This window comes from Chiroxiphia lanceolata, chromosome 4, assembly GCF_009829145.1.
Source record: "Chiroxiphia lanceolata isolate bChiLan1 chromosome 4, bChiLan1.pri, whole genome shotgun sequence".
NCBI lineage: Eukaryota > Metazoa > Chordata > Aves > Passeriformes > Pipridae > Chiroxiphia > Chiroxiphia lanceolata.
The window spans coordinates 40565719-40637807 of record NC_045640.1 but is presented as its reverse complement, the minus strand read 5'-3'; the positions used below and the strand labels follow the sequence as shown (position 1 = coordinate 40637807).

At 37.1% G+C, this 72089-nt stretch overlaps 1 long non-coding RNA gene across 2 annotated transcripts; it reads right to left on the bottom strand.

Annotated features, from left to right (window-relative positions):
• Positions 1–30437: 30437 nt before the first annotated feature.
• On the bottom strand, positions 30438–71667 carry LOC116786034. 2 transcript variants are annotated; one of them, XR_004356802.1, is made up of 4 exons: positions 67402–67422; positions 65833–65994; positions 47878–47963; positions 30438–30711 (listed from the first exon to the last, which is right to left on the bottom strand). It is a non-coding gene; the product is annotated as an uncharacterized LOC116786034 (long non-coding RNA). The 2 variants fall into 2 exon arrangements; XR_004356803.1 differs by lacking the exons at positions 65833–65994; positions 67402–67422 and adding an exon at positions 71506–71667.
• Between the last annotated feature and the right edge of the window lie 422 nt (positions 71668–72089).

The following is a 72089-nucleotide window of genomic DNA, read 5'->3' as shown; positions in this document are numbered from 1 at the left end:
ATGAACTCTATGGCTTTCTGCCTGTATTGGGTTTGTGTGGCCAGATTTTGGTAGCAGGGGGATACAGGGGTGGCTTCTGTGAGAAGCTGCCAGAAGCTTCCCCCATGTCTGGTAAAGCCAATGCTATCCAGCTCCAGGACAGACCTGTCACTGGCCAACACTGAGCCAATCAGGAAAAATAGTAACGCCTCTGAGATAACATATTTAAGAAGGAAAAAAGTTACTGCCCAGATGAAATTGCAGCCAAAGAAGAGAGGAGTGAGAACATGTAAACAACCCTGCAGACACCAGGTTCTCATGGAGGAGATCCTCCAGGTACCAGAGCTGAGATTCCCCTACAGTTTGTGGTGCAGAGCATGGGGGAAAAGGCAGCCCATGGAGTCCATGGTGGAGCAGAGATTCACTTGCAGCCTATGCAGGAGACCCACACTGGAGCAGCTGGATGCCTGAAGGAGGCTGTGACCTCATGGGAGGCCCATGCTGGAGCAGGGGCCTGGCAGGGACCTGCAGACCTATGGAGAGAGGAGCCCACACTGGAGCAGGTTTCCAGGTAGGACTTATGGCTCTGTGGGGCTGTGCCTGAAGGACTGCACCCCATGGAAAGGTGACCCAGGTTGTAGCAGTTTGTGGAGACCTGTTGCCTGTGGGATGGACCCCACACTGGAGCATGGGAAGGACTCCTCTCTCTCTGAGACATGGCAGAAACAACACGCGATGAACTGACCATAACTCTCAGTCCCCATCTCCCTCCACTGCTGGGGAGGAGGTAGAACTCAGGAAGAAGGGAAGGATGGGGGGGAAGGTGTCTTTAAAATTTGTTTTACTTCTCATTATTCTGCTCTGATTTTGTTAGTAATAAATTTAATTAATATCCCCACTTTGAGTCTGTTTTGCCCATGATGGTATTTGGCGAGAGATCTCTCCCAGTCCTTATCTAAACTCATGAACCCTTTCTTATATTTTCTCTTCCCTGTCCATTTGCAGAGGGGAGTGATAAAGCAGTTTTGGTGAGTACCTGGCATCCAGCCAGGGTCAACCCACTACAGTGCCTCGAGATCATAACCAGGCACAGCTGATGAGGGCAACACAAACATTGCCTCTCTCATTAGGTATTGCATCTTAGATTCTGCCTGTTGATACAGAGTTGTCCTACTCACCGAACTAAGCATCCAAACAGAAGCCTATCACTTGCCCCGTAGCAAGGGGCATAAAGTCTATCATTCCCACCCAACAACATACAGCTTCAAGGAGGAGAGAAAAGCCCTTTAGGGAAAATCCGTAGATTTCTGCTCAGGACTCTGTTTTAGGATAATATGACACTGAACTTGTGTAAGTACAGACACGCCTCAGGGTTTTACAGTCTTAGAGTTAAATCTAAACAAAACTAGTCTCAAAGAGGAGGATGACAGGTTAGCTGTGGAGGAAAGAGCTGTTGCAGTAGATTGTACCTTACTTAATACTGCTTTTTGCTATAGGGAAAGAGAGCTGGTGTTTTCTCCATTCCAGAGAAATATTGGGGTGGCATGTGGGGAGGTGTTTGGGAGTAAATAACGTGCATGGTCATTGCTACATTCCAAAAGCCACTAAAACAGGGTTATTATGAAATAAAGAATGTAAGGAAAGAAAACACTAGGTGGGAAAAGGAACAGATAAAAATAATAGATAATGGGGAAGCTGAAAGAGGAATGGAAGACATAAAGAGGGAAATTGTCTGAGATGACATAAAAATAAGCAAAGACACAAAAAGATTAACTGAAATGCAAAGATATTTAAGGGCTGCCTTTCCAGTCAACATTTAAAAGGTTTTTGAATTAATTGATGGCAAAATGATTTGCTGCAGAGAACTATCTAGGGGACTATGGTTGGTAGAACATTTACTAGTGTTTATTATTTTGTACGACAGCCATATGAATTCTTTCATAACTGATTAATTAAATTACTGCACACTTTAGTGGTACAGTAGCTTGTGAAATCAGGAGCAACACCTAGTCCTGACCTGACATCTTGATCCAGCTAACATTTTGGAAACTATTATTAAAGACCAATTGAAATGTTCTCTGAGTAGATTATATGAAGATATCATAAAAGATCATACTTTCAATGTATTTCAATACCTTTCCCAAAAACACATATTAAAAGATTGTTGTGCTTCTCCATAATACTTACAGAGCTAAGAAATTTGGAACTCACATATTTTGCTGGAGACTTAATTGCCAGATTTTTAAAGGGTTTGAAGGAATATTATTTTTTAACCAATAAAATGAACTGAGGAAAGCTCACTTTTTGGCACTAGAACTGTCTAGTTTTTCAGTGGAAAATGATTCATAGTGAAGTATTACATTATGTATTAAAACTATGACTCCAAAGAGCTGTCTAATATTGCAGAGCTAGGGCCAATTCTTTGAAACAATTGTGTATTTAATTTTGTGTATGCAAACAAACCAGTGGACTGGTTCACTAGTGGTATTAGGCACGTGCATGTATCTTTGCAGATTTGGAGTTTAATATTTTCCCAGTTTTTGTCTTTCAATTTCAGCTTGTTGTCTAGACAACACAGGTTCAGGCAACCCTAAACTGCTATAATCTTCTTACATTTATTCGACGAATATCTGAAGCATTTTGAGAAAAATTTTAAAAAACTCTTTCTTGAGACTTTGTACTTCAATGTAAATCATTGATGTTTCAACAAAAAAATAAGAAAAAGTGGTCTCATACCTTCCATTTTTGAAAACCGTGCAAATCAGCACAATAATTTGCAAATGCTAGGTTTCAGTCCTTCAAATGATTTATGCTTGTGTTGAACTCATACCTAGGAGTATTTGTATATGTGCAGAATCAAGGTATGAATTTAAAACTATTTGGCACTCTACTATCTGTGTAGTTCTCACCCCAAAGCAAGTCCACATTGTATGACCTTTTGCATAATGCCAGTACTGAAAGTTTTTTACTTTGTTTTGAATACTAGAATGGGGTAGCAGTTTTCAAAATACCTTGTTGACTGGCAAGGAAAAATCATATTCTACAACCTAGGTAGAGCTGTCTGCATCAGGCTGGTAGTTATTTAAGAATGTGTTTATTTATAAAAATATAACCAACTCAACAAAAACCAATCAAACAAAATAAACCAAATTAAAAAAGAAACACATCAAAACCCAGTTAAATGTGTGGGTGAGATACTATAAACATTTTAATCAGTGTTGCAGAATACCCTTTATAATAAAATGATAAATAGTTTTAACCATACATGGCACCATTGCATTAGGACTCTAGATGCTTAAAATGGCATTTTTTAAAATATCAGGTGAATTAGAAGCACAGTTTTGTAACTACTGTGTGAAACTCCCACTTTGCTTCATACATGAAACTATTCTTTTGCCCACTAAAACAGAAGGGTCACCTGGACCAAAAATATGTGTGAGTTTTAGGTTGTTTTCAAGATGTCGTTACACGCTATTGGGTAGATAATTTTACATATTTTCAATTAAGTCAGCTGGATAGCCAAAGCCTTTTTAGTCCATTTATGAGTAAAGCAGAAGCAGATACACAGAAACAATTAATTTTGACAACGAACCCTAAGCTTTTTATCTCAGTATTTTTTAATGCATTCCAAGTACTAAACAGCTCAAATGCAAAAATATCAAGTAGTGAATCTAGTTTAAAATGCAAATATGAAGTCTGACTTGCCTTAAGCAGTTCAGGACTGGACAACATGATGTGCAAATAGTTTCTCAATAAGAAATGCATTTGAATGTGGTTTTTCATCATGCACATGATACATTTTCATAGCAGTATATTTTGAAGGTATGTTCTGATTTTGCACTCTAGGAGACTGACACATGGGCACCTTTTTCCTGTTCTTTGGTTGAATGTTTGTAGATCTTGAATTCTTACTGTCACAATGTCCAATGTCTTTACTGACATTCTTAAAGAAAAAGTAGTTCAATTTTATGATTGAAATGAGCATCCCTTTCCTGCCTGTCCCTCACTCTTGTTTTAAGCAAGGAATGCATTAAAGCTGAATTGCTGTCTGTAGCTCTCTACTTCCATTTCAAAATGAAGAAACTTTTGGGTTTTTTTCATTGTGTCTTTTTGACATTTTCCCTTTGGACACAACCACAGATTTTTTTAATGGTCTTGATTTTTGTATATCCGAAGCTTTTACAGTGGCATTTTTTCCTTTGTGTGAAGTCTGGATGCTTGCTTGGTAAATACTTTCTCTAGAACTTAGTGCAATCTTTAGAGCATAAATGTGGATCGTCATGGTTAACAGTGACTTGAGACTCCATGATGTAAATTCAAACTTAAATGGAGAAATCTGCAGCAAAGTCTTTTTTAATATACTGGCTCTTAATGGGCAGCAAGCTTCTTTGTAGAGATGCTGCCCTCATCTACATAAGAAAGTAACCTGTTAAAGCAGCAGAGATCCATGACAAGGGCTAATTAGACACAATCATTGAACCCACTTGAAACTCTAATCCTTTCTCTGTTTATTTTTTTTGCCTGTAATTAATACAAGAATCACCTAACAAGATTATAGATGGGTTTGTGTATCTCTCGGCCTTTCACAGCTTTACAGTGAATGAGATACCTTTATTTTAATCAGGTTTCTTCCTTATAGTTTTAAAACCTTGACACTGGTGTAACTTTTTTCTTAACTCATAAATTCATTCATGCCTTGTGAGATGAGGAATGTATTTGCATGGGTTTTTCCAAAACACAGTGAAAGAGCACTTCTCTGGGTAAAGAGAAGGTAGTAAAAAGGTGTTAATTCAACTTCATGCTGTCTCCCATAGTTGTCCAGGAGCTTTCTCAGTTCTTATCTTTGTTTTATGCAGCTACACAGATGCAGAAGTTACAAAATCCCCATTTTTTTGGCCAAACCCCCCTCATTTTCTTCCAAAGCTTTGATGTTGCTGAAGAATTGCCAAGCTGCCACATCTCCCCAGAGATCTATCTTTGAAGTTGCCTGGATGGTGCATGCTCATGGATACTGGAAATTGCTAGTCTTATTTTATAAATGTGTAAAATACCTGTCAATATCCACAAGGAATATTATAGTCTCCATCAGAAAGCACCGCCAACTAAAAAAAGTATTTTTCAGCCTGAAAAGTGTGATATATATCTCTAGGAATAGTTCAGCAGTGAATGTACTGAAGTCTTCAGTTCTATACAGCAACCAGCCAAGTTTACGTCTTCATACAGGCTCTTTGTTTCCATGATTGTTCTGTTTCTTGATCGCTTCATATTGAAACTGAGTCATGACCTTGCTAGTAATTTACATCCTTGATATTGTCTCATGATTTACTGACTTCAAATTAGAGCTGAAAGTTTTCAATGTACATGACAAAGTTGTAGCCTTCAGCAAAAAGTTTCAACTCTAAGTTTATCAAATAAGAGAAAACAACTTTGATACATTTATACCCCTTGACCTTTTTAGGATGAAAATGAACAAACTCAACAACCTGATGGAAAAGACTACGGAGGGGAACACTTGATAGGTCTCAATTGTCAGTCTATTCAATACACATCTGAATTGAACAAGGGGAACGACAAAGTCATTTGCAGACATCTGCAATTCCAGTTTCCAATTAAAGGACATATAGCAATTCTACAGATCACCTTGTGATCATGGAAGTAAACAGGAATTCCTGCTAGAACCTACTAAACAGGAAAAAAGCAAGCAGACTGGCCAAGGCAGATATGGCTGTAACAATCCATTCAGGAACAGGTTTACTGTCAATAAATGAAAAATGAATTATGCACATAAATGAAAAAAATACTTACCTGTGCCTGTTTGATGCTAAAAAGCAGCTTTCACAATTTCATTAGAATTAATATAAAAAATTGCACATTCACAAAATTTTAATGGCTTTTTTTCTCCTTTTTTTTTTTTTAATGTACAAACCTAGTAGTCAGATTTATAGTGTTAAATTTATTACTTGGTATTGAATTTGCATCTGCCACAAGTGAATTTTAAGGAGACCACAACTCGGAAAGCCTTTAGTTCTATAAATCAAGATTGCCAGGGCATCTTTCTCTCAGGCTCTAAGTTAAGGAACCAATAACCTGGTATATTGTCTGGCATATATCCACCTCAGATGTTCAGATGTATTTAAACCACAACAAATAAAGACATAATAACATCTGACTTTGCTAACTTAGTTCATTTAAAAATAGTTTAAATAGTAGGGCTGCAGAAAATGTTTACCATGGTTACTATGTTCAAATAGGGAAAACTATGCAAAATAGTCACTACTTTTGACAGTGGTTTCATAGCACAGAAAGACATTAGTGCTCACAACAAACCTGCTTCCCAGGTAAAGGCCAGGGTGCTAGGACTCAATGAAGAAAAAAGAAGGTGCAGGTGGATTCATTTAGGCAGAGAGTAAGAGGCTGAGATGGGCATAAGTCAAAAGTGAGAAGTGGTACACTTGTGTGGTATACTGAAAATAAAGACCTACTGTACATTTGCAGTTCCTGTTGTACAAAGTGTTCCTATTACTGCTGTGGAATATAGTGTGGTGGTGATGAGGAAATCTATGCAAATGTGTGAGAAGAGAATCTGTTTAGAATTTTGGCTCCTAAAATGAAAGTCTCAGAGAGTCTCGGAGACTTCCCAGAGGCATTTGGGCCACACAAAGCTGATGTTTCACATTTGCATCACAGGCTGTTTTGCCCTGAGAGCTTTCTGTGTTGTTTTTAATGAAGAGAACAGACAAAGGCAGCACTGTGAGTCAATTCCCCTGAAGACAATGTAACTAGGCCAGCTGACACACCGAGGCCTTGCTGAACAGAGACAAGTGCTGCTCATCCCCCTGCACGCTAAAAGCTGTGTCAAGTACCTAAAAGCTTTGTAATGCCCATGCAATCTTAATATAGATCATGTTTGTGCATACACCGTGTACTTGTGTTTGATGAGATGGACACGTCAGAAGTTCTAGCTGCTGAAAGATGATATCTACTTCATTTGCAAACTGGTTAGGTTTCCCTGAAAGCTGAAAACTTCATGATATTTGGTGCACTTTCAAAGACATAACTAGAACTACTTCTTCATACAAACTTGTCCTCCTGATCCTGCTTGCAAAATATCTAGTGCGTGATCCTGACCCTGAAGCTGCTAGCCCCCTTCCAAGGGATCTGGGGGCAAATGTTTGAGAACTTGAACAGTTGACAGTCTGTTAAGGCTTTCCTGTGCGTGTCCATGTGTTCTGCGCATATGTGCATTTCTGTTTCAGCTGTTCCAAACTGAGTAATGACTTTTCTCAGCTACCAGACAGAATTACTGCTCCAAGACTAAAGTTGCTCTTCAGTTCTGTAGAGAACAAAATCTGTTGCTGAGACTTACCAGAGTAAATGCAACAGAGTACAGCAAGGAGTGCACCCTATTGAGTTCACCCTAGGCATTTGCTAAAAAACATATATAGTAAAAACAGAAATGTATTTTCAAGTCTCTTGGGTTCTGGTTAAATTCCTGAAGGGTAGGAACGGTGTTCCCATTGCATTTGCCATCAGCCTCTTTCAAGAATACACATTTGATTCAGAGCAGAAATTCCAAAACTAACTCCTTAATTCAAAGTGTGCAACTCTAATAGGGTTCATGGCAACACTTTGCATAGCCTTAGTTGTTCAATAGGTACGATTGTGAGCAAGGTGCTGATTTACAATTGTGTTATGTTTGCTATGAAATATGCTGTAATCCAAAATGCTGAACTCCAGTTTTCACAGTCTGGCCTGTGCCACACCAGGTGTTCATGAGTCCCTACCTGACCATAGCTCTTACATTGTAGCAGTTTTGCTGACAACTGCAAAATCTGGTGTAACATAGTGATAGGACCACAGACAGAGGGTATGTCTAGATTAGATGTTAGGAAGACATTTTTCACTGTTAGTGTGGTGAGGCACTGGAATATGTTGGCCAGAGAAGTTGTGGATGCCCCATCCCTGGAAGTGTTAAAGGCCAGCTTGGGTGGGTCTCTGAACAACCTGATCTAGTGGAAGGTGTCCCTGGCTGGAACAAGATGATCCTTAAGGTCCTTAAGGTCCCTTCCAATTCAAACCATTCTATAAGTGTCCTGGTATAGAGTGTAAGCAAGAAAAGACAGTGAGTATAACCACTACAATGGGAAAAAGTGATTTGATTCTGTGGCAGTGAACTAGAAGTTTACACACATATTATTGTATAGAGGATATGCTTTACTAACACTTTTGGAAGCAGTGAGCAAGGGATTTAAACTGCAAAAGGGAACAATATATATTCAAGATGTATGGCCAGTCTTCGCGAACGAAGATTTGGGAAGGGTCTTTACCCTTCGAGCCTGCGCAGTGGATTTTTTAGGTGAGACACAGTGTGCGCTGAGCTGAGCCCACCCTTTAATCCTGAGGTTCATCTGCCGGGGCTGAGCAAGCTTGGACGGTGGCAGTGAGGTCCTCAGGACGTAGGTTTGTTTAGAGTGACCTTCTCTTAGATGGATGGCCTTACAGGGCTAACGAGCTCCATCTACCCGGGGGACTTTTTCTCTGACCGGGAATCGAACCCGGGCCGCGGCGGTGAAAGCGCCGCATCCTAACCACTAGACCACCAGAGGGCCCCATTCAAGATGCATATAAAATGAAATGGGAGAGTTTCTCTTAGAGGCCTTTCAACAGAGCATAAATATGAATAACAGCTGCAGGTTAGAAGCATTTTAGAAACTAGATTATTGCTCTGCTGTGCCTTAATCAAGCAACTTTAAACACTGTTGTTTGAGTTGGAAGGGACCTTTAAAGGTCTGGAGTTGTTACTGTAATTAAGAATCGTTTTTTTCTTTTTTAATTGTTTTTGTAAGTTGTATGTAAGTGATCTATCAAGTTTACTGAGTTCCATAACATACCCTTAATCTTCACCTTCTTATGCAAGCTACTAGTTATTTCCTTTTCCATTACGGTCTATTTAACAACCTTTGCTAAGTCTTCACTACCAGTCTTCACTTTTCTTCACTACCAGACTGATATCACAGGGCTTGTGTTCAAGTAAAGAAATTTAGCAGAGAAAAACAGCATTATTAACCTCTGACCAATGTGTAACTTTAGAATAACAGAGATATTTGTAGTTGTATTAGTCTAATTTATTTTTACAGTAATGGAATTCTTAAATTTTCTCACTGACAGAGGGTAAGACCTATGTCATCATTTAGTCTGAGATTTTCAGAAAAATAGAAGATAACTTTAGGCTCTGATGTATCTTAAGACATTCCAATTCATACCAAATATTCACAGCAGTCAAAAATAGCTCACTTGGAGTACAACAGGAGAAGCTCCACAGCAGCTGTCAATATTGCATAGCTTACATGGACTTGGACAAGGTGACCGTTCATCACCTCCAGCTCTGCACATATTAAGATCCTTGGCATTGAAATACTTTTGATTTCACTAGGTGACAGCATGCCCCTGGTATATCAGCAGAAAAACACAAGTATTATGTAGAGACCTTTCTCAGATTGGCATGGATTATATTTTGCACTAATAGGTACCTATTATTTTTAAAGAGATAAATTGCTGGAAATTACTCTTAGCAAAACAACTCAGAGCAAAAAAAGAATTAGAAAGGACAATAATTTGATCAGAAAGAGAAAATTACTGAAATTGGACATTTCCCTTTGACAGAATAATCACTGGGGATGTGGGATAATGAGGCACATCAGTGTGACTTCCAACAAGGCTGTGATACTTCCCTCCATGACAGTAGAAGAGCACAAGCATAAAATCACTACACCATTGAGCAGCAATACTGAAAGATGAGTTAGCAAGAGCACTCTGACAAAGCACGGTGATGCCTCAAGGGCAATGCCTCAGGGGTACATAGAGGCTGAGATTCTGTTCAGAATACTGATAAGAAGCACTGCTTAGATGAGAGTCTATAGTTATTTCAGCAACAAAGAAGTTCGTTGTGAAAACCTTAGGCTGCACCTCAAAGCAATATGAAATTCAGGAAGATTCGCAAAATTAAATGCTTAGATTAGGTAACTGACCCTCCGAAAGACTAGTTAATGAAGCTGTAGTACCACAGGAGAAAATTATGGTGATATTTGCAAATAAAAAACATCATCCAACAATGCAATATTATTGCACAGAAAGAAGGCTATTCTAAGATATGGTAACAGAGCTGTCATATGAAATATATGTCTGAAAATTTCAGAGATTGGAAAAAAATTACTTTTTTATAACAATGCTACTTTGTTTAGTATTGCAGTTGAAGAAGGGAGTCAGTCTTCTGTCCTGTGAAAACATGTGTTCTCCTGTTGTACAAGTGAACAAACACTACACTGTATACTTAAAATTTATGGAAAAACGTCCAGTACAAATAATCTGAATTTTTGCTCATGGGGAAATTCCTACTTTGTCAGGATACAGCTTCAGGAGGTCCACTTATTTGTAAGGACTGGATGACATTTGTTATTCAAGCAACAGGACTATTTTCATGGGAGAAGCCACTCCATACAACAAGGACTGAACTATAGTACACAACAGTCACTTTCCCAGAGGGGTACACAGCAGCAATGTTTTTAATACCATATAGATCATCATCACAGTGCATTAAATAGCTAGTGACAGACTGTTTTGTCAATACAGAGATTGTTTGTAAATAGGACATCTGGAAGCTGACTGTTATTGAGTCAGGAGTTACAGAAAACTTCATAGTGAAAGATGGAATTAGAGTCCTTGGCTCTTAATTTAGCGTTTATTCATTAATCACATCCTAAATTGCCTTAAAACTGGAATTTAAAAATCAAATGTGATTGCTAACGGGCATGTCATTTCAAGATGCAAATAAACTACATCAGACTAAAGCAACAAGGTTGCAGTTTAGGTGCAGTGTGAAAAATAGGCCATGATACAGAAAGCCTGAAATTAAATACTTTCAGATGACACAGACTGTTAATTGAATCAGTGTTTTGCTGCACATAATTGACAGGGTTTTTTCAGAATAATAAAAATAAAGCATTGCAGAGCCCCATGGAATGACCCCCTCTGGAGAACTGACCCAGCTTTTAAGAAATCTCTTTCGGTGTTCTTGATAGTCAGTGGAAAGGGGATTTTAGGGAATAAGTTCACTCTTTGTAGCCACTGACAGTGTAAATGTCATGGATGCTTCAGCAAAGTGTACAGAGAGTTGTGCTAGCATCTACCAGGGTTTCCTAATAAAAGCTAAGCACCTGGATGAGGATTGTTTTGCTTTCTTAATCCTTGGGAGAGTAATTATTGCTCACTTGCTGGTCAGGATATAATCTTAAGTACTATCTCCTGCAAGTAATGACAACATAGCCATTATAACTGGTATCTCCATAAATGACATTCAGACAAGCCTTCTTTTGAATCGGGTCAGTTGTCTTTTAATAGATAAACCAGCACTCATGGAATATCTCACATGTAACTATGTACACAGTTGTCCATGAGCATTATTCAATATCAGATAAATGAGATACTAGCTAAAGTAAGGGGCAGTGACAAATGAATTGAACCTGAGGGCTGACTCCCCTCATGAGATGAACAACAGGTGAAGAAATCCAAGAAATTTTCCCTATTCTTCATCAGTAGTAGGGGACAAAGGTTTCATTGTTTTGCTCGATTTGCATGCTGTTGGAAAGGAGAAGGTGATTTCCTAAACAAGAGATTAGATGAAGTTTCATGAAATGAAGTTTCCCTCTGCATTTAACAGGATTGGGAATCCCAGTGTCTCAGTGGATCGGCTCCATTTTGTGTGTGGCTGCAGTAAATGATGATGAGAGAAAAGACTCAGGAATCTTTGTGAGATTTAAGGTACTCCCTTAGTTTAGTACTCCTGTCTGATATCCACATGGCCCTGTCCAAAAAACAGGTATAATTTCCTACAATCACATATAATTCTGCTTCTCCTGTAGTGTAGGTACTTTGCCTAATCTGAAAAGATGGCTCACAAGTTTTAAGGGCAGTTAGTCCCTTAGAAGTATAAACTTTATAATATCTACAAAGACGTGCTAGAGAAATGTATATTCCTTTTATTAAGTTAATGGTTTCTGTAGTGACTGTAAGCACCTAGTACAGCTGGAACAAGTACCTAATTTAAAATACACTTCCTGATTAGAGATTCTCATTAGTACACAGGAACCTTACGTGTAGTGTATGCTGAAGCCACGCAAAGTTGTTGTGGCTTTTAAAAAAAAAAAATATTTTAAACTGCTCAGCTGTCATAGGGTCTGGTTTCTCTAAGGTTTATGAACTTCATTCCTACAACTCATTTTCAGAACACTGCCCATGCTTGTGCCAAACAGATCCTAAATTATGCTGTATGCAACAGATTGCACAACTGAGGCTATTACCATAGCAGTAGTCAGTCTACTGCCTACAGGTATCACAAACAACTATTTTGCAGTTTCTTCACAGTCAAAACACAGTATGGATATTCTTTATATATTTATACCTCAAAGAGAATGGTGAGGCCCTTTTTCTATTTGAAAACAACCAGTTATTAATATTTGCAGATTTTCCCATGCCTCATTCAGATGTCCCATGAAAGTGTACCATCTGCTTTTGCAAACGATATTTAACTCTGTGCCTAAATATGTGAAAAGAGTGAAAGAGGGAGAGAGACCAAAGTCTCTTTTCCTCTCTCTCTCTTCCTTTCTCTCTCTCCCTCTCTCCCTCTCCTTTGTACTGCTTCCCAGAACATCAGGATTAGCAATGAGCTGATAAGCAATGACAGTTCATACAGGTTACCAGAGGGAGAGCAATGGAAAGGAGCATGTAAACATGTAATGTAAACATGCTATGTTTACAATACTCTGATAACTTCAGAAAAGCTGAAATAACAATTGAAGAAGGCAGCAGCATTTAAATGGGATGTCTTGTCAACAGCTTGTCCATAAACTACCAGTTGGTATGACCCACCTAATAAGATACTTAGCATATGCTGTCATCCTCACACAGTTATATTAAACATATACTATCAGTTGTTTAAAATTTAAATTTTGTCCTTAGCAAAAGGCATTGAATGTCTCTACTATTCAGGAAGGGGGCCTGGGAGGTTGCTTTCTCTCCTCCAGATCTTCGTTGTTACAACCCTAAATAATGTGTCATGAGGAAAGAGAGGTTGCTTTCTCCTTGTTAGGCCTCCTTGCAGTGGTCAATGTTCTTGTCAAGCTTTTACCCATCCCTTTCTCTAGCCAGGCAGTGGCTCTGTTCAGCCTTGCAACCTTTTTATGTGCTGAGCAATGGGACATCAAGCCCATGGCATTAGTGTAAAGGATGTATGTCTTCTAGGAAAAATTAGACTTGATTGAACATCTAAGATGGGTAGATTGCCATGTATGTTGTTCCATTGATACTTACCTTTGCTGTTGACTGTTTAACTGTAACTAAAGTAAATTGGCCAGCTTTAGCTTCCTTCTGTTTTATCCCTTTATACTTTTATCACTATCTGTGTCTTTATTTAAGTACACTAAACTTCCATCAGCTATCTTGCCTTGTATGCACTTGTTCACTGTGACCAAGTTATCACTTAAATGTTTTATGGTAAATTAAATAAATGAAAGTCAATTAGTATTTATTGGACATATCACCCCACAGACTTCAATTTACTCCTCTGAATCCTGTTAAATTTACTGAAGTCCTTTTGAAATTGAAGACCACAGAACTGGATGCACTAATTCTTTGAATGGTTTCTGAAACCTTTCAAAAGTGTAATGTCATGGCTTCCTGATTAGGTATCCAATGATCAAGATTGAATCCATAAATTTGTATGCATGTAGTTTGTTAGTTTATAGTCTAAGTCATGCTTGTTTAGAGAAACACTGTTCTATGATTTGATGTGATGATGTACGCAAGGCACACACAGGAATAACCAAACTAGTCTTGATCTAGGCTGGGTAACAATGAGATTGTAAAAAGAGTTGCTTCTGCATAACTACATTTATTTGTCTTCTGAAACCATGACATGGCAGCTTCATGGCTTTTGCTAACTGAGCTGGATAGATCAAATTTGACTCTTCCAATCTTACTTTATTTTGAACTTTACATTTGTGAGCTGCACCAGCTGTTAGAAATAATACTGCCACCACCTAGTCTTTATGCACAGTAAGGTGCAGAAATATAGTGTCTCAAATCACTGTGTCTCTGTAATTGAGGGGTAGGCAGCTGAAGGATTGTAGAGACGTTTTACCTACACCTTAAAATGAGGCAGAAGTGTCCATAAAATCTTAACACTAACTGTAAAAATCTCATTTCTCAATCACAAAGTTTTAGTATGCATAAAGAAACTCCCTAGAAAGAACTGAATCTTTCACCAAAGCTTTGACAAAGTCAGTGACTAAAATCAATCAAATAATTCAATCACTGTGTGAATGGTATGATTACAATTGAGGGATGCTATAAGAACTTAAGGAACTACAAATAAAGCTTTTTAGTGCTTGCCTCTTTTTTTTTTTTAAGTTCACTCCTCTTTACCTCATCTTCAATGGTTTTTTTTTCTTTTATTATCTCTTTGCAATGCACAGTCCTTTTGTGGTTAGTGTGACAGGTTGGTAGCTGCTACATGTAAGAGAGCAAAAAAAAAGCTACAAAATAAAGCACATTGTTAGAAGAAATTTGGATTTGGATTTCAAAACTAAATCATCAGAGCAGAGATAGGTATTAATACCATTATCTGATTCTATGTTGATTTTTTAATGACATATTCAGCTCTGGTCAAATCCCTTCTCGGCCTCCTTCATCACAAATTCTAATTAATGAGAAATTTAACAGCCTAGTGAGAAAGGTAATAAGGTTTGGTGATAGAGGGGACATGTGTAATACTTACCTGTCTAACAAAATTCATGATTACCATATTGAAATGCTCTCTCCTCCCAAAAGATCTTCTTCTTGGAAAGCTGAGGAAGCTTGACTGAGCTGCCTCACTTAATGACTATTTCCTGATTAAGTCTTTGCAGGCTCTGCAAAGCTTTGCTTGTGTTTGTATTTTCATTTATGTTAAATATTTTGCATTAAACCGCCAAAACTGGACCTTTGATGTGGTGTGTGGGGACACATCTGTGTGAAAGGGACTCAAGCTGAAGCAAGAATTGTGTACAAGTTTTATACATCTCAATGGAATTTACATCCTGGGTTCAGCTGTTAAAGAGATGAAATGTTACTGCTGTGTTTGAAAGGCAGAACTGAAAATGCCTTTGGTTGATTTTTGTTTTTTAAAAATACCTTAGGTCTCGAAATTTCAGATATGGGATGTTAGGACCCAAAGGAATGGCCTGAAGTTGCGTCAGGGGAAGTTTACGTTGGATATTAGAAACAGGTTCTTCACCCAGAGGGTGGTTGGGCACTGGAACAGGCTCCCCAGGGAAGTGGTCAGAGCACCAACCCTGACAAAGTTCAAGAAGCATTTGGGTGACACTCTCAGGCACATGGTGTGACTCTTGTGGACGGTCCTGTATAGGGCCAGGGATTGGACTCGATGATCCTTTTGTGTCCCTTCCAACTCAGCATATTCTGTGATTCTATTCTGTGATTCTGGAAGATATGCCTCCCTCACATCCTAGAATAAGGCTTTATGGTAAACACCTATGCTCTAAATCCCTTCCCCAGGGACTTCATTTTGAGGCATACAGGAATTTAGGGAATGTAATTTATTTTGAGAAACTAGGCTGTGACTGACAGGCACCTAAAAGGCCTATGTATGTAAAAATAATAATCACTTTCTTGGACACATAAGTGTATCAATTTTTATTTCTAAATTCTGTGTTTCTAAAAAGAACCTAAACTTTATTTTGACAAAAGTAAGAATAAGAAATATGCTCCTTTTCTAATACACAGTGACCATCAATGACTTCATGAATGCTGCTAAATAAGTTTTTAATATTATACCTTAAGGAATGGAACTGCATAGAACGGTATTAGTGCCACATACTTCAGCTGACATCACTTCAAATTATACTGACATTTAATTAACTAGAACTTATTCTTAGAATATGAAATACTTATGTAGTTCAAAATACTTAATTTGTCTAGTACTTGAACAAAACAACTCCTTCCCCATACTGTTCAAATGAAGAATGCTGCAAATAACAAGAATCTTTAACAAATATTCAGATATTAAAAAATGCTCTAATGAGATCAGAAGTTTAAAAGAAAGCTAAAGGAATTAATTTGTTGTCAGGTAATTATGGATCACTTTGCATATTTCTCTTATTATACATATTGACAAGAATAAATAAAAATTTCGGTGTTACACATCAGGAAATGTTACTGTGTCAGTTTTTAGAGATGAATCCATCTAACTGACTGAAAAAAGTTTTGGAATTAAATGACCAAAAGTTGGGGGTTTTTACAAGAAAACTTTCAAACCTCATAAAAGTAAGCATCAGCAAATATAGGTATTTATATCTGATCTTCTTCTAATTTCCCTCATTTTTGGCTTACCATATTATCTAAGATGAAAAACAGTTGGCAAGACTGTCATTTGTTGTGGGATTGAAGTGGATAGATAAGATTAAAGATTAAAAATTTCTCCAGCACCACTGTCCATAGTTTACCAAGTTACCTGAGGATAGTCACAACCTTCAGATGTTTAGGCTGTGCTATGTTCAGAATTTTTAAAAGATACCTTAGGGCCAAAGTATTAACTATGTTGGTCAAATGGTGTATCAGCTGAATACTTGATTCAGTCTTTCCCCTGCTTTTTCTTATGCTACTCACAGCTTGCAGCTGGTTCATGATTTAGTGCAGATTTTGCAGCTGTGTTGTTCTGACAGGGTCAATAGAAGGGTGCCTCAGTAAGGAAGAAGAGTGGAATAGCCACTTCAGATTTACCATAACTAGTAGCAACTAGTTACATATCCCAGTAAGCTCAAATATTTCAAAACATTTTGAAAATTAATGGATTTGAGATTGAACATAAGATATGCACACCAAAATCTTTTTCTTCCTTTTTTCTTTTTTCCCCTGCAGGGGAGAGGTGTTTTGGAAAAATTCAGTTTTTACTTTTGAAGTTTTGATGAGATATTTTTCAAGAATAGAGTAATATAAGACCTACAGCCCATATAAATAATTTTTATACCTGAGTTCTCATTTTCTATTGTGAAACCTTATTTAAATTAGTTCATAGTTGTTTCTTATTTTGATGACAAAAAAGATTGATTATTTTTAAGTAAGCTGAAATTTGACGCCTTCTTTGTTTCAAATTGAAATAATTCTATTTTTAGTGGGTTTTTTTCCCGCTAATAAAAATAAAACACATTACTTTTTAATGAAACTGCTTTCAATTTATTAGCAATGTTTCTGTAAGCAGTTAGTATCACTGCAACTCATGGATCACTATAATGTATAGGAATTTAATTATATTATATTGTATTAGAGTCAAGTTGTATTTCTCTTCCGGAGACCACAATACAGTCAGGTCAATTTTGTGATCCAGTCATCTTCTTGTGTTTATGTCAGTTAGCATTTTTTTGACATGTTCCTACCTTCTTACTGTCAAAGGTTAAAGTTGTTCTGCTAACCTTTCTGTGGGTATTTCAAATTGCAGAATTCAGACACACTTCATCCAAATAAAAAGAGCCTATAGTCCCATATAAGGTCAACCAGGGAAATAGAAACCCCATGAAAGCAATTTGCTTTGAAAGCTCGAGCTTAGCTTACAAAAAAAGTCCTGCTTCTGCCCAGTTTATATGCCTTGCTTGGAATAAGCCCTATTTTTTGGAGCAGTGTACAGTCTGAACCTAAGAGAAGGTCAAAACATTCAAAGTTGGCTTATTTTAACTGCACATCAATCAACACTTCAGCTAAGCAAACACATAACAAATAACTTACTAATTTTAATAATTGATCACTGGAATAAATAAAAAAAATATTCTTTTTAAGAGTTAGTTCCATTGTTTTCAAATTAAAACACTAAAAAAACCCATAAGGCTCTTACTGTAGGAATTTGTGAGGGAAAATTTGTAGAAGTAGGTTTAATGAAATTATTTGGTTTGTTGTTTGGCCTGAGAGAAATAGTGCAGCGTTAGTTTTCACAATGATTGTTCCCTTCTGAATTTACTTGTGTTTAAATGTGCCTCTGGGGCTTCTGAGACTGGGCTAATACTCAGTCTGATGAACTAACTGGAGTCTGCACCTAGGATGAAATTTACCTCTAGGCAGAGTCAGCCAAAGGTCTCTCTACTGTTTAAAAGGAATTAAGAGTTTATTCTGACCCTCTGCGCTGTATTAATCTTACCTTGAAGAAAAATCTTTCTGCAGTCTTCACATTTCAGAAGTGGGATATATATTTCACTAAAAAAACCCTCAGGTGAACTCTTTTAAGATTGTATTTCAGGATTTTGGTTTTCTTTTCAGATTAAAATAATTGATCAAGTTAAATGAAATTAAAACAACCAGAAAACTGTTTTTTGTCTTGTAAATGTGCATTCAGTTAAAACAGATAAGACAATAATGAGTCATGTTTGCCAATATCTAGTAGCAATATCTTTTCAATATCTGCTCCTTTGAATGAGAGTCCAGTGCTAGCCGTACATCTGTGGAATGCCCCTATATTCATATGTCATACTCAGAAAAACACTTCCTTCATGGATATATTTATGTCTATAAGATGTCCTTTAAACTGCATAGCAAAGAAAAAAAAATTTAAACCAACCAACCAAAGAAGCCACTTTTCCAGTCTGTAAAAAAGATTTCAAGCGATGGCTCCCTTCACTGTCAAAGTGACAACTAATAAATAATGGAAATGGGTATTAATTGCTTTCGCATTTATTTGGTTTGTCTCAGCTTTCTAACATGTGAGAGCCTTCACTATTGCATTGAGCAATCCACCAAAAGTTTTGGTACAGCTGTTTCAAAGTGCTGCTCTATGCAGCAGACATTCTGCAGCCAAATGAAGGGGTCGTCTTGGCTGTGGCCAACATCATGTTTGGCTGCTTGCTTGGCCCCTGACTGAGGCACGCATTTTCCATTAAATTCCACTGACAGAAGGAGTAAAATATTCTTTTTTTTCTCTTCATCCACTGCAGCCTAGCTGAAGACTTGACTCTGCTTATTCAGCCATGTACACTCCAGCCTAGCATGGAATTGTCTCAGCTTGATGTCGTTACTTTGCATGGGTTAATAAAACATCATATTGAGTCTGTAGCTTGAAAAACATGGTTGCATATCTAGAAATACTTTCAAATCCAATATAAACTATGTATTTTATTAAAACAGGCTTATAAAAAGTTCTACAGTTGACAGAAGAGATAACCAATACAGATAAAATACTGTATACTTGCCTAAATAAAATTTTGATGGTTTTCAACACTATACTTACTGTGCCACAGAGCAAACCTAGGAGTTATAGTCACTTGGTCCAAATCTTGCATCTGAATAACGCACTGCAAAAACCATGAGCCATTATATTATGCTTCATGTAGCTATAAGAAAACAGAGAGAAAAAAAATTAGAGGTTAAGGGATGGAAAAAAAGGAGAATCTGGAAGAAAATTATTTCACCATGAACTAGAGCAAAAGAGCCATTTCCAAAGCAAATATTGTTGCTGTTGAGGTAACAGGAACACTTGCATTCCGTATTTATATTTAATCAAGCTCCTTGAGGTAGGCATCCTAAGAGGAAAAGAAATAAACAAGAAGAGAATAAAAGGAACAGGTTTTCTTTGTGTCATGAGTGTACAATATTAAGGACATTGGAGTAAACTGGAGTAAAGGACATTGGAGTAAATTTGTTTATCCAAAGGGAAAGCAAGCGAAAGCGAGCATGGAAAAAATCATGGCCTAAAGTTTTGTTACTCTTAAAGATGTCTTAACTTTGACATGTGCTTATATGAGCATGAGAAAAAAGGTGATAAAGCGAATTTTAAAGGGAATAAAAGGGAATTGCAGTGGGTGTAAGCAAACAGAGTTATAATGAAAAGTTCTTTGGAGATTTCAAAGATAAGTATGTGAAAATCATGCGTCTTGTCTTTTATGTACTAAAACATTTTGCCATGTAACAGATCTGATGGGCATCTGTTGTGACAAAGTGTTTGACAGCAGCCGAAAACAAGCTGACACTTTAACAAAAGGGCAAAATTATCACCTTCTCTTGCTGCTTGAGCTTGTACAAGCTTTTTTATTATGTTATGGACTGAAAATTCTTGTTTGCTTACTTGTTTGTTTTCTCAGTGAGAAATAGAGTGTGAAAAAATAGGTTAGAAGCAATGCCAAGTGCACAGGCTGTTCAGTCCTCACAGTCACATCTCATGTGGTTTCCAGGATTAGCTATACTTGCAGTGTACGAAAGACTACTTAAGTGCCGCTAGATCACAGCACAATTCAGCTACCATAAAACTGTACAGTGAAAGAGTGCTATTTACTTGTCACACCATTTTTGAAACAAGTTCTTTGGAATCAGTAGAAAAATAGTGATTTTAATGAGAGCAGGATCAAATCTTACTGTAGTAGTTTTCATGATTAGCCCTGTGCATTTTGTATTTGAGAAGATGGGTGATATTGTGAAATGCTGAGGTGCTTTGGGTAGACTAGTATCATGTCTCTGACCTGTCTAGTAAGTCCTTTCCAGGAAGCTCTCACCCACTGAAATTCTCTAAGAATGGAACACAAAGGAACCATTTTAGCCCATTTTTTTGTTTAGCTTTGTGGCAGAACAAGTATCATTAAGGCAGAGTATAAACTAAGTTTCTCCACATCCAACTACAGAGACAAAACAGGTCTGATTTTCCTTTTTTACACAAAAATAAAATGAAAAACCACACAGAAATAAAAGGAATCATGGAAATGTAAAAGTTGTGTAGGGGAGAGGAGAATAAAAGCATTTAATTTTGATAGGGAACAGTTGCTTTGTTACTGCCCCAGTCTTCAAATTGAATGCACCTGCTGTACAACCAATTAAAATGACACACTCTGCTCGCCACTTTTTTTTGCTAGATGCCTCCAGGATATTTGTCTTCCTGAAGTTTTGCCATGCCACCTGTTACCCGAATGTTTGAGTGCATCATGTTTCTCACCCATGACAGTAGCTTGCAACCTGCTAAGAAGGAATAAGCAGTCTCAGTTTTCAAGGTGGTACAAGTATGTCAGTTGGTTCCATTTCTGGAAAAGGTATGACTAAAATATCTTTGTGCCTCTCCTCTTTCTCCATTCAAGAAATGGAAATAGTCAAACTGCTAGGAATTTTCTCTGTGTTTCGTAAATATTCTAAATGTTTTCTTCTGGTACATCTTGCTATTTCATAAAAACAGATCTGTTTCATAAGTAATATAGATACAGATTCTGGGTATAGCTTTCCCTGCGTCTAGAAAAACCTCATTCATTTATTCTTAATTTCTATTTTAATATCAAGAAAATTATTTAATCATCTAATTTCATAATGTACTTTCATTTGCTAAATACTCTGTAAACTATCTATTGTAAGCTTATTGCACCACCTGTCCTGCTGAAAGTCCTATATAGACATCAGCTGTAATGTTATTTTATTTCTTTTCTTCTGTGAGATTTTCATTTTGTTAGTACAAGTGTGAGACTTTAAAAAAAAAGTAAATTCCTGAATATTTTTTATCCTTTACAGCCAATGTTGGGTAATATCTTACAGCTCATTGCTAAGAATAATAAAAATCCACAGGGAATTTTCTCCCCCTCAGATCTGCCAAAACCTAACCAGAATTTTTTGCTAACAAATGATGTATTCCTCTCTGTTAGACTGGTAGAACCCCATAGATTTTTTTTTTAAAAAGTTGTGTTAGTGTAACAAACTGGACAGGTTTTTTTGGGAGGGTGGGTTTATGTTATTACAACAAATATTTCTTGTGTCTTTTTCTTTGGTACTTGGTTCTGCTGTTGTATAGATGAACTATATTTGTATAAGAGCCCGGTTGAGTCTATGAATAATTTTTTTTCAATTAGTTCACTGCTACTGCAGAGTGAAATATTCATGTTGTCCAATAGGAAAAATACTTTTTCACATCTTAAATTGAACAACATACACACTCAGAGGTATGTGTTAAAAAATTGCTCCATGCAAAACATTAGCAAAGTTGTTTTATGAGAGCTGCTTCCTTTTATATTAAAACAGGAAGGTAACTAGTTCTAAAACTGAAAAGGGAAAAAAAAAGAAGTGTTACTTTGAAAAATGTCTGTTTCTTAATCTATACAGTTTGCTTGGAGTTCATACAGTCTCTTTGTAATGAGTGTGCTAAATTAAGTAGGTATCCTTTGTAACCATGGTGTGGAATGTATGCATAAAAAGATTAAAATTTCCTACTAGTTGCATCATTATTTACTCATGCTCCTTTCTCACAGCACTTTCTGGCATTTAGTCATCCAGAGATGTCGTATTTCTGTTGTTTACTCTTCCATGTGAGAATAATACTTCAACAACATTTGTGTTTTCAATGAACTGTTCTAGTTCCTCAAATCTTCTATCAAAATATATAGAGAACCAATGTATTTCAATTTCCTGCAGAAATTTTTCCAGCATCTGAAGGCTATTTATTTGGTACCAATTGAGAAATTGCATGTCCACTTTAGTAGTACATCTCTTCACCTCAAAATCAAAAAGGCTCAGATAGTGACTCACTCTCTGAGCTGATGTATTCTCTAAACTGATGCCAGCCATCTTCAGTGTGTTTTCTTTCCCAAGAGAAAACACTCAGTCCAGACGTCCTGGGTTTTTTTGGCATCAGGGTAGTGGTTACTGCCCTTGTCTGAATGTGCATGTGCCTCCCAGGAGCAGTGTTTGAGGGACACCATATATGTTGGATGCATTCTGCTTGGTCATTTAGCAGCTAGGGACTTATCTGTTCTAGCATTTAAACTGGGAATCATCAAATGTACATCAACTTTATTAAGATAAAAATGTATTTGTTAGACAACACTTCACTCTATTTAATTCCAAACTGCAAACGAACAGTGTTCCTATTTCAGTCACACAATTTCTCCCTATCATGAGTTCATAATGTCCATCTAAAATACTTGCCCTGTCATGTAGCTTTAGAAAAATATTTGATGTAATTCCCTCTGCTTTTTAGTCTGATTTAATATCAGTAACAATAGAGGAATAGCCATATAGTTTAAGCAGCCAGATATCTACAATCCATGATTGTCAGAGACCACAAACTGATAAACACTGCCCTGGGTTACTGTAATTAATTTTCAAGGTGAATTGCAATATTTTGTGACTGTCCTTTGATAATGCATTTGAGAGAGACGTGAGTCTGTGCTCACACTTTTCAGTGAGAGCAGCCTGGAACCATCTAGGTTTCACAATTCTTGGTCTAGGACTTCTGAAGGACCTTTCTGGCTCTTTGACACTGTATTTTCTGAATGGAGGTTGTGGGGTTTTTCAAGGTCAGAATTCATCAGATAATGATAATGCAGTGTCACAGCCCTAACCACAGTGCTTTTAGAGCCTGAGTACTCAAGCAGGTGCTTCAGTTTTGCATATGAGCGTGTAGTAGTAGGGGAAGCTGTGAGGATATGTTAATATTGAATTTACTGTTGGAAGGGTATCCCAGCCAGAAAAAGACTAAACAATTTTCATCATGGTCGGGCTTCGCGAACGAAGATTTGGGAAGGACTCTACCCACATTTGCTACAAGTGCGCTGGTGGCTAAAAAGGTCAATACGAGATCGGCACGTCCGGTTGCAAAAGGCACAACAGAAAGACTCCTTAGGTGGTGTATTCTGCAAGGCACAATTCTTTCTGCGTTGTCTTTTCTCCTCAAGGGTGATCCTGCATGCTTTCTCAAAAGTATCCACAGCGTTATAGATGGTGTGTCTCCAGGCCTCCCGACTGGAGGCCAGAGTAGAACCAGTTATGATGATCAAACTAAACAATTTTACACTGCACTTATCCACAGTGTTTCTCTACAGAAGATCCTAGTAAGAAGTTAATTAACTTCAGTGCTGAATTTTGCTCTTTGCAGTTATTTACAATACATGCATAAGAATCACATCTTAGATAAATGTGAGTTTTAAGTGGACCAAATAACAATGAAAAAGTTTCTGAGAAGTCATCGTTAAAGTCTTCTGACAGTATTTTTTCTTGTAGATACATGAAGCAAGACCTCCAAACACCGATCCATGTCACATTTCGTATAACAATATATTCCAAAGCTGTTACAAAGACATAAACTAAGGGAGTCTGAAGTTAGATTAGATAAAAAGCACAGCCTCATGAAATTCCAGTTGCTAATACGTCAAAAATTATGCAGAGTAAACTTTCTTCATTGTGTTTCTCCTCATTCACAGGCATAAACAGATATAAAATCTTCCTAAGATGCCTTTTAAAAATCTACAAATTGGAAAATTAAAAGTTGGGGTACAAACTTACTATTTTTATCTTATATCAGTTGCTTTACCGATTTCTGACATGATTTTTTAATAATGTTTCTAAGAGGCTGTTAAATGGTAGCTTCACTGACATTATTAAATATTTAAACACAGTTGAAGAATTGGAAATCATCAAGAAATAACTGGAACTACAAAAAATAGCATTGCCCTGAGCAAAACACGATTCTTCATAATAAAATAGAAGTTATTTCAATTATGACATTTCTAGTCAATACCAGCAGTGAAAAAACGACCGAATGGTTGTTAATAACTGTGCTTTGTTTCTCTTTATCAAAGATGATAAAACACATTAGCCACATTATTTCCATGGTTCAGATATAAAATGTTACAGAATTTATGGGGCAGAAAATTATGCAATAAAATGTTCTCAGAATTGTTGTTTTCTGCCTCCTGTGCTCAAGTCTGGTACCAAGTTTTAGCTTTTAATAATCAATTAGGCTTGGAAACAGCCATTATTCATATTGCTCCCATTTCATTGCAGTTGATTTCTACAAGTTTCTTTTCAAATAAATAAACTTGTTCTTACATCTATTCTCTTTAATGGTCTTTTTGTGCTGTATTTTTATGATTCCAGGTGTACCTGAAACCTTGGTCATACTCCCAGGCTTTCTTCTAAGTTTGCAAGTCTTCTTTCTTGCAAGAAGTTCCAGTCTGTTAGCCCAAAGTGACTTCCTCTGGTAGCAGAAATAATTTTTCCTTCTCATTCACTCCGAGTTGCCAGAAACACAATTTCTAACAATTATTTTCCTTCCAGTGTTTCCATTTGGGTTTGGCTTCTTTTCTGTCATTGATCTGAGAGAGAGGAGGAAATACCTGAGAAACTTTAATGCTTTAATCGTACAAGCATACCCTTTTTCACAAGGGTGACAATTTTGGCTCAGCTGGACATACATGTTTCATGAATGGATAATTAATGAAATAGCATTTGCCTCATGATGTCTTTAAGCAGCGGCAAATTGTATCAAATAAACCTAGAGAGCAACCCCTCTTCACATCTATACTGGAAAGCACCTGACAGAGAGCCAACAACATGATAGGAGAAAAAGGTAATATCAGAACAATGTTTGTATTTCTTTGCCAGGGTTAAGGTTAAATATTCTCTTTATAATGTACAAAAGTAGCTCCTCATTGAATTTATATGGTTCAAAATAAAAGTTGAGCTGATTTTCTTATGCTCTGTTTTTGCTTCTCACAGAGGCCTGGTGTCACTAGAAACTGGATTAGTTGGCAGAGCAGAAGAGATAGAACCACAACATTATGACAGTATAAAATACATCTCCTACCTATGGAACTCCCTGGTTGCTGGTACTGCCATGAAATGTACTTAGAAAAAGGACGTAATTCAATGATGTGGTCATTCAAGACAATATGGCAAGGAAATTTTCTGTCTCCTAAGGACTGCTACGGTTACCACCTGGAATAGGCTGCAGGAGTTGCAGTGGGGAAAGAAAAGCAGTTGTTCTGTGGGGAAAGAACAGCAATCCTACGAGGAAGTTAAGTCTTTGGCATTTAAGGCTGTAAGGCCATAATGCTCTGCAACTGAGGAAACAACTGCAGTACCCAAACAATACAGAAACAGCAATTTTTGTTTTGGTCTCTTCCCCCTCAGTGTTTGGGAAAACACCGGGCACCAGAAGTTTTTTGTACATTTTAAGCTATTCAGTCTGCGATGTCATTATGGTTCAAATAAGACAGAGTTATAATTGTCACAATGTTATATCAGAGATATCATATTGGTTGCCCATAAATGTAGAACCCAATCTATCCATTGCAGATTGCATTCTCCACTTACTGGAAGTAAATAATTTCTTCCTCTTCTGCACACCAGTTCTCTAACATCTGCTGAGATTCAGCCCATTCTTGTAATTCTTCATTTCCTTCACTAAATGGTTTTCAAATATAATGCAGTACAGCATGCATATATGTGGAAAAAGTTGTCAAATGGTTGTATTCACCAAGGAGAAAAGTCCACCATAAAATTGCTCTGCAGGTTACTTTATTTGTAATATTTCTCCCTCTAAACATAGTAGCCTAAGACACTGAGGCAGCTGGAAGTAATGAAACATATTTTTCATACTCTCGCTTTTCATTTCAATGTATCAAGCAGCTCTTTAAACTGCTATTTTAAACTATTATGTCTTATTTTAGAAAGCCTTTATAATAATAGGAAATAATAAGAAACCAAAGTGCTTGCTATTTGTAAATGAAAATAAATGCTTAGCCCTTCTTGCATTTAAAACATACATTTTAAAAAGCCATTAATTTTGGTTCGTACTACTGGTTTCTTTTATTTTACTAGAAATGTATTCCCATAATTCAAAGTGGGGAAATTATTGAAACTACTAGTAGAGGTGGTGTTATGCAAAGAGGTTATATGTCTAAAAGAACTGGGATATAATTTTTCAACTCTACATTTTATTCTTACTTGCTAGTGGATAAGCAGAAAAAATGAAGGCCTTGATATGATCATTTCACTCTCCCCTTAGTCCCTACTATCCATATACTTCTGGGCATTTGTAATGTCTTCGAGTGCAAGAAGTACCAAAGCTCATAGCCAAAACTAAAAAATAAATTAAGAAGGGCAATAAAATGTTGATGTGAAAATAGTGCTTAGTAGAAAGGTCATCAGAAGACAAATTATCCATTGCTAATTGAATAAATGTATGGAGATATTAAAGAATAGGTTTAAATGTGTCATAGGCATAGCTCACCAAATAAGCACAGATGCTATCACAAGTAGTGGAAAAAGGCTTGACTCAGATCTGCCACACTGAGGAATAAGTCAGCAGAAACATTATAAAGCTTCCAGCAGTAAATGTTCTAGACTAAAACCCATGTGAAAGCCAAAAATCTGCATTTGGTCTTGCTCATGTATTCTTCTTCTACAGAATCAGAATCCTGGTGCCAAGCAACAAGCTATAGGGATTATGAAAATAAAAAAAGGTTTGGGTTTACAATTAAAGTAATTTTAAGGTATCTGTTGAAAAACCATAGTTTGCAACAACAGCATATACAATTTATATGATACCTGCAGGGAAAAAAATAATGCTAGATTTTTGCATTTTCCAAGTTTCTTTTCTTTAGAAAGTTTGTAAGATCATTGCTGAAGCAGAATCTTCAAGGTTGTTCCAAGAACCAGTATAAGAAAGATTTTGCTACAGGAAAGAGTTATGAAGTAGCGTAGAAAAGGTACAGTGGTAGAAATAAAGTTGTCACTGTAAGATTTATGGTTCTAATTTAGGAGAAATTAAGGCTTGTAAAATCCAAATTAAAATAAGCATCTATGTCTAGTGCAGCATTAGACATCTAGGTTCTCCAGGAGTAGAGAGGTAAGGCAGAATCCCTCCTCATCAGCTCTTCCTTCAGGGTATCTTTAGCACATTGGCTCCTGCGAATCCCTTCATTTTTCTGCACTATGAGGAGGTCAAATGCCAAAAAGCGGTTTGTGTATTGCTCGTGGACATTTCTATGCCCATGGTTTGATGTGACAGCAGCCAATATTGCCATGCCTGAGTTCCACTGGTGACTCTAACACCTGCTTCTCACTTTTGTAGGTTTATTTGTTTGTTCACACAGCTGAATGAAAATAATCCTAAAAAAAAGATATGAGCATATACTTGCATCTTCAAAAATTCTTAAAGTGACTGTGCAGATAGGTTATCTTAGCTATAATATGTGGTTTCTTCCTTGAAAGGAAGTGTCTAGGTAGCTAGATAGGTTTCAAAGGAGGGAAAAAGAAACCTAAAAAACATGGTAGTTTGTAGTTCAATTCTGTACTCTTATGATGACAGTCTTTTGCTAAAGCAGAATAAGGATGGGATTTTTTTTTTTCTCCAGGTGTACCTTACTGAGTGGAAAGCTCAGGTAAAGAGACTTACTTCTATGGGGTGGCAAAGACACACTCTAGCTTTACTTATGGTCTGACAGTACTTTAACTAGACATTAAACGCATGGTTGTAATAAGAAACTGCTTTGCCTTTTATAATTCTAGCTATTGTATTTTTAAGGTACACGATAGTTTAGTTCTGCTAGTCTCCATAAAGACAAGGAAAATACAAAAAAAAAAATATTAAAAACCACAGCTGTAAGAAAATACACGACAAAGGCAAAAATCATAAATTCTAAAAATGAAAATACACCTGGAGAAATTACCAGCAGCCAGTTCTGCAAAAAATAAGAGTGTACAGTCATTTCTCAGAACACTATTTTGAAAGCACATTTCGTTAATGGACATTTTAAAGGATTTGCAAGTTGTTCAAGATTATGGGTAATAATCACAGTAGGAATTACTTGTGCATTTGGAAGTAATTTGTCTGTGTCCTAAAATAGTCTCAGACTAAGAACATTTTTTTTTATTTAACCAATTTTACACATTCATAGCAAGAAATGTGAAGTAAAAGTTCAAAAAATGGAATAGCTCAATCCCCTTTGTCCCCAAAATTGCCTTCTATATTTTCTGATAATGAAATGTATTATAGGCAAAGCATGAGGTAATATTAAATTCAGCAATTCTACAATTCTAATCCTTGAAAGTTAAAAGACAATATAGATTTACAAGAGTGAGTACCATATAAATCGCATACAAGTTCACTTTCAGGTGTTGAACTGATATAGTTTAAATATCTCAGTATTGATTTAGATGAGCTGATTTGAAACCCTGTTTATGCATACATGAATGTATTTAAACATGACTTATACTTATTTAACATGCTGGTATTTACTTTTACAAACCTTAAGAAAACATTTAGAAATCTCAACTTTTTTGTTTGTTTGTTTTTGTTTTGTTAAACCAGTGCAAATCACAGAATATGCTGAGTTGGAAGGAACCTACAACAATCACTGAGTCTAACCCTTAGCCATGCACAGGATCATACCTAAGAGTCACACCATGTGCCTGAGACCATTGTCCAAATGCTTCTTGAACTCTGTCAGGCTTGGTGCTGTGACCACTTCCATGGGGAGCCTGTTCCAGTGCCCAACCACTCGCTGGGTGAAGAACTTTTTTCTTATATCCAATTTGAACCTCCCCTGACACAACTTCAGGCCATTACCTCAGGTTCTGTCTCATGGTCACCACAAAAAAGAGATCAGTGCCTGCCCCTCCTCTTACCCTCATGAGGAAGTTGCAGACTGCAATGAGGTCTCCCCTCAGCCTCCTCTTCTCCAGGCTGAACAAACATGTGACCTCAGCTGCTCCTCGTACAGCTTCCCCTCAAGGCCCTTCACCATCTTCATTGCCTTCCTTTGAACACTCTCTAATAGCTTAATATCTTTTTTATATTGTAGTGCCCAAAACTGCACACAATATTCAAGGTGAGGCAACCCCAGTGCAGAGCAGAGCGGGACAATCCGCTCCCTCGACCAGCTGGTGATGCTTTGCCTGATGCCCTCCGAGACACGGTTGGCCCTCCTGGCTGCTAGGGCACTGCTGATTCATATTCAACTTGCCATTGATCAGGACCCCCAGGTGCTGCTTTCCAGCTTTCCATGGTACTGCTTTCCAGCCTCTCATTCCACAGTCTGTATGGACATCCAGGGTTGCCCATCCCAGGTGTAGAATCTGGTACTTCCCTTGTTGAACTTAATATGGTTGGTGATTGCCCAGTCCTCTAATTTGTCGAAGTCTCTCTGCAGGGCCTCCCTGCCTTTGAGGGAGTCAAGAGCTTCTCCGAGTTTTGTGTCCTATGCAAACTTGCTTAGTATCCCTTCCAGTCCTGCATCCAAGTCATTTATGAAGATGTTGAAGAGCACAGGGCCTGTGGAAGCCCTCTAGTGCCAAGCTGCCAGTTTGATGTTCCCCCATTCACTATTACCCTCTGTGCTCGACCTGTGAGCCAATTGCTCACCCATCACATGATGTGTTTATCCAGCTGTGCTGGACAGTTTGTGCAGAAGGATCCTGTGAGAGACAGTATCAAAAGCTTTACTGATCAGCTAGGTGGGTTACCTTACCATAAACAGAAATCAGGTTTGATAAGCAGGACTACCCTGCTGGTTGTGTCTTTCAGGTGTTTTTCAATACCTCCCAGAATAATCTTCTCTATAATTTACCAGGCACTGAAGGGAGACTGACAGGTCTGTAGGTTCCGAAGTCCTCCTTCTTGCCCTTATTGAAAATTGGTACAGCATTTGCCAGCTTCCAGTCAACTGAGAACTCTCCAGATTCCCAAGACAACTCAAAAATTGAGAGAGGCTTTGTGATAACATCAGCCAGCTCTCTGGAGATTCTGGGATGAATCCCATCAGGCCCCATGGATTTGTAGGAATCCAGCTGGAGTAGCAGGTCCTGCACAAATTCAGGTCAACTGGGAGTTGATTATTCTTGCAGTCATGGTCCTCCAACTCAGGGCACTGAGACCCCCTTGGTTTGTCATCCCTGTTGAAGACAAAGGCAAAGAAAGCCTTAAACACCTCTGCCTTGTCTCTGTCCCCGTTTGTGAGGTTACCATCCTCATCCTGTACCAGGACAATGATATTTCTATCCTGCCTATTGCCATTAACATATTTGAAAAAACTCATTTTATTGTCCCCTACATTTCTGGCCAGCTTCAACTCCAGTTGATTTTCTGTCACATGAATTTTCTCACTACAGCTGCAAGCAGCATCTCTGTATTCTTCCCATGTCACTTGACCTTGCTTCCACTGGGTATACACCTTTCTTTTTTCCTTGCCTCTGAGACAAGATCCCCGTTCAGCAAAGCTGGCCTTCTGCCTCACTGCTTGACTTCCAGCATTTGGGAATTGCCTGCTCATGTGGAGCACCTCGTAATTGCCCTTAGGAGGTGATGTTTCAAAACTGTCCAGCACTGATGGACCCCAGCACCTGCAAAGATATGAGAATACCTACCTGAAATAAGCATCATAAAAAGAGTAATTTCTTGGGGTTTTCTGCTATTACTTTTCTGTAGGTAGTTTTCCTTAAAGCAGTAAATTTGGGATTACTTGGTTACTTGGGTAGTGAATGCAGGCATGTACATAAAAGGCAAGACAAAAATATCCCATGATTGCTTATAAAATTTCAGAGATGTTAAGGTTTTGGAAAACATCGTAAAAGTATAAAATTAATTCCTCCTACATTTTCCTTAAATTTAGACCAATATTTTATCCTTCTTATGAAATTACTTTTTTCAGATTCTTCACGTAAATTTTAATTGGGCACTTATTCACAGTTTGCCATTACGGGTAAATGACAACTAAGCAGCTTCACTGCTTCAGAAACTTTCAGCCAGTGACAGTATTACATGTAAAAACTCTGCACAGAGAACATACTTATGTGTTACACAACTGGCATTATTACTACTGATATACTAGCAGCATCCAATTTAACTCCCAAGATAGATCACATTACCATTTACTCCTCCATCTCAGATATATAGGCTAAGCCTAAAACTGACAAATCCAATTGTCTGTAATTTAATAAGGACTTCAGGACCTAAACCCATTAAGATTGTTAAAAATGGAAATGTCTCATAACCTTGCTGTGACATTGTAATGACTGAAGCAGCTACACATCATTGTAATCAAACATTTTATGTCCCTTTTTCTTCTGTCATTGAATTGCCAGCTATCTATTTTCAGTGGATGGGACCTACTGTAGCTATGTCAAGAGATTTTGAATAATGTCCAAATGGTATAATTTAAATGTCAAGTAGGAGGGAATTCACAACTAATGCTACTATTCCTCCTGACTTTTGCCAGCAAATGTCTCATGATAAATATATGACATTCTTCAAAAATCATTGAGGTAAAGAATAGGATCATCTAGTTTCCAAGTTTCTGTATGTTAGGTAGGAAACTTCTTTTAAAAACTTTCTAATGTATGTATTGAAAAAGTGCATTAATGCTTTTTCTTGTTAAATTAAGTTAAATTCTACTTTCTTTAATCTATAGGCTTGGAGAGTATGTTATTGGTTCAAAGAATGAAATAGCAGTTTAAAAGGAAAGTAAACTAACATAAAAATAATATCAATTAAAAAAATAGGAAGAGTGAGTAAACACCTGCTTCACCTCTGCAAGAAATAAGACTTCTTACTTCTGGCAGGCTCTCCAATTATGTAAGTGTATTTTTTTTATGAAAGACATTACTTTTTGAAAGGTGCAAACGGTGGCAGGATAATCACCTTAACAATATTCCATTTTAAGATTGGGGGTACAAAAGAAAATCCAATGTTCATTTTTTTCTAAATCATTCCTAACTATATCTAGGGAGATCTATTTTTAGAAAACAGACTTGACAGCCATTTCCCTTATTCTTATCTAGTTTGATTTATAGTTATTAGTCATCACTTCTGAAAGAAGAACATTGACATATAACTGGGAATGCACTGTTTTCATATTGCTTTTATCAAATGAACTAAATAATTATTATTGTGATTCTGTGCAGAACAATAGCAAGAAATATACCTGAAAGTTTTAAATTTCAATCATGGGAACTGAAGTGAGAATGGCAGGATTTGGCTAGAGATTTAAGACAGCAGAAATGACACAAGAGAATCAAGACCAATTTCCCCCAAATCTCTCCTGTTTATTCCTCCTAATTAGACACTAGTAAATATTGAAGTAAATTCCTTACCACTGGTGCCTTTTCATCCATTTCAGGCAAGAAGACTCAACAAGGAACAAGAAATACAGCAGCAGATGACATACAGATAATGTGATGGAAAAATATAGGCAGAGTGTGCTGTTAAATACAAATTAACAAGGCAACTGTCTGTCTGCAAGACTGAGTAGCCAACAGGGTTACCCCAGTACTGCTGCTGTACAACAACTTCTTAGTCATGCTTCTGTTTTGGGTTAGCATCAAAGATGTACTCTTACTCTATAGCCTTGGAACAATAGGGCAACCCCAGAGAGCGGCCAAATCATTAAGTTCTGAAAGAAGGCCAAAATGAGACATATTTATATGCATGTATTCACCTACAAGACCTTTTTAAACAAAACTAATTGCTTATCGTGAAGTAGCACTAGGGCTACCACGGAATGAGAAGCCAAGGACACGTATGTCACATATGTGACATAACTGACAACTGGAGGCAGGCACTGCAGTCTGGCCAGGCAATCACTTTGAGGGCTCTCAGGCATTTTTCTGAAGTTAAAAGATCAGGGTTTCCCAGTGTATGGGAAGAAAAAGCATCTAAAACTTATGAGGTAGTGACAAAGACAGAGAAAGAGTTCTCCATCACCACAAACTTGCCTGACAGTATGTTTAGTGAGGAAACTGAGCATATAGGTGTTGGATAAATTTTGTCCAGGAAAGAGATGTCCCAAGAAATACTGTCCTTTACTTTCTCCCATCCTCCTTGTTTGCAGCCATACTAAGACTTTCACCCTTCTCCCTATGTCATTCTCACAAAATTATATTATTTTGGGTCACTGCAAATCAGAGCACTCAGCTGATCCAAATAAATGTCTTCGGATTTGTTGTTGTGGTTTTTAAGCAGGGATCATTTGAATTACACTTTATAGCATATTCCCTGAACAGCTGTATTAGTACAACATACACATCAATATAATGTACAACAGTAGTTGAGAGAAGCAGTGATGGAACAGGTTGCTCAGAGAAGTGGTAGATGTTCCATCCCTGAAAACATTCCAGATCAGGTTGGATCTGGCTTTGAACAACCCAGTCTAGTTGATGGTGTCCCTAATCACTGCAGGGAGGTTGGACTAAATGACCTTTAAAGGTCCATTCCAACCCAAACCATCCTGTGATTCTATGATTCTGTGACAAATGCTTTCTATGTTGTATGGCAGCTAGGGATGAAAAGGGAACTTTTTAATAACTTCCAACATGGAACATATGTAGATGACTCTCAAGTACCCATGAATACCTGTGTATCAAACCTTTGAACTAACTGACCCAAATGAAGCAAACTGCAACAGAGCAACATTAGTGCTGAAATGCATCATGTTTAAATTTTTGTACCAAATGGAATACAGTTTGAGATTCCTTTCTCTTAATACATGATAGTTTACATAACATCCCATATTTTGGAGTAGGTTTTAAAAGTTCAACTCTTTATTAGGAGAAATTATTCAGAAAAAATATGACATGCTCCAAATAATTTCAGTCTGCCTCCAATTAGTTTTTTTCTGGAACGAATTGTTATCATATGAAATAATTGCAGTATGTCGGCATAACTATGTGTTTAATTGAGAATTTTATAAACATAAATCATATTATCCACTATCAAATTGGACAATTTTTCTTTCTGTGGAAGACAGTGTTTACATTATTCTAACAAATAGTATTTGAATACCTTTGACTTTACAGAACTGTACAATCAATTTGAGCTTATGAAATGAAAAATATATATTTAAAATAGATGCCATTCATTTAAAATAGATGGTGTGTTCATAGGGCAATGCAATATTTCCCAACCATCCATGTAACCTGCCTAGGCAAATATTATTTTAAATAAAAAAATATTTTTAAAAAATTCACACTGAGAACTACAGTGTTGATGCAAAATATTACAAGAAAGAATCCTTACATATAGTGGTAGTTATATGCAAGACAGTAGAACAGAAGTCTGGTACAAGGGTACAAGTAGTTATCACTACATTTTTCCTGTCAAAATCCTGATCTGTTTAGCACTTGCACCTTAATAATTTCTGCAAGCACGAGCAATAAAAGTGTGTATGAGCAATGCAATGGGTGTTTATAACTCATGCCATGGACACCAGTCTGCCCACAGCTTCTCTCCAATGCCTCAGTAGAGAAAGGAAATTATGTGGGGGACCACAAGATAACATCCTGCTTCTAGTTACATTTCATGCTTCACACTCAAAGGAGCCCTTCCCTATGTATGTGGTCTTTGTCCCTGACAGGTGCAAAAGAAATGAAAGTTCAGTGTTTTATTTGGCCAGGCTTTTTGTTTCAGGAATTATTGTCTCTGAAAAAAATAACATTGATAAAACCTAATGATCTTTAGAAAAGAAAAAAGACTTTGCCATGGCCCAAATAATTATGCTTTCTATCATCACTATTACTTCCAGTAGGAAGCCAGGTACCCAGACAGATTTTCTTATATTTGCTGTGGTTAAATATCATTCAAAAAAAGAAAAAAGTTAAAAGAGTGATGGATGGAGCCACATCTATTATATGTAAATAGTCCAGCAGTTTCTAATATCTGCAAAAGGGATGAAATGTTCTCACTATGAATGTCTGGTCCTATTTATTCTGAAATAAGCCAGAGTACTTGTACTTGGGTTCTCCATACATGTATTTAAGACTGAAAGCACAGAAAGCAGCAATAGATGGGACAGCAATTTCGTGCTTTTTGACTGATGACTTCAGTGCCCCGCTGTCTGCCTGCTTTATGACTTTTTTAAGCACAGGAGGTTTTTCATAAGATTTTCAAGTCACTCTTCAATTCCAAAGTGTACTCCTAGGGGAAATACTTGCATGCTCCTCTATGAGTGAGCCTCAGTTTGCAAACTCCACACAAGACTATGAGGAAGGGCTGTTAACAGTGGATCATTCTTTGTATCTATAATATTCATAATTGCATAGATGATTGAGCAGAACATCTGTAGTTTTACTACAGCACAGAATTCATTTAGATGGCAATATTTTCAGTTATTCATTGCAGTCACAGTGTTGGATTCATTATTTATACTCTGTGTATTGTTGCAGTTTCAAACCACTTATGAGAGGAATGAAACACTTCTCCTATGAGGAAAGGCTGGGAGAGTTGTTCAACTTGGAGAAGAGAAGGTTCCAAGGAGATGGCCTTTCAGTACTTTGAGGGAACTTATAAAAGGATGGTGACAGACCTTTTAGTTATGCCTGTAGCAATAGGACAAGGGATATTTGTTTTAAACTGAAAGATGGTAGGTTCAGGCTAGATAAGAGGAAAAAATTTTCTACCCTTTGGACTGTTTTTTTAAACAGGAGTCATTTGAATTACATTTTATAGCACAATTGCCCAAACAGTTGTACTAGTACAACATACACAGCAACATCAACGAACAACAGTAGTTGAGAAAAGAAACGATGGTTGCCCAGACAGGTGGTAGGTGCCCTATCCCTGGAAACATTCCAGGTCAGGTTGGACTGGGCTCCGAGCAGCACGACCTTTTTGAAGATGTCCCTTCTTATTGGGGCCATCTCCAAAATACAGACTAGATGACCTTTAAAGGTAGCTTCCAAACCAAACTATTCTGATTCTATGTAGTTCGGTTCAAATCGGTAGGAGATGTGGCAAGATGTTGTTTATTTATCTCAATATATGTGTTGTGCTGTGAAAATTTTATTCAAGGAGTATTAGAGTAATTTTTTTTTAAGGGTGACATTTAGTAGGTACAGCTAGAAAAAAGCTCTTCGGAAAAAAACAAGAACTGTATGTACACTGCAAACTGGAAGAGGGAGACGGAGAGAGACAAAGAAGAAATGCAAACTTCCATTCCAAAACCTTCCACCTTGTCGAATTGGATTAAACTAATGTGTATCTCACACCCTGACACCTTTGCTCAGTGATGACCAGTCAACCCAACCAACTCCTTCCAGAAATCAACTGAATCTAAATTTTCTGCCTATGAAGTCAGTAACCTAACTGATATATAAAGTGCAGAAATCTAAAAACTAATAATTACAATTCTGCTAAATGTCTGTGACCTGATTATTATCAAAAGATCAAAGTCACTCAGAGAACATGATGCCAAGGTCCTTGTCAGCCTTAGCTGGAAAACAATCATGGAGCTAAGGTAGAACATTGGGTCAGTGCTGGATACATGGAAAATTATAGGTATAGGCTTTCAGGGAACAATGGAGCTGAATTAAATGCTTCCTAAGGTGAGCTAGCCCCTTCATGGTTACCCTGTAACTTATTGAGGTCTTCAGAACAAGACTTTTTCCTCTTTCTATGGTTGATGTCACCTCAACATCTTTAGGCCTCTATCACTGGGATGTAACTTATGGCTTAAGAGAAATTGCCAGCTGTGTATATATTTTCCATTAATCCCTGAATTTTTTAATCTCTGAATTTCTTTAAAGACTTAGCAGGAGAGAATAGAGTAAACTACTGGCACTCTTGTAAAGAAGAGGTGATTCCCTGAGATTTTTGTCATATATTCTGTGGAAGCTAAAGAGAATTCAAGTGAAGACTTCCTAAAGACAGTATGACTAAGATAGACCTGCTTACCTCATGTTCAGTTCTGAGGCTTGTTTAGAATTGTTCCAAGAAAGGTGTTTCGTTATTGTAAGCCTTTCAGGGTTTTTCTTTGCCAGAATCTGTAGATCTCAATTTCTTCTCTTTATTTCACTTCTAAGAGTACGTATGAAGTCTAAGCTGGGGGAAAGACCACTGTTTCTGGGCAGAGAAAAAAGAAGCACACAACTAGAAAAGGATCATAAAAGCTCACTGGTTGTGAGTAAAGTTTTTACTAAAGCAGTTCTCCACAGACATACATACTTTATTCCTTGAGGTCATAGACAACCTAACAGCTGACTAAAAATTAGTTCAAGAGGAATTTATTTAGCATTCACTGTACAAATCACTGTACAAATGCCCTTCTTTAAATGAAACAGTATGATACTTCAGCATGTCATGTTCAGCTTTGCTTCAACAAAACTGGCCCTCACTGTAATCATCCTACTAGTTTAAATGCCTTTATTATTGGAGACTTTAGTGGTCTGGTGAATCACTGTGGTGGTTTGTACCACAGGAAGGATGCCAAAGGGCATTCTGGGAAATGTACTCCACCATTGCACATGCTCTGTGGAGTACTTGGAAGTGATTGGTTGAGGATGGTTTGTTGCTGTTCAAACTGCATATATAAGATGCTGTTGTTCTCAATAAACTTGATTTGGTTGCCTGGAACCCCAAATGACTGGGTCTGTGCCCTCAATGCCGTCAAATGGCATCTATTTTTCTAGGTGTCACTGACAATATTCAATGTGAAGTAGGTTTTTGGAAGAGTATTTCCCTAATGTGTGCAAATACAGATAGTGTAAAATCAACCAAAGTGATTCCCATATTTTTCAAAAGTACCAGCTCCTTTTGCCTTGTCCATCTTTTCTATCCTCTGAATCCAAAGGTTGTGGTCCAAAAATGAGGACATGTTCACACTATCTTTTATATTCATGTCCTACTTGTAAAAAGTAAAATGTTGCCAGCAGTTTAAAGTAGGTATCAACTCTATTGCTAAAGCAAACATTATGACCACTGTTTATAGGCAGAGTCATTGTCTTATGCTCCGATAAGGCAGACTCAAATGCCTCATTTGGGATCTTCATATTGTAAAAAGATGTGCCATTTCATGCACAGTCATTTCTTGAATGTGTACTGTCTGGCTTATATGTGATCCTACTCATGTAACCATATAGAATCTCATTCTCAGATATTTATTCCTCTTCTAGCCATACACCTAGCTTGTAGATGCAAAGTGCTGGAGAATATGCATGGACTAGCTCATTTCTTGAAGGTAAAATATAGCTTTTTTAAAAAGTGATATATTTTTGAAAATTTCACACTATCAGAAATTGTACCAGAGACTTTAACTTCTGCAGATGTTGTGGATAATTGGTAAGAAAACTGTTTCCTGTCCTCATATTGTGATGTTCTGAGTTAAAAAATCCTTTCTATGATTCAGCTGCATATAGATAGAGATTTCCATCTCTAGAAACACTCTTGCCTCTCCATATGTAAACATTGTAATAACCACAAATAATTCAGTGTAAGTGGCTTTTTTCGTTCATGTGGCTCTTGGTTCCCTGTGATACTGTAAGAACACAGGTGGCACAAACCCTGTGAAAATCGTAGGCCAGAACCTGGCACTATGGTTTAACAGGTATCTAATCTTTAGTAGCATAATAATTACAGACAAGTAGGAATTGAGTTACAGGTGAGTAAGCCACCAATGAATTTATAGCTGTTTCATAGATTCTCAAAAGGTAATGATTTGTCAACCTTTCTGTCTTTTGCTTGAAATACCACAATAATTTGTTAGCAACGAGTATAGTCGGGAGAGTCGTTCTAAAGGAAATATTACTGTAGTTCGACTGTGTTATAGGTAGGAAACTAAGCTCTGCACTTGTGTGTACACTAAATTCAAATGCAATAAGCTAAAACCCAAAGCAGCTTAGTGGGTATTAGAGAATGACCTGAGGATGGGTTGCCAGTAAATTAAAGACAGCAACATATCCAGGTTGTGTAAAGCTTTGTCAAACTGTAGATTCTTTCAAGTCTTTTCTTCTAGCACAGAGGCAGAAAAGAAATGGTGAGAGATGCAATAACCCTATCATTTTTAAATGGCCACAATTTCAGTGCAGTCAGTATTGTATATGGTCTTGTTGAGTACTTTTGAGTAATTTTCTCAGATGAAGCTCTATTTTTTTTATCACCACTCTTTAAATTCTGACTACATCTCTCACAACATTTATTTCACAGCTGAGGGAGTCTGTATGATTACATACTTTCATATTTCGGGAGCTATGAAATAATTGTCATGAATCTCTACCCTGACAGCCCAAGCCTGTCTTGATGCAGAAAGAAACTGTGATCTTTCCCAAAGCATCTTTTTCAAGTCATCTTCACTGAAGTCATGTACAACATTAAGACATAGCAGAAAACAATATGCTCATAAAAGAAAACAATTGCATCTTCATGTTTTAAAGCAGCTCATAGACAATGACTATAACATTAACAGTGCTGAGAGCACTAATTATTGGGTTTTTACAGAAATAATAACAAAGGTTGACATATGTATTCTTTGACACAAATGTGATATATCAACAAAATATAAACAGATACAAGCAGAGATAATTTATAACAAATGTTAACCCATGTGTCGATGAAGAATTATCTTGAATACCAATCCACTTGCCTAGCATGTACATATCTACATTGATTCACACTCTAAGCATGTAGATTTCTTAAGTCATCATATGATTACATTGCTCATTATTAGGTAGTGATTGCACTACCCCATTTATTAGTCTCATACACTGTGTTCAGTGCTATCAGTTCTATTTGGATCTTAACTACATTAGAGAACCATAGCAATGTTTTCTGAATGGACTTGGAGGGAAAAAGGTCAGATTTCCTCAGACTGTCAGAATGTTTTCCTTTACACTGATGACTATCTGCAATGACATCTAAATGTGAAATCTTTTTGCATTACAAAGCCAAACAATCAATAAAGGGAAAAATCATGTAGAGTATTACTGAGATGACAAGCTAGATGAACACTTTAGATTATTAAGATTGCTTTTTATAATTTTAGACTTACATATAGATATATACTTAGATAGATCTGACATTACAAAACATATTCTGAGTTGAGCGAAGATGCAGCCATACCATCCTGCTGTTTCCTACCCAGTCTACAACCTGACTTCATGAGAAAGGACAGTTGTTAGTGTTCTCCTAGCAATGCTGTTATCTGTAAGGCTGTAGCTGCCTTGGCTGTGATCATGTCTCCACCTGCTGAGACACTAGCAGTGAAGCCAGTGCACAGTAAGTCCGTTTGTGCCCTCCAGTACCACGTAGTCATATCTGAACTAGCCTTAGAGTAGTTGCTTGGGTGCAAGGAACAGTCTAGTCATGTCAATGTGAAGCTTGGGACAGCTGTGATGGTAGTGTAGTCAAGGGAGGTAAATTATTCATGCAGGGGTATTATAACGCAGTGAGATCTGTTTCTCACATCCTTAGAATGCATTCTCTAATCTCCCTACCATGATTTACATTTTCTGATATAAGTAAGTGGTAAACAGTAAAAGCATAGGGACAAGGAGTTTCTGTGAAAGAAAAAAAGAATCATAATGAACAGCATCCTCTGAAAAGTAACTTGGTAATTGAAGTAACTGAAGTAACTGACAGATTTGTGAGACAGCTTTTCCTTTGCCCTGCACAATCCCTGATAATGCTTACATGGGCCAATTTGCAGAAAAGGCACAGAACAAATCTGTTTGGTCCTTCCTTATTATTTGAGTCTTTAAATAACAGGTAATGGCAGTGCCCATTCACCATTGTAGCTTTTCACTCTTATAGATTGGTTTTAAGGGAAAACACTCATCATCTCCTATTTCAAACCAGTTCTGGAATACATCCTTGAATTTCCAAACACTCAGAATAAACAAAAAAACTGACTTCTATCAGCAGCTGCCTCTTGTTTCACCTCAAAGTAACAAGCAATTCAGAGGGTGAACAAAAGGCCAACATCTATTTTTCTCAATATAGAACTCCCATTTCTAACAGTAGAAAAGAAAAAGTTAATGAAATGCCATCTTGTTATATATTCTGTCTGCTACCGATATTTTTGTAGAAAGCCCCTAAATCTGTCTATAGTGCATTCTGCCATCAGCCACAAGTATATGTCCTGTGAGCCATTGAAGTAATTTAGGAAATACCCTGAATCACAAGTTTACAGCACACATAGAACATAGCTATCAGACTGTAAAGGAAAAAAATTGAAACTGTTTTGAATCTTCATCATCAAGAAGTCAGTTGACTCTGTTTTATGGGAGGAAATAGGAACTTTCTCAATATTCCTCTTACCCAGAGTCTCACATACCTGTGATACATTGGGTGGCATTCCTGCTGTGAAACTCCCTCAGACAACCTATATTGCAGCAGTAAATTCTAGATCTAGTCCACAACATTGGAAAACATTCCTGAACAGATGGTTGCATTCAATAAAACATCAAAGTACCATCGTAAATAATGCTGTTGAATTTTTTTGCCAGTCATTTTGCAGTGCCACATTAAACATTTCCAGACACAGCTGAAAGTGAAAGGGATAGAAACATTTGGCAGTGAACACAGTGCCATAGGGCTGTTTTCACTGGTGAGGTTGAGACCAGAAATAGAAATGAGTATCTGAGTGGCACTTCTTGGGATGGTTTCTGACTTGTAAAGACCAGAGAGGTCTGGGCAGTTGGAGGTCATCTGTTCTTTCCCTGCCTCTTCCACACTGCAAAGAATTTTGGTGTCTCACTCTTGCCTGCTCTGCTGACTTCTGTCTTTGTCTCTGAATTTGGGGAAGAGAGACTTTAGGTGATATTTGCTCACCTTACTTGAGTGTCTCCTTATTTTTGAGCAAGCACATTCTAATAGCATACCCTCAGGCAGTAGCAGAGTAAAGCTTTCTCCAAAATCAGTCAAATTCTTGCAGGTTCAAACCAAGTATTACCGAAGTGGAGAGTGATTGTGGAATTAGATGGCCTTGCCCATAAGTCACAGGCTTCATATACAAAAAATAGAACAGATATCAGTATTTTGTGAATATATTCCATTTTAAGACAAGGGCAGCAATTAGAAAAAAATTACCTAGCCAGACAGGCAAGCAATTCACAGGCTTCAGTGACTTGCTACTAAAGTCATGAAGTAATTGATTGCATTAAGTCTCAGAGAAATTCTGAAGAGAAAAAAAAGTAAAACCCATGCCTGGTTTTGCAGTATCCTGCTATTGAAAGAAAAGGATAGTTCCTTTTTAACTCTGAAAGTCCATTCTAGGAAGGATCATAGTTTTTGAATAATTCTGTGAATTAAAGATTAGTATGTATCTCTACAAGAGAATATTTCTTCCTCTTTATATTCTTATAATGAGCACAGTACTGCATGGATTAAACATGCAAGCAATCTACCACTTGTAGGATTTCAAGCATAAAACACAAATCAGCAAATGCAAAACACAGTATCATTCCCTTGGAATTTTCTGAAGAAGATTTGAAATGTAAAACAACTTTCCATTAATATACAAGTTGAAGTCTTTCTCTCCTTCGTCTCACGGCACTGAAAAAAATGTAGTCAGTTGCCAAGAGCTACAGCTACAGCAGCATTCACAGCTCTATCAGATATAGTATCCATGACTGACATTTTTTTCACTGTCATCTCCAAAAAATGCAATTCAGCTGCAGCCAGGCCTACGCAGTCCCATCTCTGCCTGAGCTGGTTCCCAGCAGTTCCTGCACTGGATGTGGATTCTCATTATATAACAGACTCAAGCAAGGGTGAAACAACTGCTTTTTACAGAACAGGCCACATGTGAGTCAACATGAAAGGCAAATCTAGCTCAAAAGCAGAGACAACGTGTGTCACTCTGCTACACAGCAGGGGGAATCCACAGTAACATGGTTTGCCTGCTTTCCCTCTCAACAGAACTACAATGAGCTAAAGATACAGAACTGTGATAAGAAATGAGTAGGCAAATGAAAGACAAGCATAAAAAAATGCAAAAAGTTCTTTAAGCATTCTGGTTGGATACCTCCGGGGAAAAAAAAAACCAAACCAAAACAAAATAAACCCCCAGAAACCCCAAAATGAAAGAACCAGGTTTAAATAAGACTTTTTTTCTTCTTTAGTAATGACACATTTTAATGAGGTTTGAAATGAGCATAGGAAGACAGAGCAAGATAACAAGGTTATCTCCAACTCTGAATCTTCACCCTATTTATGATGCTAAATTTGCAGTCTATGCTGCTCACTTATATTTCCACAAAGCAGCATAATAAAAGAACAACTAGATGGTGGCAATTCTTCCTCTGAACCAGCCTTTCTGGAAAAATATATACAGTCCTCTGGGTTCCGATATTCTTTTTACCTCTGCAGAACAACGTCCCTTTTGTATTTTATCCCTTCTTTGTTCAAAGATAAAGAGAATGTATGTACATCCAGACTCCTATTCCCCTAAGTGATATGACTCATTCACACAAGCATCTGTACCCCTTAAGAGACTGTTAGTGCCTTTTCCTCTTAACTCATTAATTTCACTTTTCTGTTATACTGAAGAACTGCTAATAAAGTAACTTTTCTCAATTGATATTCAATCTCCTCTATGTCCCTGCAGGCATCTCTTCCTCTTCAGGACTTAAAGTACGATATGTTGAACTCTCCCCACAGTTGGCATGATGGAGGCATATATCTTCTAACATTCACTCCATCTTCTTGAAATATCATCTGTTTTGCAGACTGCAAATTGGGACTAATGGCAGGCAGCAGTGTCTGCAACAGTAAGAAGTTTTAAATACTTGCTACTATCATCTAACTTACACCTGCTGCTGCTGTAGTATAGCTATAAACTGGCTAGCTACTTTCTAAGGGAATTTTTCCCTAAAGCTCTCAGCTCTAGTTACTTCATAAAATCATTTGACTTTTAAATAACTCTCCTCTGTGTTCCTGAGTTAATCTTAGGAGCAGCCTTTAAGCCATGGAAAACTAGAAAAATTTATTTTGCCAATTTCATGATAGCATTAATATGTTAAAATAAAACCCGAAAAACCATGAAGACATAAAAAGGAAAGCTTCTTTTCAAGACATTTTCTTTCTCTGCTACTGTCACAAAGTCATTAACAATTAAGTTTTCTGGCCTTTTAATGTGAGGTTGAATACATTAACAGCAGAAGAGCGTTAAGTCCATCTTGTTTGAAAAAAGCTGGTATATTGACCAAGTTTACACTGGTATGAATTGTTATCCCTAAATCTTTTCCATGTTTATTAAAAATTTCAGCTTTTTTACAGGTGAGGAACAAGATAACTAACACAAATTTAGTTGATTTAACAATAAATGGAGCTTGCAATCAGTGACATACGTACTTCAGAAGTTCCCTTGGCTGTTTCAGAGGAGGTGTAACGGTAGATAATACTATATTACTCAAAACATGACACAAGTAATTGTAAGATTAATTGGAAACTTGAGTTGTCTAATCTCTGCTGAATGGAAAACATCCCATTTGCCTTACTAGTCTTTGATCAGTATGTCTGTGTTGCAGAGACTCATAGGACAACATAAAAGCAAGTAAAAGTTCCTATTTTAAGGAGTTTCTTTAGTGTTTCTGACACTTGTGAAACAAAGGGAGTACTAAATATTGATAATCATGCCATTTTAAAGAGAAATAGGTAGGGTTTTTTATGTATTACTCACCTCAATTAATCAGGAGAGTAGTGCAGTGTGTAGTGATTTTTTTCTATTGAAATTCATTTAAAGGTTTAACAACTAAAGGTTTAGAAACTACACATATAATAGCATGAATCATCTTAGCACAACTTTAAAATACTCCTTTCTTTGAAATCACAGTTTTCATTAAAAAATAAGGCTATAAGCTACTTACTGAATATTATGGGTATGAAAAAAAATGTAAACTGTGCTGATGGGATGTATCTGGTTAATGAAAACTAGGTGAATGTAGACTAATAGTTACTGCCTGTGTCGTTGTGGCACAATCCTGGTGAAGGATAAGCAGGGTAAGTGTCAGTAGTAGTTGAGACATGCTAGTGCAGATATGCTACATCCCATGTTAGAGCTCCATTCTTTTAGGGGCTGTAGAAAACATCTGTGGTAGTATCTCACTCATGAAGGCTTTCCAGACCACCAGCTGAGAAAAGAGGGATGTATTACTATATTTTTGGGAAAAAGAAGCATTTGAAGATGAAGGCTAAACTTCATCGTTAGCCTCAGATCATATTTGTGCTGAGGAAAGAATCCAGCAGAGATCCTTCCCCTATAGCAGAACTGGCTGCCAACTGTAAGTGCTAGGGTCAGGAGAGGTCAAGTTCATTGCCATTCATTGATGTGGCTCTTTTGCTTTTGGGATCTCAGCAGGGGAAACTCATCCCACTCTTGCTGAGCCTAGATCTGGGTGATTTGGGCTGGCCAAGATCTCTGTCAGCTCCTCTGGTATTTGGGGAGGTTGAGAAAACATAAGCAGATTGAAGAGACAGACAAGTCAGATATCAAAATATTACCTTACACAGACTACTGGTTGATGTAAAAGATACATTATTGGGCTTTTCATTGAGGCACAACATACAATTCCCAGGAAGTTATTAAACAGTAGCTTTTTATCTTCACTTCTAACTTGTACAAAGATACACATCTTTTCTATATGTAGTGCTTGTGCTCTATACCACAGACCCGGGAATCTTAAAAAAATCACCATCACGTAGCTCACAAGAAAGAGAAGGTAAGCTGACTTAACAGACACACAACATATTGAATCTTCAATTTTGTAAATGTAGACCAAAAATGATATCAGCCCAGGTATGCTGGAGCCACTAATGAAAACTAAAGTTACAGCCAATTACCCCTTTTTTTCTTTCAGGAAGAATGACAAGTTTGGAACAAAAGCACAGGAGAGAAAAGAAAATGAAGAGAGAGTGAGTGTGTGTATGTATGTGTGTGTGTGTGTGTGTGTGTGTGTGTGTGTGTGTGTAAGAGCCTCCCAAACTCTCAAACTCTCTAGTGCCTTTATAGAGCATTACAGCTATCAGCAATTTACCCTCGGAAAAGGAGCTGTCAAGTAAATGCCTTCCTATTCACATCACGGGGTACGTAAAGATCCTGAGCTGATCCATATCTCATGACTGAGCAGACAGGTCTCTTCCCTGCAATCAGTGTCCATTAAAAACTGATTTTGTAGTACTGACAATCTGATGGTACTAAAATAAAATCTCCTAGACCCCCTGGTAATGAAAAATTATCTACATGAAAGGAAGAAAGAGTACAAAAAGGATTTCAGACTCCTTTAAAATTGTAACAATTTTTTTTCTCCAGTAAGTAAATAGCCATTCTTTTTATTTTTGCTTTCACTAAGCATACTTCAAAGTATTATGACACGCTCTATCACAGTGGACCAGACTAGTTACTTCTGAAGAAGTTAAAATGTCTTGTCACTGGAGTGTGGAATAGAAGACAGTCAAAATGAAATCAGGTTGAAGTGTCATTCACCTTATTGAATCAAGTGCTAACAGAATATTGACAGAGTAAAATATCCTCTTCTATAACCTCTGACCTTTTTAGATTTTCATTTCGGGAAAGAGAACTGGAAAGATCCATATCTTCTGGGTAGCAAATATTCAGAGACATAGATGCTATAATGTGGTGGTATCTGTACAGAAATATAAAAGATATTCTCTTGCTTGCTTTGGCCAGGACACAACTGTTAAGATTTATGTTGTTCCATTGTCCTTGGTCTAGTGAAGATGTAGTACAAGCCTGGCTAGTAAAAGTTAGAATCAGATAGTTCTTCCCTAATGTAGCAGTTTCCTAATAATTTTGCTGCATCAATCTATGAACAAAACATCTGCCAGTTTCTTAGAATTATTACTTTCCTTACATTTGTAACTCTCTGCTCTAGTTTTCTATTTCCATTTTTTAAACTTTTATTCTGAGGTCCATTTAAACATGGAACAGTCAACTGAATTTACATAATCCCATCTTATCACATTTAAATTTCAAATTAATGATAATTACTGAGTAAAAGAGGTAGACTTTCTCCTCCTAAAAAATTAAAGAACCATGATTCCTGAAAAGCATCATGAACTTTAAAAGGAGAAAAAACCCCAATAATAATTAAAAAATCCCATCTCCTTCTACTCCCTGTCTTGAGTATTTTAAAGATGATGAAAATACAGTTTCCCTCCAACTTAGAGCATCGGTGCTGGAGGAGCTGGAAATAATACCCTGCTTTCAGTTACCAGACACTTGTTCTCAGAGATAGTTCATTTGATATCATTATAAATTGAAAATGTGGAAGCAAGTTGCTTTCAATCTGCCAAGAAACAAAACGGGCAAATTTTTAAGAACATAAAGGATTTTTCACTTTATGTGAAGATAGGAAGATCCCGTGTGCTCAGTGGCAGAGGTAGGGGAGGTAGAAATCACATTGTTCACCCATGGGCAGCACACCTGAGGATTACAAACATAAGACATGAGCTGAGAGTTAAAAGGATGTTTGAAATTTCAGCAAGTACTCTAGCTCAGGAGGCTAAACAGTGGATAGTGGAAAGCACAATCGATTTGTTTTTCAGGAAATAGCCAGTCTGATTCAAGGGATGAAGCCACCAGCAGCCAGTGCAGAAATTAATGCAGGAATTCAGAAGATGCTGAGAATCTATGAAACAAGGACATTTTAGCAATTGTGGGGAAATTTCTCCTGAGTTAAAATAGCCTTATGAATTTATTTCAGAAAAAAAAAAGTTGCTGAGAGATACCCTGGATGAGATTTTAAGTTTACTGAACAAAGGCACCCAGAGGCACCTATCTGGCAACATCTGGTTCAGTTCTGAAGGAAGGGAAGGCCATGCAGCTGAGATGGGTATGCTATTTTGCTTTGTGCTAAATGCAACTGACCTTAGGCAGGGTGGATTGTGATCCAGAATAAAAGCCTTCAGTTTTAGAAGGATTCTGACCACTGCAGAAATCATTTAAATTCATACTCTTGCTGTCTTCACAAATTTGATGCCTTTGAAGCTTGAAAAATCTTGCTCCTTGTAGGTTAAAAATACAGACGACAAACAGAAATCTCATGGAACTAGTATGGTCCACAGAGTAAATAAACTTCAACAAGGAAAAAGAAGTATCCAACTGGTATAAGAACCACGAACCAACATGATTAAACAGTAAAAACTGAGGAAACAAAGTACCTTTGACAAGTTCTGCAATTCCATGCACCATATCACTTTTTATTTCATTTAACGAGTAACACATAAACACAAAAATATCTTTTATGTTATTGGTGCAAGTCACTGTTGTACTGCTTATATATAATTTTCTCTAGAAGACAGGAAATGTTAGCTCATTATCTCAAAAGTTATTCCACATTAAATCCCATAATACATAACTCCAAATTTGATGCTTGTATTACTTTAAAGAGTCTTTTGTACATTCTTCACTGAGGCAAAATGCGTACATTTATCACTTTAAAACAAATGTCTTTGAGGTATATATCACTATAGTTAGAAGAATATATAAAATTTGAAATTTTGGAAGATGGCTGCCAATGTTGCAGCACTGCTTCTCAATTGCAGTGCTGGCACAGCATGGACTGCAGCCTGGTCAAGATGCACCACACAAAGCAACCATTTCTTTTCAGATGTTTAGAAACCAGGCTCTTTTTTAAACTTCTCTTCCTTTCTGAACCATCATCAGTTCACTTGCCTTGTTTCTAAATAAGCACCCACCAGCTTATACATTCAGATACACAGTCGCAGATGGTTCAGAGACCAATCTGTAATTTACCATAAGAAAGCTGAGCTGATTTAATAATGACCACTACAAAATATAAGTACAACCCACAATGAGTGGATTAAGGAATGGTCAACTGACAGCCCTCAAAAGCATCTGTCAGTGAGGAAACAGTCACAGAACAAGGATTCTTTTCTCATACCTGTATGTAGGCTTTTCAATGCATCTCTTAGAAAAAAAAAATCACTCCTGGTATTATTTGGGAATATTTCAAAGCTGAAACCTGCGCCTGAAGAAGGTCTAAGGGGGTAGAACTGAAACGTTAAACCTAAATTCTGATACAAAACCCTAATCTTGCTAGGTTTAAAGAAAATCTCACCCTGGAGCTTTCCAAGTGGCATTTTGACTTCAAAGTTTCCAAGATTTGAAAAATCTACCCTTTTCCAAAATGGCCCCTTTCTAACTACTCTGATATCTGCTTTTTACTTCAGACTACTCAAGTTCTAGAAGTCAGCACAGTTAAGACACACAGAGCAACTACAAAAGGACACTCACAAAATGTAGTTACCGCTACCCATTCATGCAAAACTGATTAAAAATTGTTTAATGCTATATGCCAGAGTTGCTCAACACCATATGTAAAGAAAAATTTGAACTTTTAATGATTTGGTATAAAATACCTGAGAGATTTGTCTGATATAAGTCTATCTCAATGATTACTTGCAGTGTGAGTTGTTTAGAGGTTTACTTTAAGTAAGGTGACATTTTAGAATTACATGCTGGGTTTTATTTTTGATAGCTGTGCAGTTCTGTTTCACTTGCTGGAATTGAGCAAATGTGATTTCTCATCCTATTTGTGGTTTTTTTTTTTTTTACTTCCAAAAGTCTCTCATACATACACTGATAAAAGGTTGCAAAGCAATACTACCTAATTCCGTGGTAGCAAAGCCTCAGATACATCTAATTTCTTTTCAGAGAAAATTTGCTTTGCTCTTCTCCTCCATAAAGGACAAATGGTATCACATGCAAACCAATTCTGGGCACATTTTGCTGTTTATTATACTACTGACCTTCAGAAATGGATGTTTGGTTTCATATAATTACTACATAAGGTTTTCTTTTTTTCCTATGATTATATTAAAGTTTTATTTGAAGTATCTGAATGTAAGCCACTGACAGAACACATTCTCCGTAACGATATATTCTTTTTCAATAAGCCTATATCTATATCTTTCCATTTTTTATTTTTGTGTCTGGTATCTCCCTTAAATAAGGAAAGGTTAACCAGTTATTGATATGTCTTTGCATCTTTCATAGGAAAAAACAGATGTATAATATATAATTTTTATTTTTATCACAAAAACTGTTCTTCATCAAGGATGCAATAGAGACATTAAAAGTTTGATTTACTGCTTATCATTAACCTAAGGATCATAGGTACTTGTGATTTTCCTCAGAAATTCTGAAACTGCAGTTAATAAGTATTTTAAGTTCAATTTTTTCATGATTAACAAAATTAAACAAAACTACCCCAAATCAGACTTAGAAGCAGAAATTAAGGTAGTGTTATTACTTATGTCAGGGAGGAAAAAAAACCCCAAATATATAGTGAAGAGGTCAGAGATAAGAAATCATGCAATCATAGAAATGTTAGGGCTGGAAGGGACCTTAAAGATAATCTAGTTCCAATACCCCTGCCATTTGCAGGAATGCAATTGTCTAGATCAGGTTGCTCAAGGCCCTATCCAGCCTGGCCTTAAACACTTCCAGGGATTGGGTGTCCACAACTTCTAGATTGTCTGTCTTCCCTTGTCGACTGTTGACTTTGTTCCATCACAGAAGGCCACCAAAATTGTCAGACACAATTTGCCATTAGTAAAGCTGTGCTGGCTGCCTCGGATCATCTCCTTGTCTTTTATGTGCCTTAGCACATAAAAGATCCTCTTCTAGGAGGATCTGCTTTTCCCAGGCACAGAGGCAAAGTTCACTGATGTTCCTTTCTTCCCTTTTTAAAAATGGGAGTGATGTTATCCTGTAGAGCACAATGTTTATTAAGCATTTCACAAATGCTTCCCTTATAGCTGTTCCGTTCCATCAAGGACTATATATATCCTACCAAAAGTGTTGCATATGCTTTATATTGCATATATGTTACATTTTTGCTGAATGGGTTAATGATTGCAATGTCTGTCTTCAGATTCTATATAACTATAAAACAAAAATAATAGAGTAAAAGTTTATAACAAAGGTAAGATGGAAATAATTTGTAATTCACTGTGTTAAAAGCAGCACAGACAGCAATACTGAGAGCAAGTTCTTACAGGATCTTGCAAATAGGTCACAGTTTGATACAGCTAAAGTAATCTCTGTTCTGTGCCTGAGGCTGAACTCTGATTGATGGTTTAGTGCCTTGTTCAAACTTGATGCCTACTACTTGGGAACTAGAAGCCTGAGATGGGACCAGAGCTGAAAGACTTTTGGTGTGTTCTATTAGTTTCTTCAGAATTCAGTGAAGAAATCTATTTTCTGACCAGATTTCTTCTAATTTGAAATGGCAAAGTTTTTCCTTTACTGCCAGAAATAACATTGATTAGTTTCAAAAGTTTTGACAGATGCTTTTCAAGATTTCTTAACCTGTAGTAAATTGAAACGGAGACAAGGGGAGTAATCAAAATACGTGCTTATTTTGCACCTGGTTCAATATGTGATGAGAGGATTTCATAGTTCCCCTATACTTAAGAGCAGTCAGTGCTTAGTTTTGGTGGCTGATTCATGCAAAAGAACTCTGCAACATGTGATGTTGCCATTCTTGCTGGCAAAGAGTAGAAAGCAGTCTAATCCTGTAAATCGCATTTGTCATTTATAGTGGTAGGATTATTCTGACCATACGTCAGACTTGAAATTGTTGTCCAAATCCTAGTTCTCTTTTGGCCCTATTTTGGGGAACAGGATGTCTCTAGCCATTAGCAACTGTGAGCTACAGATGACTATGGTTATTTCTAACTCATAAATGTTTCAGTGATGCATTTGGATACATGGTATCTCAGCTACTATAACAGACAAGCAAAGGACAGAGATGAGAGGCTCTCAGCTTCAGCACAGGGAGTCCCAAAGCTCTGAAATATTGTCTGCAATGCTATCAATATTAAGGCCTACATTTTAATCACTTAAGCAGTGAATATGGCTCTCCAAGCTCTGCTTCAGGGAAGTACAGCCAAGTCCCAGTCTAGGATTGGTGTACATTTTTCAGACTCAATTCCGCCAAGCATTTTTTTGTTTTGCTTTGTTCACAGCAGCACCTAAGAAAAAGGGGTTGGGGTTCAGTTCACAGAGGATGATAAATAAATACAGATGATGATGTGAGCAGTGTCAAAACTCCAGTTACAATGAAGAATTACTCAGCACATCACTAGTGAAAAAACCCCCAGTATTTACTTCAGGGTGAATTGAGCTGTTCTCCTGACCATCTTGCCTAGATCTCCATCTCTTACCAAGGGAGCGTAGACACTTGGAGGTAGATAGCTAAGCTCAGATGTTTCAATCCTTCCCCTCCCAGTTTTCCCCATGAAACAGAGAGGAAACAGCTATAAAGAAATGTCCATGGTACAAAACTACTGCAAGTCAGTCTGATGTCTCTGAGACAAGCTGCTCTCAACAGCAATAAAACTGCAATCCTCATCACTGCTCAATCAGCAGGCCTTGTCCATAGCCCTAACCTTGGAGGGAATGACTGAGGAAGCAGTTTATTTTCCATCCTCTATTCTGTTGAGACTGTCAAACCCAGCCCAACTGTGAAATTGCCCTTATGACTCAGAAAATTTTCATCAAAAAGAATGAGGATTTATTATGCTCATTTTGTTTTTGTTATCTTAAAAAATTGAAGAAACAATGAACTCCATCCAGCCCTGGTATAACTAAGTACAGCCTGCACAAAAATAGCTACTTGGCTTCTCTCTGCAATTCAGTATGCATCCATTCATCAGTGCTTTGTCTGGTAGCCAGTTTGGAGCTTGTGTGCTGGTGTTACAGTACAAACCAATTTTGATTAGTTGTTATTTTGTGAAATCAGTTGCTGTGAGACAATATGAAGTAATTTACTGAAGTCTCAGTGTTCTACATATACTCTGGATATACCCCACTCACTAATTCTAAAACCTTGCTAAAAATCATAATAGAAAAGAAAAACCAACAAACCGAGATTACCTAGAAAGCTGGGGGGTTGTTTGTTTATTTTTTTTTAAATCAAACATTACTGATAACTCAGTGGTGAGATTTTATTTTTAATATTTTCCATTATTTCAACCTGAAAAGAATGAAGAGCTATAAAATATAATATGCAGGAGCATTATTTCTTGTCTTTGTAAGGAGAAATGCCTTTCTTGCTTTTGTATGTGTGCATGAATTTATAGTTTTCTGTGTATTTCCAAAAAGCAGCTCCATTAGTTCAGTAATATCTGTCCTCTTTCTATAAGATCTAGATATTAACAATCTCTGGGAATATTAGATTAATTATAATTAGATCAAAATAATGTAAAAAAAAAAGGAAATATTTATTCTCTGACTTCACAGTGTTCATATGATACATCCATTTTCTTTTCAGAAACTACAGCTTTTTAATCAATCCCTTTTTTCATCTTGAATCTGAAACTATTACTTCTCTTTACCCAAAAAGGTTTGACAGTAACCACTGTTGCCAGTTTCAGTGTCCTTGATTTCCCTATAAGAGGTTTAGTACCCTTGGTTCTGTAAATATATGTATATATGTTTGGTCACATATATCACTTGTTAAATTAAGTTAGAAGCAGTTGTTAGAAACAAGACTAGAAAATTCTCATATTTCCTTTCATTGTTGAATTGTCTCCTTTCTGGTTTGCCTTTTTCTATATTTACAAAACTTTTATTTATACATTGCTAAAGGAACATTTCTGCCTCTCTTAAATACGAGTTCCTTGTTGGTGCTAAGCATGTATTCACTTGTAATTTCACACATTAAGTTGACATGCACACTCTACCCTGGAGACCAGCAAAACCACCACAGATCTAAGCCTTGATTCTCCTTTAGTCAAGGATACAGACTGCACTCATCAATCAAACTGTTGACTTGCAGGATAATTCCTTAGGTAGGTAATGTATTAGTAGCCATTACACTTGTTCTGCTAAGCCAATGACTTTGGCAGACAAGCTGTTTGCAGGTACATCATGAAGGTAAAAGGGTAGCAAGAAAAGTCATAACTACAATACCAAAAACTTTCCAGGAAGACAGGATTTTCCACCATTCTATAGATAAAATGAAAGCAACTATGGGCAATAATAATAGTGCCAGTAATTACTGGCAAAAGACAGTGTCCTGTCTTCTTTAAACAAAACAATGTTAAATTTATGTTTTGGACAAGCAACATTTTATCAATGAAAGAAATTTAAAAATAAAAAAAGCAAACAGTGAGTTAAATTCTCCCCAGTTTTAATTTGCATCTATCTGTCCAGACATGGTTCAAGAATGAATTCAGGAATTAACTCAGAGTTTAAAAAAAATTATAATGGTCTACGGGCTGAACTTCACCTTCCTTTTCCTTCGAACAGAACACACAATGGTGTTTGATAGATCCAGGTTCAGAGGGTGGATTAATAGCAATGGTCTGGAATCAGCTAGTAGCAAACTCAGTAGGGGAGGACACATGAAAAAACATGCCTTTTTTTTTTTTTTTCAGTAGCTGCATGGCTGAAGGATCCATTACCTCTGCTAGAAGCAATTTTTCAAGTATCTGGAGGGAAAACCACTTACTTTTACATATCTGATTTGATCATATGAATTTCATGCCCTGCCCATATACTCAGATAGCAGTAGTAAAGAGCTGCTAAGCTCTTTGGGCTGGAAGTCAGTTTAAAGAAGACAGAAGTTCTATATCAACTGGCACCTCAGGAAGTCTTCCATCATCCCCATATCACCATTGGCCAATCAGAGCTCAAATCAGTCCAGCAGTTTAATCACCTAGGTAGCCTCATCTCCTCGGACGGTAAGATTGACGGAGAGATAGACAACAGGTTAGCAAAGGCATATAGTGCTTTTGGAAAGCTTCATAAAAGAGTTTGGCGAAATAAACACATGAAGAAAAGTACAAAGATCAGTGTTTACAAAGCCATAGTGCTGTCTACTCTCTTATATGGATCTCTTATCATGGGTCATCTACCGCCACCACCTGTGTCTCCTAGAACACTTCCATCAACGCTGTCTCTGTACAAACCTAAACATCCACTGGTTAGATTATGGGACCAATACGTCTGTTCTAGAACAAGCAGCAGTCACAAGTATTGAGCCCATGTTGCTGAGAACACAGCTGCGCTGGGTAGGGCACATCTCCAAGATGAAGGACCACCACCTCCCTAAGATCCTGCTTTATGGTGAACTTGCCACCGGCTGCTGCATGAGAGGAGTCCCAAAGAAAAGATACAAGGACTCCCTGAAACAACATCTCAGCCTTGGCCATACTGATCATCATAACTGGTCTACTCTGGCCTCCGATTGGGAGATCTGGAGACACACCATCTATAACGCTGCTGATGCCTTTGAGAAAGCACGCAGGATCACTCTGGAGGAGAAAAGACAACACAGAAAGAATTGTGTCTAGCAGAATATTCCACCTAAGGAGTCTTTCTGTTGTGCCTTTTGCAACTGGTCGTGCCTATCTCGTACTGGCCTTTTTAGCCAGCAGCGCACTTGTAACAAACGCGGGTAGAGCCCTTCCCAAATCTTCGTTCGCAAAGCCTAGTCATGATGATGAGTATGGTACCATTTATTACACATATATAAATGCATAAACAGAAAAACACAGCTATATGTTAAATACAAGTTCTTAAATAAAGCTGATGTCTCCTGGAAAGTAATAAAATAATTAGCACAGTGCACCATAATACTAACCTTGGTAATGCTTGGGCTTTCAACCATGTCTTTCATTTAGATTATACACTGAAGGATTATGATATTTGTGTTTATGTTTGGGTTTTTTTAAAATTTCTGAAAATGAAAGCTGGAAAAATCAGGCTTTTAATGGTGTGGCGACGCAGAGTTGCATATGGAGGCATATTCTCACTGATGTCAGTCATCCCTCTGTGGAACATGGATTGGGTCCCAGTACATTATTTATTCCACACATATATCTGCAACACCAAGAATCAACATATTTCATGACAGTGATGATTAAATTCAGTCTCTAAAATCTGAGGATCAAAAATGCATATTTCATTAATTTTTTAATAAGTTGATATTTTGGTAATGGTTGCATTAAAAAGCATTGTAGAATTACCTGATGAATGTCAAATATTAGATGAAATAATACATAAGAAGAATCTACGTAATTCAAACTCTATCTGTTAACCAAGTTATATTAAGAACAAATCCATGCACAGTAATCATCTTGTATTTATCTATTAGGCTGTCCACGAATTTGTGTGGCACTTAGATTGCCTTTGATTTCACTGAACAGAACATTTTTCATTCATGAAGTAGTGGAATCTTATTACAAATTAATTCAGAAGCATGTTTAAAATTTAAACATATTTATGAATTAGGACTGCAATGATACAGTACTTAGAGAGCAAGTTTCGCTAAGATAGAAAAAACAGTTGAACATGAAGATCTCTGCTTCTACCTATTCAGCTGTAAATATTTCTGATGACACTATCAGCAGACTAGCAGATCTCTTGAACTGAACAAATTAATGCTTTCCTGTTGCTCCTGCTGTGTTTGTCATGAACCATCTGTGCAGCAAAAAATGACTTTTTGTCACTTTCTCCACTAAACTTTGAGATTAGCTGGTTTACCAGAAGTTATTCCTTTGATATTAGTATAAATAGGTAAGTTTAAAAAAAAAAAAAAACAAACTACAAAACCCCAACTCTCATTTCCACTACCAGTGGGCTTTTACCTTTTCTCCACCAGAAACCAGAAGGTTGAAAAGAAGCCAGAACAATGTCAAATTAACCTGAAAACCTTCCAGTTCTTTCTCATCCTGTGAACAGATAATTTTCAAGTTTAGCTTGATTTGTTCAGAATGACCCACAACAACAGAGGGGGTTGCTTGAGCCAAGTTATTTCATTTGCAATTAGCTTGAAGTGAGCTGCCTAGACAAAAACAGGTTTTGTTTCTGAATTCTTATTACCTGACATGTAGGACTTTACATAATGTGACTTGCATAGAATATAGAATACTAAGCAGAATAAAAAAGATACAGTTTTTATTAGCTGCAATCAATGCCAAAATTTTAAATTACAACTAAGATATATAAATTTAACTGAGATGTATATATAACATGGTAGTTTCAGAAATCTACAAGTTAAATGGTTCCTTGTAAGGAAAAAAACATAAAGGCCATTCCAAACTGGAGTTTTGGGGCTAGATTTTGTCATTCTATGTATATTAAGAATTACATTAACTTTATACTATATTTATACTTTACATTACATTACATTAATTACAATAACTCACAAGATGACTTCTGCATGTCTACATGTTACCCTTTAACAATACATGTTCAAAAGCATTCAAGAAAAATTATTATATGAAATCTGCATGATAATCATGTAAATGCAGATACGTGAGATTTTTGTTGTTTTCCATGTCAGGCTAGAATACCAGAAGAATGATCTCATTGTCAGGTTGAAGAAGTTTTGGGGAGGGTGGGAAAATGAGAACAAAACCATCATGACAGTCTTATATTGGAATACTCAATTCAGAACTGTCTGAAAGAACAAATAATACCTCAAAATCATGAGAAACAAGAATAACATTCCAATTTTAATTCCTTATAAGAATGTAGGGAAAGAGATACACAGTGTCTTGCCTCTAGGCAACATATTTCAGTGATTAGAACAAAATCTTTTCTGGTTTAATCAAACTTTTTTCCCTAAAAAAGTATAATGGTTCCTAATGAAGGGTGGAACTTACATCACTGTGGCACATACTGGCTTAATTTAATAATAACATATTTTGAAATGCTCTTGTACGTATTTACAAATGAGAAATACCAAAACATGAGTTTTTTCTCCTCAGTGTCTTCCTACAACTATTTTCTTGGGAGGGGGTTATTTCTAAATGACAGAGAATAAGTCCTGGCCATAATGATCTCAGGTGACACCATGCCAAATCCTTTCCTGTTCTATCTGAGGTGACATGACAGTACATTACACAGTGAAGCAGAAGTTACCACCATTGTGACCTGATGAAACCTAAAAAGAATGCTTGAGCTTTTATATTATATTTTTCTGACTTTTAGCCTTCTTCGAGATAAAAGTAGAATGCTTTGATCCAGCATTTTCATTTGCTGCTATCCAGAGAATAATAGGATGACAAAATTACTCTCTAGAATTTTTCCATAACCCCAACAGACAAAGGTATAAAAAACATACTTTGTGGGCATTTTGATGTACAAGACTTCTATTAAAGCATTTAAATGCACTATAAAATAAAAGCATTTATATTTCAATTTTTGCATAAATCTATTGTAACCAGGAAAATAAGTGAGTTTGTTTTAAACCAGAAAACTATAACGGTATTTTAATCTAATATGGACCTTTTTCAAAACCAACTCATATCAATTGAAGGTTGGGACCTTCAGACATTATCCACCACAGTGAACCTACAGGCTTTAATGGGATCATTTGGATAAGATGACCATTTCAAGGTGAACAGGGGTTAAAGGACTGGGTCTCAGATATATGCAATAAAGCTGAGGTACACAAACAGAAGAAATACTGTAGAATAATTTTGTCTTCCTAATATATATGAATATAAAACATTTTTATATTACCTGAAATGTTTTATTTTGCTTATCAATACAGTTGAATGAGAAAATATATTTGGAACCCTTTATTTCTGACCTGCTTCATACTGTTTTCACACCAATGTAATTTCATATACTTTAACTGTATTACTTTTGTTTTTCCTCATTGCAAACAGTCAGACCTAAACTCTTAATATCCCTCAAAATAAATTGCTCATTATTTTAACACCTTTCTGCAGTCAGAGCTTCTCAGCATGTATCACATTTCTATTTCTTAAGTTACAAATGTAAAGCAGTTGGGAGTCTGGCTGATTTAATGTCCAGATTTGCTTAGAGGAAGCAAAGAGGACTTTATGTTTCTCTGTTCACTGATGATATGTGGTATCTGAACTTGTTCAACTATATTTAGAAGGACTTATCAGGCACCATTACTGAGAAGAGAAACACAAACTAAGGCCAAGTCTCAAACAAGGTAATCACAGTTATGCTTGTCCTGCTGGAGGACTTCAACCACCCCGACATCTGCTGGGAAGGTAGCACAGAGAGCTGCAGGAGACAGGCAATGCAGGAGACTTTCAGAATGCATGGAGGCTATAACTTCTTGAGCCAGGTAATAGACAGCTCTACCAGAGGGGATGCGATACCTGGTCTGATAGTCACTAATGTAATCGAGCTAATTGGGAATGTCAAGATTGGAGGCAGCCTGCACTGAGGGGATTGCACATTGGTGGAGTTTGCAGTCCTGAGGGATATGGGTCAGGTAAGGAGTAAAGTCAGGCCCCTGAACTTTAGTAAAGCAAATTTCCAGCTCTTCAAGGAAATAGTCAGTAGGATCCCCTGGGAGAGTGTCTTCAGGGACAAGGGAGTGGAACAGAGCTAGCAGATCTTTATGGAAGTCTTCCATACAGTGCAAGAACTAGCAATCCCCAGGAGCAAGAAATCAGGCAAGGAAGGTAAGAGACTGGCATGGCTGAGTAGGGAACTGCTGGTCAAACTAAAGGGAAAGAAGTAAATGTGCAAGCATTGGAAATGAGGACAGTAAACCTGAAAGAGTATAGAGATGAAATTTGGTTGTGTAGGGATGGGGTGAGGAAGGCCAAGGTGAAGCTGGAACTGAACCTGGTAAGGGTCACAAAGAATAACAGCAACAGCTTCTACAGGTATGTGAATCAGAAAAGGAAGGTCAAAGAAGGTGTATCCTACCCTAATAAAACAACACTGGTAAACTGGTAGCAACGGATGAGGAGAAGTTTGAGGTACTCAACAATTCTTTGCCTCAGTCTTCAATGACAGTGTCCCTTCCCATACCTCTTGAGTGGATGGATAGCAGGATGGGGACTGGGAAAGCAAAGTGCTTCCCATCGTAAGTAAAAATTCGGTTCATGACCAGAGTGTACTTAAGTCTATGGGATCCAATGAGATGCATCCCGGAATCCTGAGGGAACTGGCTAATACAGTTGCCAAGCCACTTTACATGATATTTGAAAAGTCACAGCAGTCTGGTGAAGTCCCAGGTGACTGGAAAAAGGGAGGCATTGTACTCTCTTTAAAAAGGATAAAAAGAAGGACCCTGGTAACTACAGTCCTGTCAGCCTCTGTGCCTGGAAGATTATGGAACAGATCCTCCTAGAAGCTACGATAAGGCAAATGGAAGACATGGGGGTGATTCAAGACAGCCAGCAAAGCTTTACCAAGGGCAAGTCCTGCCTGACCAACACAGTGACCTTCTATGATGGAGTAACTACACCAGCGGACAGGGAAAGGGCTACAGATGTCATTTATCTGGACTTCTGTAAAGACTTTCTGTAAAGCCCCCCCAACATCTTTCTCTCTAAAATGGAGAGATGGATTTGATGGGTGGACTGTTAGATGGATAAGGAACTGGTTGGGCAGTCGCATCTAGAGGTTAGTAATCAATGGCTCAGAGTCCCAATGGACATCAGTGACAAGTGATATACCTTAGAAGAGGTCTGTACTGGGACCAGTGTTATTTAATGTTATCTTTTCCAACATAGTCAAAGGGATCGAGTGCACTCTCAAGAAATTTTCAGGGATCCTACAAGAAGCTCAAAGAGAAATTTTTTACAAAGACATGTAGTGACAGGACAGGGAAGAATGGCTTCAGACTGAAAGAGAGTAGGTTTAGATTAGACGTTAGGAAGAGATTCTTTGCTATGAGGGTGGTGAGGCACTGGAAAAGGTTGGTCAGAGAAGTTGTGGATGGCCCCCTCCCAGGAAGTGTTCAAGGCTACACTCTGAGGAGTCTCATCTAGTGGATGTCCATAACAGCAGGGTTGGAACTAGATGATCTTTATGGTCCCTTCTGATCCAAACATTCTACGATTCTATGAAGTTTAAAAAACCCAAAACAACCAACACTCTCCTTTGCTGAAACAGAGCTGATGTGCTCCTGAGAGCAACTCTGAAGCAGCTGGACAACTGCTCTCCTCAACATGAACTTGAATATTACTACACAGGCTTGGATTTTAAAAGTATGAGTGGGCAATCCAATCCCTGAAAACAGCTATGTGCATACTTAATTTGAGCACAAGTAATTCTGCTGAATTATTGAGTGTTTGGAAAGATGCTGAAACATTTTAATGTTTTAGAAGGTTGAAGGAAAGATGATGAACCACTCAGAAAATTCAGTATTTTATCACCTATTTACAAGATTTTAACAGTATCTTACTTCAAGAGTGAAAACTGAATTATAAATTAAAAAATCTACAGATGAAAAGGCAGGACAGGACATTTGGGGACAGCTGTAAAAATTGAAAATCTCTGTTCTCAACCACTTCACTTGGAAACCTGAAAATAAAAAGCAAATATTTATCTATATCACCTGAAAAATTAAGCTTTTGCATAACACGGCAATTTAACTCATAAAATATGTCACCTTGTGTTACACCAAAATCCTGAGAAAGACAAGGCTACATTGTTTGATATTTGACCTGTAAGTTGCCTACTTCCTAATGCTGTAGACCTTCTGGCAAAAAAAGGAATTATTTTGAATTTCTTAATAAGTTTCCATGTGCACAATTCTTCTACAATAGCACCTTCAACTAAGCCATATGTTTTCTGGATTAAATGAGTGAAATGCACCCTTTCTACAATTACAGATCCGTCTTCCTACCATCATGTTTCAAGCTGTCTTCACATGGGCTCAACTTGCTTTTCAGTCTCCTGTCTCCAGGGGCTAAATTAGGAGGTTTGCCATCTTTCATTCCCTCTAAGCTGTTAGGGAAAGATAAGGGCATTTAAGATAAGGGCATTTAAATCCTGGGTACATGATAGCCCAGGATTTAAAGGATTACAGTAGGAATCCCAAAGAGACTGCAGAACTACCTGCAGCCAGGTAGGCTTAATCCAGGCCAGACATCCTACAAGAGGATCTATGATCAAATAATGGTGCTAGGACATATCCATAAATTTCAACTGTCACCAAAACTTCATGTAAAGTTCTTTCAGAAATAAACGAACTTTAATAAATAATGGCTTCAGGATTTAGTTCTATATAGCAGCAACCATTTGAAGCAAGAGAAAAAGATGTAACACGGAAATCTGCATATTCTCTCCATGGATCTAAACACCGTAGGGAAAGTATTTGCTGAAAATCTACGCTGATGTGAAATAATCAACAACACCTATAGCTTTTGAAACACATATAGGACCTTCTCCACATGCAGAATCTCTGCCAGAAGAATACATTATGGAACGGAATCTAGTAAGTCTAACAAAGAAAAAAGATTATTGTGTCTGACCTGGTTTAAAAGGATTTTAAGTGCTCTTGCTGGTCACTTAATACTTTGGACTCAGTCTCCCACTGGTGTATTTTTGTCAGCCAAAGGTAGAATGGGAAGTGCACCAGTGTTTAATTCCATTTTGGCCTCCTCGTTCCATCCAAGAGCAGGTTAAGTGCAGCATTGCTTGTACAAGCTATATCCATACTTTGGTAATACAGTGTATCAGTACACTGATGCTACAGTAGATATGGCCGTATGCGTAACAGATACACCCATAGTAAAGGAAGATTAGGGAATGATCTTGCCTACTAGAATCAAAACCGACCCTACTACCCAACTGTTGGTTTGCTTTCTGGCTTCTGCTTGGATTCTACATGTGGCTCTCTCCAGAGCAGTTTATTTAAAGACTCCTTGAAAAAGGAGATGTCACAGCATGAGTTTTGGATCCCTCTGTAGTGCATAAAAATTATCACAATTTCTACCTCATAGATCAGAACATCTTAAACTGTAAAAACCACATTCACAAAACACCATGGTCAAAGACTGGATTCAAAGTTACTTGAATCAGTGTAAAAATCTTAGATTCCAATAAGCTTTGAAACCAGAAGCCAACCTTGTGTCATTATCTAAGCCTTCTCTAGCTTCTGAAATGGATCTGTGTGAGTGGTATAAACTAAAGGATAAATCATACACCGCACTACTTGTGCAGACTAGGAGAGGGTACCACCATAAAGTGGGAAACCAGTGGCTTTTCCAGAACACTTGTCTATCTTCTCCAATACCAATTCAGTGTGAAGTACGTGACTCCAGCATTGAGTAGAAAGCCATTCCAAAGACAAAATGAACCAGGCAGATAGTCCCAGGGGCATGATTTTAAACAAAGATAGGTTTTGCCAGCCAAACCAAGTGAAGCAAACAAATGAAGTCAAACTGACAACCCTCATGACAGTAACTTCTAAGTTTTGAGAGTTAATCATGCTGCATTTTGACAGATTACTGATGAAATCTTTCAGATTTGCCTTGTCAGTCATTTATTAGCAGACATCTAATGAATAGCATATAAAGTAGACTTGTTAAGTATAGTGCCTGCTGACAGTTCAATTTAAAAGTGAAGGGTATGGAAAATTCACTACAGAGCAAGTGTCAGTTTTTCCACAGGAAAAGCCTACTTTGTGTTAACAGTCTGCACAGGTCTGGTAGGGCTATTCTCCATCTGTGTGACCCCAGTTGCCAAAGGGATACTACAACAGTTAGCAAGGAAATGGTCAAGCACTCAGGGGAGAGACAGGCAAATATCACTAGAATGACGATATCATATTAATTTCCTAGCTTAGGAAATATAATGAAAAGACAAATCCTGAGGTGTATCAGTTACATTTGAAACTGCTTTATTTCAATTTTTTATTTTACTTTATTCACAGAGGTGAGTTCAGTTTTGGGCTGTGTCACAGAATCACAGAATATTCTAATTTAGAAGGGACCCAAAAGATCATTAAGTCCAACCCTTAAGTGAATAGCCCATATGATTTACGATATGAATTATTATTCCCATTAATTTATCTTTCTGCCCAACATAACATAGTATGTAAATAATATAATTTAACATAAAATTTACAACACAAAATGCGTTTTTACGCATTTTATTTAATAATCAGCTATATTAAATAGTCTACAGTGGCTTCCTAAGAGGAAGAGCTGAATAGTTTTCAGAAAGTGATAGGAAGATGTGAAGAATACTAATTTTCTGGAAAGCATAATTTTTTGAGAGGTACCTCTTTCATATGAGAAAGAAATAAAAAAGGGAGAAACTTCCAAAGCTTGAGTGGATTCAAAACTACTGTTTCTAATGTCATGTTGGAAGGTTCAACACATGCAGAGAGTCCTTGATTCTAACAGTGATTCTAGTGGTGATTAGAAATTAATCATTATTAGAAAAATTAATATTAGAAATCTGTTAAAAGGTGCAATAGGTAAAAAAAGCTTCATACCCTGATGCTGTATATGCGGATGTACTCAGGAAACTCTAAATCCAAGTTTAAAAGAGGATTTCTGGCATAAGATGGACTAAAAGTGTATATTTGGCTGTAAATTATTAACCACATTACTTAGAAATAGTACCATTAGAGGAAAACAGCTATACATATGATTCTACATATGATTCTACATATGCCATTACTACTTCCTTGAGCAGTTCTGCCTGGTGTTTGAAAATAATTAGCAGTTTCTTACCCATTCTCATACTGGAAGTAAAACCACTGAGGCGACTCAGGAGACTGGAGGCCTTTCTAGTGGTCTAGGATTCCTTTCTGAAGCTCAGTATGCTTACTAATAGTAGTTACATCCTATTACCTGTAACATTTTCAATATAGGGAAGGATATTTTATGTAACTTTAGCCAGAAAGTTATATCTGAAGTTTTAATATAGATTTTTCACTGAAGACACAGGTATATGTTGCATGAAAAACAGATGCTGAACAGTAAGGCAAGAAATACTATCTTATACAGAACAGAGAAGTTTCAGCTGTTTCCATGCCCACAGCAGACTAAAATGTGGTCCTCTGAAAAATTACAGATACTAGTACTCCATGACTTTGCAACCTCTACAACCATTATCACCGTGTAGACTGCCGCCAAATTACACTTCCATGTTTAAAATAAGAGTGGCATTTAATACCCGCTGGGAAGGATATGACTGAAACATGGCAATTCAACATCATGGATGTTACAATCTCTTTAGATTTAAATATCTTTCTTATATCTCAAGCAGGATAAAAAACTTGGAGAAGTGAGACTGCAGATATTTATTTGTAAAGGACTTAGTATGCTTCTGAGAATTAGAATTTAGTATCTCAGATCCTGAGGTTACTCTTTTTTCCCCACCCAATCTCTACCCATAGAAAGAGAAAAAAGGTCTTCCTTCATACATCTACAAAAACTAAATGAGGTCATAAGTGTGTCCAATGAAATATGAATTACTTTTAAGAGGTCCCTTAGCACAGAAGCTCATTAATTTAACAAAGGAACCTACAAAAAATCATCCTTCAAAAGGAAGATGTTGGCTCTGACTCTACCTTCAATTCAATGAACTCAGCAACACAACAGCTGCTCCACCAAAAGTCACAACAAATGCTGACCACAGCAAGGTTTCCTGTGATAAACAGTCAAAAGAGTTTTCAGGGACATCTATCTAACAGCTGTGGGCATTGTGTCTTCTCCAGGACTATCACCTCTGCCTACTGTCAAAAAAGAAAACAGGAAAAGCCCTGTAAAAATCAGTTATTTTCCTTTGAAAAATATCCAAGCCAAATAATCTAAGACAAATAAAGTAAACTCTCCAGCATAACTTCTGATATGTACAGCATATATGCTGTACATATCACAAGTTCATAGAGGTAATTGTTCATATTCTTCACAAACCTATAGGTTGAAAATGAGTAGTTAAGAGGGACATGTACTCAAAGGGGGGGAAAAAAGTACTTTTAAAATTTTTTTAAAAAGAATACACAATTTAAAATAAAGAAAGAGTCATACCAACTTAATTGTGCATAGAACTATTTTAAACACTTTGGAAATTTCAATATTAAGCATTCACTGATAGCAAATGCTAGAATTATTTCTACCTGGTGGATTTTTTCTTATTAAAAATTAAAATCAGTTCTTTGTAAACTTTCGCCATTTGCCTTTACAAACTGTAGACAACAAATTATGCAAATCTGCATATTTACATCTAATTTAAGTAGTTGCGGTGTAATTTGGTTTTAGGAGCTTTCTCTGATAGGTAATAGAATGAATGTGCTGAACTCAGTGTCAACATTGTTTTGGCTGAAAGCTGGACTCAGTGCCATTTCCAGAAAGTTATCTGTGGAGTTGCTGATCTTGGAGAGGATTAGAAGTATACACAGAACCAAAAAGTAGCTGTATAAATTCCTCAAAAATTATAAAAAAATCCCAGTAAAAATTGCTGTGCTCACAGAGAGATAAAAAGCAAATTGGATGGACATCAGCAGCCAATCTCATATGTATCCAAACAGTAATTTAAAAATCCACCAACTTCTCTGCCTGAAGAGGCTGCCAAAGCACAAAATCATTCATTAAAACAAATACTTTAGACAGTTTGATAGCCAGATCTGTTACAGCTTTGACAGTCCAATGACTAAAACAAAAAAAACCAAGAGATATTATATGGCACTTAATCAAACTTACCAAGAGTAAAACACACTTCCCTACTTTGCTACTTTAAAAGGACTACAGGACCCCCAAGTTTTTTTACAGCAAACATATTTTTCATCCATTATTTTGTAATTCTGAGGGTCAGATTTTCTGTGAAGTCTTTCCTTCTGCAAATGTTTGTTGTACCAGAAAGATCGGACTAAAACTGTCAATTGCTAATGCATTTCAGAAAAGCTAATGAGCTGATGTAGTTGGTGTGGAGGTGGCTGTACCCCATCTCTTCTGAATCAACAGCAGGTCTGAAACTTCTCAACAGCCGAGACTGGTGGGTCAGTTAAACCTAGCAGCAACTTCAGGTTCATAATTTTATGATGGCTACCATTAAAAAAACCCCATCATACTTCAAATCATTCAAACACATATAAAGATACAGATGTAGTGGAATAGCAGAGTAAATAATTTTTTGGTACTCTCAGTCTGGGATCATAGTTGGCATATAGTTGGCAACATCATAGTTGCCAACATCATAGTTGGCAATAATGATAGTTACTGGATATTTTTCAAGACTTTGTCCCAACAGTCTGAAATCCATGTATGTGTGGCACTGAAAGACTCCCCTTCATATTCTGCAAATCCTCTTCTTTACTCCTTCGTTCTAGTGTGTATATAGTTACATTATGGTCATGATAGCTCTGTCAGATAGCTGGACTATTTAAGGAAAGCCATAACAGTGTGTCTGCTTTTGTTCAGATTTGTAATCCAAATTTATTTAATTTTTTAGATAAAATATACAAGTATCTAATTCCCCATTCAGCAGCTTCAGTCATTTGTAGCCAATTGATTTGCTTGTAGATTATACCAAGCCACTCAAACAAACAGGGTTTTATAATTTGAAGTATTTTATGTAGATGTTACTAAGCAGATAAACATGATGCATTGTTTGTTTCTGGTTTTAGACTTGTCCCTGTCACCTTTCTGGTTTATATGTTTTCTTTCCAACAATGAATTTCAGCTACTATTACCATGTTGGCTGTTATTCATATTTGGTTACCCACGATGACAAATACTGCTCAACTATACTTCCACGAAGTTGCCTATGTGGGGTTTGCAACAAAAGCAAAAAGTGTTCAGAGAAAAATGATTTAGTCACTACAGCTCTTGGAATTTGGTCAGCCTTTGCCTGTTGAAAGATTAAAGGAAATGTATCTTGCTCTGAGTAAGGAGTGAGAAAGGAAGAATCTCTCTTAAAAGTCAAACGTTATCTAAACTATGGATCAGCTTGAATAGGGTTTCAAGATGCAGTTTAGAAGGAACTTGATAGATTTCACATCATTGGCTGAATAATTTATTTTCTGCCAGCCAAAACAATGTTTGTAAGTTGTACTGCCTGGTGACTGATGATGCCAAGGGCAAACAATGAACAGAGAATAAGAGAAGAGACGAAAAGAAGCTCTGCTGGCATAATGAGGAGAAACGGTCCTTCATCATCCTATCAGGGCTATGGCTCTGCAAGTTATAAATCACTGTCCTCTGCCTCACAGCCTGGGATAAGCATAGCACAATAAATTCATTAAAGTAAAGCATTCAGAGTGTTGCATGTACTTTTATGTAGTGACAGGTATGTTTTCCTGACAGCTTTACAGAAATTCCTCTTTTGTTGGAATGTGTCCATGCAGATATAAACTGAGCTGTGTTCATGATACACATTAATATCTAAGCAACAATAAATGTGAAGCACACTTAACGTGATAGTGTAAATCAGTTTCAATACCATTTTGAACTAAACAGTGCTTTTTCACTGCCTTTATGGTAGACTTGGAAGACAGGAGCACTCTACTGGGTCTCATTTCCTTTTGAATAATTTAAACCAAATGAAGATTGTTTTATGATTTGCTGCAATTTGAATCTCTCAAAGTAAGTTTAATAAGAAAGTTACTGACTTAAATTGTCTGTTTGGCAATCAAGATATTATTAAAACTAACTATAAAAAGGGCTCTGGACTTTCGATTTTTGCTATTAGGAATGAATTGTTCTTTGATGAGATTCATATAACACCATCATTTTAGACAGACAGATAGATAGATAGATACATATATATATATATTTACACCTAGTAATGAAAGAGATTCTTTAACCAGTGATGATAATGAACAGTTCTTCATTGAACAGTGTATATCAAAACACCTACGCCCCCTGATGAACAGACCACTTTTTGTATTATTTCTCATAGTTTATTTCATGCATTCAGAATCATGGTCTGCAGGTGAAAAGCGATTTCAAGGCAAACTGTCAAACTGTCTTGACATTAAATCTTATTTATGTTTCAAAATTATTTGTATATATATCCATCAGGTAAAACTAAAATTAACTCCTTTGGCAAAATTTCTCAAACAACTACTGCCACCATGGTCGAATGTATCTATCCTATTTACCATTTCTCATTTCATAAATCAGGAAAGAATTAAACACGTCTTTAAGGACATTTAGTTTTCTCGTGCATATATTTGATTTAGTCTGAAACAAAAACCACGAGAAACTCAGTGTGCAGTATCATAAATCAGTAACACTGATTACTAAATGTCTTCTGTCATTAAGCACTCATAGTAATATTTAAAGTGAAATATAAAACTGTCAACTCAATTAGTGCTTTCATACGAAAATATATAAATAAATTGTTTATAATATAGGAATTGACAGAAAGTTGAGAATAGGTTGTTAAAAATCTCCTATTAAAACCCCAAGGCAATTGGCAAACATATTCTTAGATTTTGGGTTGGAGTACAGTGTACTTTATACTATGGACATCTTTATAAATACCTAAAAAGCTCTGCTGACCCACTGGAACGTGCAGTCATGTAGGCTTCAGGAGCACACATGACAAACTCTGCCAAATCAACCAAAGTTTTAGGAAGATTAGATGGAAAAGATTCAATATCTCATAAGCAGTCAATTTTTTACTGCATACTGCATGTCCTTTGGGTAGCTACCTCTTTGTTTAGTTACTTCAATTTTTCTTTGCTCTCTCTTTGTTTTAATTGAAATGGAAATAACATTGCTAGTAAACCACTAGCTCTGGGCTTCAGATTACCTGTGATCCCAGAGGACTTCTGAAATTCAAATATGGGCACTTGTTCTGAAAATCTCTAAATATGGTGCACTGGGGCCGCAAGGTCTGGCACAGAGCTGTTCGCATAGAGAAGACTACAGGACCAAGGTTACATTACATGATGCAAGTGCTTGTGTTAAATGCTATTTCTGAAGGGAGGATCTAAGCCACCAAAATGTACTTACCTACTAAACACTTTTCCCCACTCTGACGAGCCCTCCTCTGAATGAATGGCAGCAACAAAGTGAAGCTTTAGTTCGCAAGTCCAATTAGGTCATAACTGACTAACGCCTCTACAGACATTTGTTGTGCATAGAGCATAGAAGGGTGCTCTATAGTCTAGCAGAACAAAGAAGCATCAACTCAACCCCTTTCAAACAAAGAAGTAATTTCAGAAAGCAAGCTGGACTTTGTAATGCCTTCTACGAAGGGCAGAGCTCAAAATTCCCCTTGGTGCAATGAAGCCCCATAGGGTCAAATAGTGAGATGGCAAAAATCACTGGATGGGCAGTGGGTAAAAGTGGTGAACACCTACATGGTGAAGGGGGAAGGGAGGAGAGAGAAGGACATCTGTTATCTGCAGGTTCTAAGACATCTAAACTGCTTAATCGCAATCTCTAATATACATGATCAGTGTGCTAACTAGAAATCAGAAGGAGGAGAACTGGTGTGGCTGTGTCTCTTTGAATTAACCAGATTTGATCTGGAGAGAAGGACTTAAAGGCACAGAAAACATGTGGAAAAGTTTCAAATGTGGGGAGACTGATGAGATGTTAGTGGTCATCTCACACAGGCTGAAGTAAAATATCCTTAGAGCTTCTGTGAGATATAGATAATGTCCAACAGCATAGGATATTTCTATATCACTGCCCTTCTAATCCAAGGATTAGAGACCAGAAATCATGAATTGATTGCAATCATTGCAGAGAAACAGAAAACACTTTCACATATTTATGTAAAAAATATTTGCTTCCTCAAGACTAGGAAAGGCTGAGAGAAAAAACACTTGGAAAGGAAAATTTAAACAGAAAAATGCATGTGAACCTCAATACAAGCTATTTATCTTGGGATATTGGGGTATTATTGTCATAGTTCCCCAAACAAGAAGGGATAAGTACAGCTGAAAGCTCTTCTGGCTCTGTAACAAAGTAATGAACAGCAGTTAGAAATACAGTAATCATTTATTGTTAATTGAAAAAAAGAAAAATATTAAAATTAAGAGCAATTAACTATTCTAAAGCATAGAAAAACTGAGAAGGTATGGAAATAAAGGTATGAAAGGAATACTTATAAAAGCACTGAGAACCAAAGAAACCTCAACGGTGACTTAGAATTTTTGGCAAGGTGCTAATAATGACAGAGAGCATGATAAATAGTACCAAGTGTCTAAAGTTCAAGAAATGCGATGATAGCTGAAAGCCATATCAAATTTCCCAACCTTACAAGTCTTACACTATGAAATACTCACGCATGGCCCAGAGCCAGGAGTGCCGTACCTCCTTGCTCTTCCCAGCACAGGAGTTGCAATCCTGTGTCCAGGTATGGGGTTCCCATCATCATGCAAAATCAGTGGGGCGTGGAGGGGTTGTGAACATAGTCAACTGCAGTTTTCTCCCTCCAGGATCCTCTTTCCATGGCTGGAAAATAAAGTGTTTGTGTGATGGAAACAAAACAAGGGGTTGCTCTGTGGTGAGTGGTTTTTGGGTTCATTGTGTTTCTGGTGTCATTTTAGAACAGGGAAAAAAGCGTGGGCAATATTCTCGTTTTATTAAGATGTTTACATAAATACTGAAGCAGCTCACTAAAGCCAATGGGTCTGTATTGGAATATAACTGCTGTGAGCAGAAAATCATATTAATGGCATGGAGACATCTGCTTACAGAGGTGTCATTAGAAAATTATATATTCGTATAATAAATACATGAGACTGGAGAGCATATTTGAAATACCTTGAAATTGGATAGACTGCTTTCTGCCTACATGAGTGGAATCTAAACTACCAAGCAATCTAGTTGGCTTTTAAGTTGTTGTAAACATCAAGACAGAGCAATA